Here is a 70,321-nt window from a genome sequence, read left to right on the forward strand (position 1 = left end):
ACAGGTTGCACAAGCTACTGAAGGAGAAGGTGGATCAAGTCAACTTGCTGAGCTCAAAGCTGTTCAGCTGGCCTTGGACATTGCTGAGAGAGAGAAATGGCCAAAGCTCTGCCTTTACACTGACTCCTGGATGGTAGCCAATGCTCTGTGGGGGTGGCTGGAGAGGTGGAAAAAGGCTGATTGGCAACGTAGAGGAAAACCAATCTGGGCTGCTGATGAGTGGAAAGACATTGCTACTATGGTGGAGAATCTACCCGTGAAAGTCCATCATGTGTGTGCCCATGTTCCCAAGAGTCAGGCTAATGAAAAACACCAGCATAACGAGCAAGTAGATCAGGCTGCACAGACAGAGGTCTCAAAGATAGACTTAGATTGGGAACAGAAGGGAGAATTGTTCCTAGCTCGATGGGCCCACGATGCCTCAAGTCATCAGGACAGAGATGCTACCTATAACTGGGCACGGGACCGAGGGGTGGATTTAACCATGGACAGCATCTCTCAGGTTATCCATGACTGTGACACGTGCGCTGCCATCAAGCAAGCCAAGCGGGTGAAGCCCCTCTGGTATGGGGGGCGGTGGTCCAAGTACAAGTACGGAGAGGCCTGGCAGATTGACTATATCACACTGCCTCAGACCCGCCAAGGCAAGCGCTACGTGCTGACCATGGTGGAAGCCACCACCGGGTGGTTGGAGACCTACCCTGTGCCTCATGCCACTGCTCGGAACACCATCTTGGGCCTGGAAAAACAAGTCCTCTGGAGGCATGGTAGCCCTGAGAGAATTGAGTCAGACAATGGGACTCATTTCAAAAATAGCCTTATAAGCACCTGGGCTAGAGAACATGGCATTGAGTGGGTGTATCATATTCCCTACCATGCACCAGCAGCTGGGAAAGTCAAACGGTGCAATGGCCTGCTTAAAACCACCTTAAAGGCACTTGGTGGGGGGACTTTCAAAAACTGGGAGATCAATCTACCAAAGGCCACATGGTTAGTGAATACCCGAGGTTCCACTAACCGAGCAGGCCCTGCCCAATCTGAGCCCCTGGGAACACCAGATGGAGATAAGGTCCCTGTGGTACACCTGAGAGGCATGTTAGGAAAACCTGTTTGGGTGAACTCTCCCTCCAGCAAAGACAATCCTGTTCGTGGGGTGGTTTTCGCTCAAGGACCAGGTTGCACTTGGTGGGTGATGCAAAAGGATGGACAGACACGATGCATACCCCAAGGAGACCTTGTTCTAGGGTGAACTATCTATGATACTGTGCCTGTAACTGCATGTATATATATAATATAAAAGTTTTAATTTGCTGTAGCATGTTGGCATGGAAAAAATTCGGGGTGGATAATGTTGGGGGTTGAGTGTTTTTCCTATTGCTGTGTCAATTTAAAGAATTTTTCCCATTGTCATGCCAATGTTGCTGGCCGGTTGCACCGCGGATCTTTGCGGGCTCTGGACAAAAGGGGTAGGTGGGATCGGCTTGGAGAGGGGCTCTCGTGCTTCTGGAGGGGACTCGTGTTTCCAGGGGCGGGGAGGAGGATCCTCTCGGCCTTGGAGCCGCGCGGCTGAACGCAGGAGAGCCAGACCCTCTGCCATCACCTGCCCTGCATCTGCCCTGCTCCAGCCTCCAGTCTCTGCGGACACAGCTGAGCACCAGAACCCAAGCGGTGAGCGAGGAGCTGCCTGCTCCAGCCGCTCCCACCCGAGACCGGGGCGGCCGCGGCCGCCCCTTCCCGCCTCCGCTCCCGCCGAGAGAGAGCGAGCTCACAGCTAAAGAAAGGACTGGAACTGAGTTATCTGTTCTGTTTTGTTAGTAATTTTAACAACTGCTGTTGTTTCTGCTGGTACAGTTAGATATATTAGTAAAAGAGCTGTTATTCCTACCCCCTTATCTCTGCCTCAGAGTCCTTGATTCAAACGTTTATAATATTTGGGGGGAGTGGAATTTGGGTCTGTGCTTCAAAGGAAAATTTCTGCCTTTCTTGGCAGACACCTGTCCTTCAAACCAGGACATCTGCTTTTGTCCTGTATAGCAAGATTATTTGCATGCCAGTTTCCCCATGAAGTGAGAACCCTGAGCTTGTGGAACTGCCTGAAGGATGACCTGTTCCTCTGCAAGACACTCAGGCTGAAACAGGAGCCTGGGCCCTCTCTGGGGAAGCCTCCTCCGAGCTGGAATTTGTGCCATGCTGGAGAGGAGGAGCAGGGGAGAAGGCTGGGCGCTGTGTGGCAGGAGCAGGAGGTTTGGGCCGCAGGACATTCCGCCTGCGCCGCTGCCCCGCAATGGGCGGCCGTGCCCGGGGCTCTGGGCCCGGCCCCGCGTGCGCTGAGCTCCCGACACTGCGGGAGCTGCCCGGGCTGGGCTCAGGATCCTGCTGGGGCTGGGCAGCAGGCTGGGCTCCCACTGGGACCAGCAGCAGCTGGAAATACCTCTGGGCATCTCCACTGTCTGCTGCTGCTCAGAAGGAACAATGAAGTGAGGAGAGAAGTTCTGGTTTCTCTTTGTCCTGGTGGATTTTTTCATTGCATTTGACACTCCAGAGGCAATTTCTGTGATTCTATTTCAGCAGCACCAGTAACAGGTCTGTGTTTGAGCACTGTAAAAGTGGCCTGTGTGTCTTTAGTTCTCCTCAACTTTTTGCTCAGGGACTTGTGAACATTTCAAATCTGCAAATCATGATGCCTGCAATATATAGCCTGAGTACCCTGTCACAAAAGCGCCCTAGGTAGCACTGATTGAAAAAGAACAATTTCAGTTTTACAGATAAAATTCAAGTGGCAAGCAGAAGAAGGAGAGCAACCAAGATCTACAATTCCTAAGGCAAAAGCAACAAAAAGGCAAGAAAAGCCTTCTGCTGTCACCTCAGGGTGAGTAAAACAGGGTTGAAAGCAGCGCTGGAACCCGACCTTTTCTCTCTCTGAAGGTGGGGTCAGGGCAGCACAGGCGGGCCCTGAGGAATCAGGGCTGTGTGGGTGGTTGTTGCTCTGCTCCAGAATTCACCCGCATAAACCCCTTGGGAGCGAGGCAGGAGCAGGTGGGAAGGGGCCGGTGCTGCTGCTGCTCCTGCCCGGGAGCCCCGGCTGGGCCGGGCCAGCGCCCACTGAGTTGCGGCTCCTGCTGCTGCCAGAGCCGGGCGGGACTGGGGACAGGGAATGGACACGGGGACAGCAAAGGCCTTGGGCAGGAGTGGGGACAGGGAATGGACACGGGGACAGCAAAGGCCTTGGGCGGGACTGGGGAAAGGGAATGGACACAGGGGACAGCAAAGGCCTTGGGGCTGCAGGGATGTTCACACTCGGGCAGCGCCAGCACAGAGCTGCAGCCCACAGTTAATCCCCATGGAAGCACTGGGGAAAGGCTCCATTGCAGCCTTTCTTTACTCGTCACTGTGAAACGAGCAAAATAAAAGGGGAACAAGAAGGCCCCAACACACTCTCTTTTGGGAGAAGTCATGAGGGTCTGTGAGGGGCCATGAGGTGCTGTAGGAGATTGTGAGGGGTCCTCAAGGGCTTTGAAGAGCAATGAGCAGCCATGGATGGCTGTGAGGGGCCATGAAGGTCCATAAAAGGCTGTGAGAGGCTGTGAGGGCTGTGGGAGCCAGGAACCTCATGGAACCAAGGGTCCATTGTGACCAACTGAGAACCAAGAAAACTGATGTCAGTACAAAGGGTCATGGAACCAAAAGTCCATTGTGATATTGCTGGGCCCTCAGGGAGCCATGGAGACCATTATGGCACTTTGGGACCCATTGAAGCCAAGGGGCCATTGTGACAATGCAGGGCCTTGTATGACCGAGGGGTCATTGTATCACGGCAGGGCCTCATGGAATCAAGGGGATCGTAGTGACACTGTGGGGGTCGGTGGGACCATGGGGACATTCTGACTCTGTGGAACCAAGGATACCATTGTTACACACTGTGACACCAAAGGGCCATTGTAGAAGTCAGGGAACCAATGAGACCATTGGGACATCACAGGGCCTCATGGAACCAAGGGGCCATTGTGACACTGTGTCACCATGGAACCAAGGATACCATTGTGACACTATGGAACATGGTGGAACCAAGAAGGCCATTGTGAACAGGCAGGGGAAGCTGCTGATACCATTATGAACTTCAAATTCTTGTGACACCAAAGGGCCATTGTGGAACTGCAGGACCTCGTGGAACCAATGAGACCATTGTGCCACTGTGGGATCTCATGGAATCCTGGAGACCATTCTGCGACTCTGAGGCCTCGTTGAATCAAGAGGCTTGGCAGGGCCTCATGGAAGCAAGGAGACCATTCTGGCACTCTGAGTCTACATGAAACCAAGGGACCATTGAGACACCACAGGGCCTCATAGAGCCAGAGCAGCCACTGTGACACTGTAAGGTCTGATGGACACAAGGGGCCATTGTGACACTATGGTCCCCCATGGAAGCAAAGGGCCAGTGTGACACAGCCAGGTCTTGTGGAACCAAGGGGCCATGGTGATTCTGAGGAGCCCAATAGAACCAAGGGGCCATGGTGACATCACAGGACCTTATGGAACCATGGAGACCATTGTGACACTCTGAGACCTCATGGAACCAAGGGGCCCTTGTGTCATTATGCAGTCCCAGGAAACCATTTTGACACTGCAAGGCCTCAGGGAAGCAAGGGGCCATTGTGCCACTGCAGAGCCAAGGAGAACATTGTGATATTGCTGGGCGTCATGGAAACAAAGATCTGTTGTGATACTGTGGGGCCTCATGGAACCAAGGAATAATTGTAAAGCTGCAGGGCTCCAAGGACCCAAGAATATGGAACAGACCTGGTTGACTTGGCCTCCTGGGGTCAGAACTGGTCCAGCTGACCTTGGCATGTTGAGGGTTGCTTCTCATCTGCCCCTGAAAACTTGGAGTTCCTTTGCTTTTCTTCCTGTGGAAAAGAACTTTCTTTCTCCTCCATGTGCCCAGTGGCCAAAACTGGGATGCCTCCAAATTTGGTTATGTTGTTGGATTGCTCTCATCTGAAACCTGCCAGGACAGACAGCTCTTGCCTTGGCCTCATGGAGGCCACCTTGCATGTGCCTTTAAAACACTGGGCGGCCGTGCTTTTCTTCCCATGAAAAACTAAATCTTTCATGTCCAGACATACATGGCCAAATGAGAATCTTCCTCTAAAATTCCTTATATCCAACAATAGCTCCCAGAAAAAAGCTGCCAGGAATGTGTAGGTTCCCATGGCTTCCTGAGGGCCAGGTCTCATCTGCCTTTGAAACATTGGGCCCCTATACTTTTCTTCCTAGGGAAAAGAACTGTCCTTCTTCTCCAGATGCCCAGGGACAAAACTGGGATTTGGCCTCCCAAATTCCATCTATCCAAGGATTGCTCCCAGACAAATGCTGCCAAGACAAACAGGTCTGTCTGGCCTTGGCCTCCTTGGGGCTGCCTGTAATCAGCCTTTGAAACACTGGGGCTCTGCCCATGCCTTCTTGTGGAGAAGAATTGTCATTCCGGTCCAGGCACCCATGGCAGAAAAGGAATTCAAAATCCAGAACTTCAGAAATACCCAAGGGTTGCTTTCAGAAAAATGCTGCTAGGACAGACAGGTCTGGCTTGCCTTTGGTGACTTCCTCTGATCTGCCTTCAAAGACCTGGGGTTCTGTGGTTTTCTTCCTATAGAAAAGGACTGTCCTCCTTGTTCAGGTGCCCAAGGCATCAAGCACATGACCACTGTATAGGGACAAAAGAGCTTTGTGCTCAGTGGAGTTGAGAATGAGGAGAGCAGAGAAGAGCCGTACGAGGGATTGAAAGGCAGTTTCTGGGATGGTGGATCCTTCCTATACGGTGGAAAACAGCGGGTGATAGAAAGAATTAATGCCAAGGGCAGCTGGAGTGATCCAAACTGTACGCAGGAGAAAGGAATTTCTGTCCCAAGGTGGGGCTGTGGTGCAACACGTCCCCCAGAAGGAGTCTGGAGTAGCCCAAGGCTTTGTGTGGCCAGGAAGAGGCAGGCAGGACGCAGAGCTGTCAGCAAAGGAAGGGCCAGCGAGGTGGGGCAGCCGGGGGATGACGACAGCCTGCAGGGACAGAGGCGCAGGGCATGGACAGGGTAGGACAGCCTGAGCTGCAGAGGGCACAGGGATGGGCAGCAGCTGAAAGGCCCTGCCAGAGCCAACTGCTGCAGCACTTGGGCCACGGCTGCTGGCCCTGGGCCTGAGGCCAGCAGGGGACAAGTGAGCCTTGCTGTGCTGGGGCCTCATTGCCTCCTTGTCCCTGCTCAGCAGCCTGGCAGGGGCCGCCCCATGGTCCTGCCCTTGGCATTGCACATCCCCAGAGCCCAGTGGCCCGGGAAGAGCCCTGAGCAATGAGGGAGGGACAGGATCTGCCTTGTCAGGGGCTGGGGCTCAGGCCTTGGCCCTTTGCATTCCTGAAACACATCCAGGTTTGCTGAGCATCACAGACACCTTTCCCCTATTTTTCTTCATCTATCATCAGCGCCTCCAGTGTTTGGCTCTAACTGGAACCTTGGGGAACTTTCTGAATCCTGTCCCTCAGTGGGACTCATTAAAACTTCAAGAAACTTTGGCATATTATTTGATTTTGAGATCTTTAAAAGTTTTTTTTGAAAAACACTCTCTCAGGGATTGAATCTAATTTTAAAAAAGAACAAACTCCTGAGCAGGCCATTAAAGTTGTTGTGTTGTGTCTCCTGGCACAGAGGGAGATACTGGCAAGCAGGAAAAGCTTCAAAAAGACATTTCTGCTGAGGAGCAGCTCCTCTCCCAGCCCAGCAGGGCTGAGGGCACTGCCTGCAGGCACTGAGGGGACAGGAGCCAGGCACAGACAGGCTAAAGGCAATCAGGAAGACATTGAGCTGAGACTTCACTTGGGGAAACATCTTCACAGCCCTGGACATGGTGAGTCTGTGGGTGCAGGGCAATGTCCCCTGTGCTCCTAGAGGGATCTCCTGGAGCCAGCACAGCCCACAGCCTGGGGGATGTGTCAGGAGGACTCTCCCAGTTTCTCTGAGGCACAGGAGGAGGAGGAGGATGTGCTGCAGAGCAAGGCTGCCCTGGGCACCGTCAGAGGGACAGGGCAGGACGGCTCCTGCTGCCAGGGACGGCTGCAGGGGCTGAAGCTGGGGCTGCAGCCAGGGCTGCCCAGGGCTGTCCTGCAGAGCAGCTCCTGCAGTCCTCAGGGCTCTTGGCCAGCCCAGGGCATGTGCCACCTGCCAGGGGCAGCTCTCAGCCTTCCTGGCAGCACCCCATGGACTGTGGGGAGAAGTTGGAGGTGGAAGGAGCCACCCCCATCAGGGCAGATTCCTCCTGCTGTGCAGATGGTGCTGCATGGCCAGAGCTGCTCTCTGCTCTCTCCTCAAGGGAAGGGAAAGGGGCTGTCAGGTGTGTCTGTGTCACTGAGACTCCTGCACTGTCCCACTGGGTAACAGCAAATCTGCCTCAGATCTCCCTCACAAAGTGCCTCCTCATCCTCCTCTGCCTACAGACAGCAGCAGCAGCACCTTGGCTTGCAGCAACTCAGTTTGTCTGAGCTGCCCTTAAGGCCCTCCTGGCAGGGAGATGCCCCTGGGCAGTGCCCTGTGCTGGGAGGGGTGTGCAGAGCAGAGTTGAGCCTCCATGGCTTGGCTGGGGTCTGGAATGACTGGCAGGGACTAGCCTTTGATAGAGAGAATCAGCTCCTAGTAGGTACAACTCCAGGCATCAGAGAGCCAGAGCAAAGCTCATATCCCGCTCGCTGTGCATCTGCATAGAGAAAATGAAAGATTTTAGGGAAAATTAATTAAAAAATGGAGCCTTCAATCAGCTAAATTTTATTTTCAAAAACGTCTTAAGTGCAAACACCCTGATTAATTGGGAGGTGGAATGAACAAAGAGCATCTTTGTTGGACCAGTAGGTGTGACTGCACTGGAGAAAAGTGGAGCCCTGTTTTCCCACTGGTCTCCCCAGTGTACAGACTGAGACCAATGCAAAACACTCAGCAGCAGCAGATACCTAAACTCAAACAAGTTTAGCAAAATTCACCCACAGGAAGTGCAGTATTTTGAGAGAATTCCAAAGAAAATAGCATAGCATTCAGTCAAAGAGGTTTGTCACAACTTGTCAATGTCTACTTTGAACAGCTGATTATGTCCAGAGTGAAGAAATGTCCAACAGCAGCTCCATCAGCCACTTCCTCCTGCTGCCATTGGCAGACACGTGGCAGCTGCAGCTCCTGCACTTCTGCCTCTTCCTGGGCATCTCCCTGGCTGCCCTCCTGGGCAACGGCCTCATCATCAGCACCGTAGCCTGCGGCCACCACCTGCACACCCCCATGTTCTTCTTCCTGCTCAACCTGGCCCTCACTGACCTGGGCTGCATCTGCACCACTGTGCCCAAAGCCATGCACAATTCCCTCTGGGACACCAGGACCATCTCTTATGCAGGATGTGCTGCACAGCTCTTTTTTCTTTGCCTTTTTCATCTCAGCAGAGTTTTCCCTCCTGACCATCTTGTGCTACGACCGCTACGTGTCCATCTGCAAACCCCTGCACTACGGGACCCTCCTGGGCAGCAGAGCTTGTGCCCACATGGCAGCAGCTGCCTGGGCCAGTGGCTTTCTCTATTCACTGCTGCACACAGCCAATACATTTTCCCTGCCCCTGTGTAAGGGCAATGCCCTGGGCCAGTTCTTCTGTGAAATCCCACAGATCCTCAAGCTCTCCTGCTCACACTCCAACCTCAGGGAACTTGGGCTCATTGCTGTTAGTGCCTGTTTGTTATTTGGTTGTTTTGTGTTCATTCTTTTCTCCTATGTGCAGATCTTCAGGGCTGTGCTGAGGATCCCCTCTGAGCAGGGACGGCACAAAGCCTTTTCCACCTGCCTCCCTCACCTGGCTGTGGTCTCCGTTTTTGTCATTACAGCTACATATGCCAACCTGAAACCGCCCTCCATGTCCTCTCTATCCCTGGATTTGTCCCTGTCAGTTCTGTACTCACTGGTGCCTCCAGCCCTGAACCCCCTCATCTACAGCCTGAGGAACCAGGAGCTCAAGGCTGCAGTGTGGAGACTGATGAATCGATGCTTTCAGGGACATTAGATTGCTAGCAAATTTCTGTAAATCACCTGTAATAAAAGTCATCTTTAATAATTCTTGTTGGTTTGGTTCTGGGATTCTTTTATGCTTTTTTTTTCATATTGTCCGTAAAGCAATTTTATTATTTGTTCCATTGCACATTTGATTTGTCTCCACATTCCCTGTGACCCACAGATTCTGTCAATGAGGAGCTGCATACTTGGTGACTTTAAATGAAATAAAGGACATCTATCAAAGCAAAGTTTTTGCCAGAGATGCCCCTTTTGTTTCCTTCTCTGGAGCTGCAGCAGCAATGTCTGTGTGCAGAGCTGGGGCAGATCAGTGCTGGCATAGCAGCTGTGCCCAGCAGCAGCAGCAGCAGCACTTGGTGTTTCCAGTGCTGCTCCCGTGCCACTGCCCCGCTGCCCTCCTGCCCCTCGTGTTGCTGCAGGCCCTGAGTGCTCTCGGGGCCGGGCACAGCCCTGGGGGTGGCAGTGCCGGGGCTGCAGCAGGGACAGGCCATGGGCACTGCTGGGGCAGCGCTGACGCCTCAGGCCAGGGCCTGGGGGCTCCAGGCTCCTTGGCCAGGCTCTCTCCACAACACTTGGCCAGGCCAGTGCTGAGCAGAGAAAACCCCTGTGAGGAGCCCCAGGCTGGCCGTGGGCAGGCTGGGGGCAAACAGCATGGCTGGTGCTCTGCAAGGGCCCTGCAAGGGGGAGACCCTGGCAAGGAGCAGCAGAGCAGGGGCTGATCCATCCCCACTGCGCTGGACAGCCCAGGGCAGCGTCCCAGAGCGTCCTCATGCACCTGCCAACAACATCCCCCCTCTGCAGCCCTGGCCTCTCCCCCAGCTCACAGAGGTGCCGCATCCTTGCAGGCACAGACACGGCAGCACTGGCTCAGGAGCCCCTGTTTGCACTGCACAGAGCAGGCGTCAGCACCCCCATGGTGCTGTTGTGGGGAGATGGAGCTGAGTGAGCACAAATGCCATCAGCCCTGGGGCCAGCAAGGGCTGGGGATGGGAGGGAAACCACTCAGGTTTGTCGTGGCTTCTACAGTCAGCCAGAAAGTTTGTTCCCATGAGCTTAGAGTTTGCTGTCCCACTGCAGACGTTGTTGCTCAGAGCCAGGGCTGCCTAGCAGCCACCCCCAAACTGCCCTGAATATTTCCTTAGATTAACCTTGGCTTTCTTTCCTTTCTTCTAATCCAATATTTTTCCTATTGCCTCTCCTTGTTCTCTCTCTTGAAAATGGCCCATCCGTGTTTGCCCTTTCCTCACTGGCCCCACTCCCCATTGCAGTTCCTGAGCTGGCACCATGGGAATGTCCCTTGGGGAGCAGGATCATCCTACAAGTGCTTCAGGAATTGTCTGCAGGCTCCTGCAGTGCCTCGTGCTGCTCCTTTGCCAGAGGCACCACAGGGCAGGGGGGCACATCTGGGCTGGTGTGTCTGGGTGTGGGGCTCCCTGTTCTGGGCAGTGAGGAGGGGCTGGAGAGGCTCTGCAGGACTGACAGGATGGGCTTTGGGGCTGTGAGGAGAAGCTGAGGGACCTGGGCTGCTGGACCTTGTGAAGTGGAGGCCCAGGGCTCATCCTGCAGCTGCTCCAGGGGTGGTTTCAGAGAATCCCAGAATCAGCCAGGCTGGAAAAGACCTTGGAGATCATAATGTTCAACCCGTGCCCTGATACCACCTTGTCTCCCCTGCATCCCCTCCATGATAAACATCCCCAGCTCCCTCAGCCACTCCTCACAGGATTCATGTTCCTGGCCCCTCACCAACCTTGTTACCCTTTTCTGGACACACACCAGCACCTCCATGTCTGTCTTAAATTAGAGAGGTCCAGAACATAGTTAGGACTATGGTTAAGGTCGAGCCTCAGCTCTGCTGCACATGGGAAGAATCACTGCCCTGGTCCTGCTGGCCACACCATTTATAATCCAGGCCATTGAATGACAATGGCATCCAGGTTCCATTGGCATTCTTGTCCACCTGGGCACACTGCTGGCTTATGTCCAGCCTGCTGTCCAGCAGTGTCCCCAGGTCCCTTTCTGACTGGCCACTCTCCAGCCACTCTGTCCCCCATCCTGTAGTGTAACAGGCATTTTTGTGGCCAAAGTTCATGATCTAGCACTTGGACTTTTTAAACCTCACCTTGTTGGATTTGGGCCCTGGATCCAGCCTGTCCAGATCCACATGCAGAGCCTTTCTACCCTCCAGCAGATCCACATTCGCACCCAGCTTGGTGTCACCATGGCTTTATGAGGCCTCCCAGTACCACAATGTCCATTTAGGTCCCTGGGGCCCCTGGGTGTTACAAAGTAATTTGGATCCTTAGGAATTACAGTGTGAAAATGGCACTTTGATCCCCCAAGGCCCTGCAGTGCCACAATGGATCCTTTATTCCATGAGGTCTCACAGTGCAGCAATGCTCTCCTTGGTTACACAGGGTCACAATGGTCTCTTGGTCCCAAGAGGCACCACGGTGTCAAACATGTTTCTTTCATTCCATGAGTCCCTGAGGAGCAACACTGGCCCCTTGGTTCCATGGACCCTGCAGTGTCACAATGGCCCCATCATCACACGAGGTCCTGCTCTGCCACAATGCTCTGCATGGTCCCACAAGGCCCTGCAGGGTCACAGTGGCCTCTTGGCTCCATGAGGCCTCTGAGTGCCACCATGAACTCCTTGGTGCTGCAGTGTCACAATGGAGCCCTGGTTACACAAGATCCTGCAGTGTCACGAGGGATCCTTGGTTCCATGGGGCACCGCAGTGTCACAATTGATCCCTTAGTTCCAAGAGTCCTTGCAGTGGAACACTGGCCCCTTGATTACATTGGCCCCAGGCTCTCACAAGGCTCTCCTTGGCTCTGCAGTGGCACAATGGCCCCTTGGTTCCACAAGACCCTGCAGTGTCACAGTGGCCTCTGTGGTTCCACGAGGACCCAGAGTGTCACCATGGACTCCTTGCTTCCATGCAGCCCCACAGTGTCACAGTGGCCCCTTAGCTCTGTGGTGCCATGTTGTACACAGTGTCACCATGGTCGTCTCAGTTCCACGAGGCCCTGCAGTGTCACAATGGCCCCTTGCTTCCCCAGGGCCCTGCAGTGTCACAATCATCACAGGATCACCCAGGCTGGAAAAGATCTTTGAGAGCATCAAGTCCCACCTGTGACTCAACACCACCTTGACACCCAGACCATGGCACTCAGTGCCACATCCAATCTTTCCTGAAACACTTCCAGTCAGTGACTCACCCACCTCCCTGGGCAGCCCATTCCAATGCACTATCACCATTTTTTTGAAGAATATTTCCTAATGTCCAGCCTAAACATCCCCAAGTATCTTAGGGCTGTGTCCACTTGTCCTATCACTGTTCCCTGGCTGCACCCTCCTGTCAGGGAGTTGTAGAGAGTGATGAGGTCTCCCAAGCCTCCTCCTATCCTTGACAAACCGCCTTACCTCCCTCAGCCACTCCTCACAGAACTTGTGTTCCAGACCCCTCACCAGCCTTGTTGCCCCTCTCTGCACATGTTCCAGCCCCTCCATGTCCTTCCTAAATTGGGGGCCCAGAACTGGACACAGCACTCGAGGGGCTGCCCAACCAGTGCTGAGCACAGGGGAAGAATCACTGCCCTGGTCCTGCTGGCCACACCATTCCTGATCCATAGGAGTCCCAGGGGTTGGATGAGGGAAATGCTGGAAAGGGGTTGGGGACAAAGTGGTATTGATTGTCAGCCATGAAGGGTCTTAATTTTCATATCCATTCTGACTGCATTAAAAAATATTGGGGGTCAATTTCATTTGGACATGGCTGATATCCTTCTATGAACAGGAAAAGGCAACAATACAGAAGTTCTCTCCACATTGTTTCCAATAGAAACAGTATATTCACTTGGAATACACATCTGACATCTTAACTAACCACAGAAGAACTGAAAACCTAAATTATTCCCAGAGGTGTTTCTTGTTTGGGTGTTTTGAACAAATGTTTATGAGCCTTTGCCACTGAATTCCTGAACTGAAGAGCTCAAGAATGAAGAGGCCTCCGAAATAGTAAAATTCATCATCATCCTCCAAGTGGCTGAGGATCCATCCTCATCAGAGCAGGAATGATCAGAAATGGGCACAGCTTTGTGGCTGCCCCAGCTCTGGGATGGGCCCTGGGCCTGGAGCAGGAGCAGCTCTGCAGGGCCCCAAGGCCGGGGCTGTTGTGCTGGCCTGGGCAGATGGGATGGCAGCAGGGGCTGCAGAGCTCTCAGGAGCTCAGGGAGAGGGGAGCAGGGCACACAGGGAGCCTCCTTTTGCCTTGGCCAAGCACCTTGCCCATGGCTGGGGCTGAGTCCTGTCTGAGCTGCAGCTGCTGCTGTGCCCTTGCCAGGGGCTGAGGCCATGGGGCCACTGCCCAGAGCCCCCTGCCCTGAGCAGAGCTGTGGGGCCAGAGCCAGCTGGGCTGTGCTGGGGAGAGGCCCTTGGTGCTGCACAGAGCTCAGGGCAGCTGGCACAGCCTGCAGGGAGCTGGACTGGCCTGAGAGAGCCTGCCAGAGAAAGCAGCAGTGTCCATCTCAGCCTGGCTGAGCGTGCAGGGGCAGGACTCAGCCCAGCCCTTGTGGGGCAGGGCCAGCACCTGTGGAAGGCATTGGAAACAGGCAAGTGGCCCAGAGAGGAGGCTGCTCTGTGCCCTTGGTGGCATGCACAGAGCAGGGAGGGGGCCCAGGACATTTGTCAGCGCCAGCCTCTGTCCCCAGCCCTTGCCAGCCCTGGCTGCTGAGCCCAGGTTTGCCCTGGGCTGAGTTTGGCTGTGGCCCAGCTCCATCCTCCTGCGGGGCTTAGGGCCTGTTCCCGGCCATGGCCAGCCCTGCCCGGCCTCTCTGCTGGCCCAGAGCCCGGCAGAGCCCTGGGCAGGGCTGTCAGTGCAGGCCCACAGGTGCCACGGGCTGTGCAGGAGCTGGCAGAGGCTGCCCAGCAGGGAGGCCATGGGGCACAGAGCCCCAGAGCTGCTGTGGGCACCACGGCTGCACCTCCAGCTCCAGAGGAGATGTGGCAGATGGGAGCAAAGACAAATAATTCCTGCAGGATTCTTCATTGTGTTTGCCTTTACAGGTGACCTGCATCCATATGTATAGGAGGTGTTTTGTGGCAGATAACATTGTGGATGATAAGAATAATATTATTTAACTTAAAAAATCTATTTCACGTGTAATATACACTGAGGGAAAAATACACATATGATCAGAAGAACATCTGATTTTTCAGCTTATGAGAGACTCACTGATGTTCCAATAGTCAAACCTCTTCAAGTAGCTTTCTCAGGGCTTCCTTGAGATAAACGGTGACCAGAGGACACAGGCAGCCAGAGCTCTCCATCCTGTCTCAGCAGGTTTTGTCTGGGATGGCCCTTGCATTTGGGGAAGTTTTCTGGAGGAGTATCAATTTTGGCTGTGGAAAGACATCCTCTGGTTCTTTTCCAGAGGATGGAAAGCACAGGGCCCCAGTGCTCCAGGGCTGATGAGCAGCAGTCCTAGACATGTCAGGATCAGTTGGATCTGTCAGGTGGCTCCTGGGAAGCAAAACCAGCCATATCACTTCCATTTCCCCGTGGTTCCATAGGTGTCACAATGTTCTCCTTGCTTCTGCAGTGCCACAATGGTCTCCATGGATCCACGGTGCCCTGCAGGATCACAACGGCCCTTTGGCTGCACCAGGCCCTGTAATGCAGCACTGGCCTCTTGGTTCCACAAAGCCCTGCTGCTTCACACCGGCCCCTTGGGACCCTGCGGCCCAGCAGTGCCACAGTGATGTCCTTGGTCACAATTGTCCCTTAGATCCTTGGTACCTTGCAGTGTCACAATGATCCCTTTGATCCATTGTGCCCTACAGTTTCACAATGGAGCCTTGGTTCCATGGCATCCCCACAGTGCCACCATGGTCTCCACAGGAAGGAAACCATGGAGCCCCAGTGTTTCAGGGACTGATCAACTGCAGCCACCAGAGGCCAAGGCCAGACAGACCTGTCTGAAATGGAAATTTTGTGTAGGAGAAATATTTGAATCTAGGACTTTTGTAGGTAGAATCCCAATTTCAGCCACAGGCACATGGAGAAGAAGAATGGTTCTTTTCCAAAGCAAGGAAAGCTCTGAGCCCCAGTGTTTGAAGGCAGGTGAGAGCCGGCCCTCAGGAAGACAAGGTGAGGCAGACTTGTTGGTAATGGCAGCTTTTGTATAGGATCAATCCCTGGATATTGGGTATTTTTTTAGGGGGAGTCCCATTTTGGCGATGGGTGCCTGGATGAGAAGAACAGTTCTATTCCTTTTGGAGGAAGTCCCAGAGCCCCAGTGTTTCAGAAGCACATGAGAAGAGACCTTCGACATGCCAAGGGCAGTTTGACCAGTCAGGCCAAGCCAACCAGACCTGTCACCTGTTCCCTTGGATCCATGGGGCCCTGCAGTGCCATAGTGGCCCCTTATTTCAGTGGGGCCCTGCAGTGTCGTAGGGGTCTCCTGGGTGCCGCAGTATCACAATGGATCCTTGGTTCCATGGGGACTCACAATGGCGGAAGAGTCTTCTCGATTCCATGACACCCTGCAGAGCCCCTTGATTCAAGGAGGCCTCAAAGTTTCATGACAACCTCTAGGATTCCATGAGGCCCTGCAATGTCACAATGGACCTTTGGTTCCATGGGGTCCAGCGCTGTCACATGAATCCTTAGTTCCATGGGGCTCTGTAGCATCACCATGGACTTCTTGGTTCGATGGTGCCACACAGTGACACAATCACCCCTCGGCCTGACAAGACCCCACAGTGTCACCATGGTTCCTTTCTTCCATAAGGCCTTGTAGGCTTTCAAGGACTCCTTGGCTCCACGGGGCTGCAAAGTCTCACTGTGGCCCCTTGGTTCAATGAGGCCTGTAAAGCCTTTAAATATTAGCCTTTATATTTTTTAAATCCTCTACTGCATTTGGGCATAACTCGAAACTCCATATAAAATGTTAGTTAAATGTCTTTACATTTTGGTCAGACAAAACAATTCTTTTGAAATTCAAGGATACCCTACAGCCTCAGACTCTGAAGTGTATAAAAAAAAGTGAAGTGGGGGGTGTGACAAACTGGGGAAATATGACTTCATTACCTGAAGCTGTAATTGGAGGATTAACCCCTTATATGTAAATTGACCAAACTTATATCTCTCTGAAAAACTCATCACCACCATCCATCTTGGGTGTAGCATCTGGGAGGCTTTTGACAGCCACTTTATTCTCTTAACCTTCTAGGTGGCTTCCCCAAGGTGTCACCTGTAGTGTCACAATAGTCTCCATGATTCCATAAGGCCCTGCAGTGTTAAAACAGAGCACTGATTCCATGAGACCCCACGGTGTCACAATGGCCCCTTGGTTCCATTCAGCCCCATGGTGCACTCTGGCCCCTTGTAACAAAATGCCCTGAAATGCCACAATGGCCCTTTGGTTTCATGAGGTCTCAAAGTGGCCACCATGGTTTCATGAGGCTGTGCTGTGTCACAGTGGACCCGTGGTTTCATGATGCCAAATAGTGTCACAATTCTCTCTTTGTTCTGCAGAGTGAGAATGCCCCCTTGGTCCCTTAGAGCTCCCAGTGTCATTCCTGTGCCCTTGGTTCCATGAGGCCCTGCAGAGTCACAATGGCCTCCTGTGTTCCATGGTGCCCTGTACTGTAACAAAGGTCTCCTTGGTTCCACAGTGTCAGAATGGCCCCTTCGTCCCATGCAGCCCCACACTGTCACTGTGCTCCCCTTGATTCCATGAGGCCTTGCCCTGCTAGAATGGCCCCAGTGGCCACAATGGTCTCCAGTGAGACTCTCTACAACTACCTGAACAGAGGTTGTAGGTGGGAATCAGTCTCTTCTCCCAGGCAACCACTGACAGAATGAGAGGATACAGTCTAAAGATGAGCCAGAGGTAGTATAGATTTGACACCAGGAAAAAATTCTTCACTGAACGAGTGATTGGGTGGAGGTACCACTTCTCAAGGTATTTAAAAAAAGCCATGGCACTCAGAGTCATGGTTAAATTGATGAGGTGATGTTAGGTCATAGGTTGGACTTCATGATCTTAAAGGTCTTTTTCCAACCTTGTTAATTCTGTGATTCTGTTTCATAATAGTCTCCATTGTTTCATGAAGCCCTGCAGTGTCACAATGGACCTTTGCTTTCATGAGTCCCCACAGTGTAACAATGGACCCTTGGCTCCATGACGTTCCTCAGTGTCACAATTGCCTCCTTGGATCCACAGTGTCACAATGGCCCCTTGGTCACAATGAACTTCTGGTTCCATGAGCTTTCATACTCTCAGCAACTGTTCTGAAGTGTCACCATGGACCCTTTGTTCCAAAGGTTCTGGAATATAACATGATCACCTTGGTTTCATGAGGTTCTGCAGTGTCACAATGCACCCATGGGTGCAGCAGGTTCCACAGTGTCACCATGGTCTCCTTGGATCTGCAGTATAACAATGGAGCATTGGTTCCATGAGGCCCCACAGTGTCACAATGTACTTTTAGTTCCATGAGGCCTTTCTCTGTCACAATGTACTTCTGGTTCCATGAGGTTTCTCAGTGCCACAGTGGTTTCCTTGGATCTGCAGTGTCACAATAGACCATAGGTTCCATGCAGTCCCGCTCAGTTAAAATGGATTTTGGTTCCATGAGCTCTCACAGTGTCAAAAGGCCCCTTTGTTCCTGGAGGTCCTGTAGCGTAACTGTTGATTCATTGGTTTTGTGAGGCTCCATTGTCAACAAATTTCCAAAATATAATAATAGGACTCCTAAAAATAATTTGGTGCTAAAGGGGGCATAATTTTTTTCAGGCCTCAGGTCCAATGTGGGATAACTCTTAACCTTACATGGGCATGTCATTATATAACAGTGTTGCTAGTATTTGGTCACTAAATCTTTATTACAATTTACCTATTTCTATAAAACCCACACCAAATTCCTACATTCAGTCCTTGTTTCTGCTGTCAAGGCATTCTTGAGCCAGATGTTTTCTTCTTCTCTTCCAGCCATCCCTGCTGGGAAACTTGGACCAGATACATACTTTGTTCCTGTTCACAGGCAAATTAAAAATGCAAATAATCCCTTTGGTATAAAGGCCAAGGCTTTGTGTGGCCAGGCAGAGGCAGGCAGGACGCAGAGCTGTCAGCAAAGGAAGGGCCAGCGAGGTGGGGCAGCCGGGGGATGACGACAGCCTGCAGGGACAGAGGCGCAGGGCATGGACACCGTAGGACAGCCTGGGCTGCAGAGGGCACAGGGATGGGCAGCAGCTGAAAGGCCCTGCCAGAGCCAACTGCTGCAGCACTTGGGCCATGGCTGCTGGCCCTGGGCCTGAGGCCAGCAGGGGACAAGTGAGCCTTGCTGTGCTGGGGCCTCATTGCCTCCTTGTCCCTGCTCAGCAGCCTGGCAGGGGCCGCCCCATGGTCCTGCCCTTGGCATTGCACATCCCCAGAGCCCAGTGCCCGGGAAGAGCCCTGAGCAATGAGGGAGGGACAGGATCTGCCTTGCCAGGGCTGGGGCTCAGCCCTTGGCTCTTTGCATTCCTGAAACACATCCAGGTTTGCTCAGCATCACAGACACATTTCCCTTGTTTGTCTCCACCTGTCATCAGTGCCTCCACTGTTCTGCTCTAACTGGAACCTGGGTGTTGGAATTCAAAATGCAAGGAATTTTCAGAACATTGGATCTGTAAGCCAAAGCTTAGAATTAAACACGGTTGTGTATGTTTAGCTTTAGAATTTCAAATACAGAAAAAATAAAGGTAGTTACAAAGGTAACAAGAAGTTTTAGAGTGAAGCAATGTAAGTTTTGTCTCTCAAGATACAATTGGATAAGACAGTTCACACTGTAGTGTGAGCCAATAAGACGAAATATTTAGGATTGAATTAGAAACATAAATATCTCTGTTGACAATGTTTTATTGGTTAATAAATCCTTAAAAGACCATGTAGTTGTAAGTCTTGTGACTTCTAAGCCATGCTGTGGCCATCTGTAAGACAAGCTTCACCTTTCTGCCAGTATAGGAAGTAAATCACACTTTCTAAAGCAACTCAGAAGTCCTATCTCCCTGCTTCATTCAGAAAAAGAAAAAAATCCCCACCAAAATAGTAGCATTAAAAAATAAGCCCAAACTTAAAAAATATATCAGAAGAGCAGTAAACCCACACTTTAAAAATATAACATATAAACAATAAACCTGCACCTGGGGACACCTTCTCAGTGATGTCCCTCAGTGGGACCCATCAGAACTTCAGGAAACTTTGGACTTTGAATCTGACTTTGAATTTTTGGGAGATTTGTTTTCTTCCTTTGCCCTTATTTTTTCTAACCTGACGTGATTGTCATCAGTTTCTCCTCTAATTCATCCCCTAAGAAACTTTCCCCTTCATATTTATCTGTGGAACTCAGTAAAAGTAAGAGAAACTTTGGAGTTTGAATCTGACTTTGAATTCTTGAGAGGTTTCTTCAGCTCCCTCTCAGGGACTGATGTCCAGGGACTCAGCCCCAACCCCTGAGAGGTTCATTGTGCTGTGTCTGTGCCTCTGAGCTGGGCTGGGCTCATGGCACAGAGGCAGCTACTTGCAAGGGCAGCGCTGCAGAGAGACAGCCAGTATTTCCAAAATATTATTTGGAGCTCCCTGGCAGCACCAAATGCACCATGGGGATCATTGGGATCAAGCAAGTCCTGACAAACCACGGCTCTGCCTTGATTTCCCTCTGGTCTGGTGCAGTTCATTAGGAATGTTTCCTACAAAAGTTATGGAAAAATATTTCAAAGTGCTTCTTAAAAATATCCATTCCTATTTTAAAGGATGGATTTTATTACTGCTCTCTATAAAGCAGAGATGATTGCAGCATTCTGTGATTGATACTGATCCAGGGTCTCTCCCAAGGAGGTCTGGCCTGCTCAGAGAAGCTGTGCCTTGAGGTCTGAGCCAGTGTGGACAACCTTGCTCCACATTCCCCAACCCCATCCTGTCTGCCCTCACTCACCTGGGACCTGCTTTGCTTGGACAGTTGGCTGCTCTCATGGAAAGAGGAGTTTTTCCTTTTTGTTATTTTCTACGCAATCTAAAATTCCTAATTTTCCCTCTGGAAAACAGACACACTCCTCAGGTGTGTGCCAGCCCAAGGTGCCACCAAGGAGATTCAGGGCCGGGGATCTGGGCCTCAGGGGTGGTGCCTGGAGTCGGCGCCATCTTTCCTTTCTGCCTCTAACTCCCATCATGCCCCGCGGCCCCATAGAGCCCCATTGGAGCCGGGACTACAATACCCGTCATGCCCCGCGCTCCACAGAACCCTGGTGTTCCCCCTCACATGTCCGATAGATGTCCTCCAGAACCTCCAGGATCCCTAAGTGTCCCCTCAGCGACCATTTGGGAACCTCCCAAAACCGTCCCCGAATCCCCTGAATGCTCCCAAGCCCGCAGATGCTCATTACAGGCACTTCTGGGAATTCATCTCCTGCCATCCCCCATGAGCTCAGAGCACCTCATAACCCAGTCAGTCGCCTAAAATTCCTGCCATGCCCCGTGCCCTGAAGAGCCCTGTTACAGCCCCCCAAGATCCCTCCAAGCTCTCCCGAACTGTATACGTTCCCCCCTGAGGACCTCAAGTCGCTGCTCAGAAGCAAAAGTGTCCCCACAGTGCCCTCCCGGACCCCAAACTCTCCGCAAGAGGCACTTCCAGGACTGCAGCTCCCATCATGCTCCACAGTTCCGGTAAAATGCCATTCCATCTGAGACTCCATCTCCCATCATGCCCTGCACCCCACAGAGAGACACTGCAGCTGCGCCAAGAGCTCCCATGATGCTCCGCAGCCCCTTTCACCCATATTATACCCGCGCCTACAACTCCCATCATCCCCCGCGCCACACAGAGCCCCGTTAGAGCACCCCAAGTGCCCGCCCAGACCCCGAAGGGTCCCAGATTCTCCTCCGTGACCTCCAAGGGCACCCCTGGACCCCCAGGTGCCACTCTGAAACCCAGATTTCCTTCTAAATTTTTTCCCCAGACCCAAAAGTGCCCCAAACGTGCCCCAGAAATGTCTCTGTGGACCCTTTAGTGCCCACCTTGAGCCTGTCTGAGAAAAAGCTGATAAGAAAGATGATAAAATGATTATAAATATTACAAATTATCTTAGAGAGGGAGAAATAAATAACCAATAGAGCTTAATTATTAATTATGGGATTTGTTTTACTTAGAAAAATTACCAATAATTTATTTGGTTGCTAATAATATAAAGATTATTATTATAGCTATAAAAATTACGTTTAAATGTATAGAATACAAATATTATATGTTTTAAAGAGAAATTGATGAGGTTTTTTTATATTTTTGGTTGTCAGTCCCAGGTGGGAGATACCATGAGTTGGTGAGCTTGGGGGTGAGGAGGAGGTTGTCCAAACTGGGTCAGTCTGCAAGGGGCTCATTCTTCTCTGTGCCCAGAGCTCCTAAGGAGACATTCAGCATGAAAATCACTTGTGAAACACTTCTATCAGTTCCTCTCTGAAATGAAAAACAGAAAAACATTCCTTAGAGTAAAATAAAGTCATGAGATGCACATTGAAATCTTCCTTCTTAAGAGAACTTCAAACTGACTCCAAGCAGCTGCACAAGCCCTGGAGAACTGATGACAAGCAGAGGGAGAAAAAGAGCTCCAGATGGCTTACTGTATTTCAATGTTCCCCACAGTAGATTTGGGGCTGAGTCCAGGAGCCTCAGGCACTGATAGAAGGTTGAAGAAGCTGTTCAAGGAGTCAGAAGCAAAACTCCAAGTCCCTTGGAGCATCAGTGGCCCCACTAAGGGCAGGGACTGCCAAAGGCTCCCCAGGCACTGGTGAGAGCAGATCCTTGAGGGCAGGATTGCAGGCGCCAAAGGCTGTGAGCAGGAACTGCAATGCTGAGCAAGGCCTGGGCTGGTTGGAGGCAGCAGAAAGGCCAAGGGCTGAGCCCAGGCCTGGCCCAGCAGGGCCTGTCCCTCACAGGTGGCTCGGGGCTGTTCCTGGGGCACTGGGATGGGAGGGGCAGCAAGGACAAATGGCATCACCCTGTGTGACACTCCAGATGCTCATGGAACCAAGGGCCAGTGTGACACTGTGGGGCCTCATGGAAACAAGAGGCCATTGTGAGCCTGAGGGGCTGTAACACCCCAGAACACTGAAATGCTGGGGGTGACCAAAGGTTCCTTTAGTTGAGTTTGGTGCACAGGAGAATCACCAGCCAGATATTCTAAAGAGGTCAAAATGGCACAAAATTTTACTGGCAAATTATAGAAAATCAAGGAATGTTTGAAAAATATTTAATACAACATCCAATTCAACGTAAAACACTTGTCATAGCAGGAACTTCATTAGCTTAACCCATTTAACCTTAGAAACCCTTAAACACTTTAGTTGTTGAGATACCCAAAACTGTCCCACATAAAGAGCATTAGGAGAGGAGAGGGAGAGGAGAAAGACAGAAGTTCTATAGAAAGACACACACATGGCTACCAACTCCTTGAGTTCCAGTGTGGGTGAGACACAGACCCCAGCAGAAGGCAGGGTACAGACCACGGGCTGAGATCCTGATCCATGTTTTAAGCCCCTGGGCCTCCCCCCAAGTGGGACTTGTGATTGCTCGGGCAATCAGAGCCTGGGTCAGCACCAGCCCCCTGTGTGACTGACTGACAGCTCATCCCGAGGTGTCTGGGACATTGATCTCATCCAGCCTCTGACAGCGACCATGGTGACACTGCAGAACCTCATGGAACCGTGGGTCAGTTGTGACAATGCGGGTTCAGGGACACCATGGAGACACTATGGAACCTCATGGAGTCATGGGTCAGTTGTGACACCGTGGGGTCTCACGGAACTCAAGGAGTCCAGTGCTACTGGTAGGGAAGATGCCTTTACAGACAATGAGATGACTGAAGGTATAGGTGTTTACATCTTTGAAATGGGTCTTAATGTCTCTATTAACTTCAAACAACAGGTTTATTAGAGAGCCCAGACAACTTAGCTCCTGAAACAGACAAGTGGGTCTGCACAAGCTTGAGTTTATGAACTTTGCCTTAAAATGACAGGTTCAAGAGGGGAAGATGTGGCAGACAGTTTTGGAAGGCTGTACCTTCCTAGTACCTCAGCCAATGGGGAAAGGAAGAGGGCAATGTGCAGCCAGGAGTTTAGGATAAAAGGAGGCTGCACCCTCTGGAACCTCAAGAGAGAAAACTGTGGGCGTGTACCCTGGTGGACTCTTTCCTTTTATTCAAATAAAGCTGAAGGACTCCTCTGTTACCTTTATAGGCACTGGCTTTTCATAGCGGGATTTTCCATACATGACACTATGGAATGTCATGGAAACCAGGAGCCATTTTGACACATCAAGTCCTCATTGGAACCATTGTTGACACTACAGAAACTCATGGAACCAAGGGGCTGTTGAGACAATGCAGATCCAGGGAAACCATGGAGACACCATGGAGACACCATGGAGACACCATGCAACCTCTTGGAACCAAAGAAACCATTGTGACACTCTTGTCTGTCATGGAATCAGGGGGACCCTTGTGAAACTCAGGACCCCTGTGGAAGCAAGGGTCAGTGATGAAGCTGTGGTGCCTGCAAGACCAAGGAGCCATTGTGACACAGTGGGGCCACATGGAGCCCAGGGGCCATGGTGACACTGCCAGACCTTATGGAAGCAAGAGGACTTTGTGACACTACAGAAATAAGGAGAATATTGTGGCAAGGAGAATATTGTGGAAAGGATAAAATAGTGACAAGGAGAATATTGTGACACTAAGGGACTCATGGAATCAAGGAGAACATTGTGACACTGTGGGGCCCATGGAACCAAGGGAACACTGAACAAATCTGGCTGGCTGGGCCTCTTGGGGGCCACCTGACAGGTCTGGATGACCCTGGCATGTGGATGGTGGCTTCTCACCTGCTACTGAAACACTGAGGCTCTGTGCTTTCCTTCCAATGGAAATGAACCATCCTACTGAAACACTGAGGCTCTGTGCTTTCCTTCCTATGGAAATGAACCATCCTTGTCCTCCAGGTGCCTATGACCAAAATTGGGCCAGAATCCACCTCCAGAATTCCCTAGATCCAAGGACAGCTCCTAGACAAAAGCTGCCATGACTGACAAGTCTGGCTGGCCTTGGCTTCCTGAGGGCTGGCTCTCATCTTCCTTTGGAAACACTGGGGCTCTTTTCATAAAAAAGAACTTTTCTTCCATTCCAGGCACTCACAAGCAAAATTGAGATTCCACCTCCAAAGCTCCCTATGTCCAAGGATAGCCCCCAAGTGAAAGATGTCAGGAGAGACAGGTCAGGCTGGCTTAGCTCATGGGTGGCCGCCTCTAATTTTCTTCTAAAACACTTGGACATCACACTTTTCTTTCCTATGAAAAAAACATCCATGTCGACCAGGCCACCATGGCCCAAAGTGGGATTCCACCTCCACAACTCTGTACATCCAAGGATTGCTCCCAAGTGAAAGCTGCCAGGATAGACAGGTCTGGCTGCCCTTGGCCTCTTGGGGCCTGCCTCTCACATTGTTTTGAAACACTGGGGCTCTGTGCTTTCCTTCCAATGGAAAGGAACTGTCCTTCTTGTCAAGGTGTCCGTGGTCAAAATGGAGACTCAGCGCTCCAAATTCTGTATTTCCAAAGATTTCTCTGTGATTAAAGCTGCCAGGACAAACAGGTCTGGCTGGCTTGGCCTCTCAGGAGACACCTCTCATCTGCCTTCTGCATTTAAAATACTTGGCCTCTATGATTCCCTACCTATAGAAGACAACCATCTTATTTTTCAATGCAGAAATGGCCAAAATTTGGGTTCCATCTCCAAAACTCCCTATATCCAAGGGTTGCTTTCAGACAAAAGCTACCAGGACAGAGAGGTCTGGCTGGCTTTGGCCTCTGATGGCCGCCTTTCATCTGCCCCTAAAACACCGATGTTCTGTGCTTTCCTTTCTATGGAAAAGAACCATCATTCTCCTCCAGGTGTTAAAATCCAAATTTGGTATTCCACCTCTAAAATTCTGTATATCCAAGGAGACATCTCAGACAAAATCAGCTGCTACTGTCTAATCTGGCTGTCCTTGACCTCTGGTGACTGCCCCTGCAACACTGGGGATCAGTTCTTTCCTTCCTATAGGGGACACTATAACACCTTGGGGATCTCATGGATCCAAGGGGCCAGTGGGATCTTGCAGGGATCTGTGGAGATAATTGTGGCCTTGCAAGATGTCATGGAATCATGGAGACCATTGAGACACTGTGGGGCCCATGGAACCAAAGGGCCATTGTGACACTTGGAAGAAAGGAGAACACTGTGACACTGAGGGGCCTCATGGAATGAAGGGAACAGGGAAGATATCTGTGTGGTTTGGCTTTCCAGGGGTCGCCTTAAAGATCTACCTGATCCTGTATTGTGTAGGGCTCCTTCTCATCTGCCCCTGGAGCACTGTGGCTTGGTTGTTTCCTTCCTATGGAACAGAACCATCCATCTTTCCAAAGGCTGAAATTGTTACTCCCCATAAAAAGTTCTCCATATACAAGGATTGCTCCCAGCCAAAATCTGCCAGGATAGACTACTCTGTCAGGCCATGGCCTCCTGTGGGCTGTCTCTCATCTGACACCAAACATTGAGTGCTTTTCTTCCTGTGGAAAAAAATTGCCCTTCTCACTTAGGTGTCAACAGCCAAAACTGGGGTTGTACCTCCAAAATTCCATCTATTCAAGGATTGCAGCAGACAAAACTATCCAGGACACTCAGGTCTGTCTGTCTTGTCCTCTGGTGATATTCATAGACCATGAGCAGCATGTTTTCATTTACCAGCATGTTGGAGAAGGCCCACAAATTTCAAAAGATGGGGTTTGGAGGTCTCAAGCACATGACCAATATATAGAGAAAAAGGAGCTCTGTGCTCAGTGGGGTAGAGGCTGAGAACATCAGAGGAGAGTCCTGGGAGGGATGGAAGGGTGGTTTCAGAGATGGTGGATCCTTTTGACATAGTAGAGAATAGCCAGAGAAAGAAAGTCAGCCCAAGGCTTTGTGTGGCCAGGCAGAGGCAGGCAGGACGCAGAACTGTCAGCAAAGGAAGGGCCAGCGAGGTGGGGCAGCCGGGGGATGACGACAGCCTGCAGGGACAGAGGCGCAGGGCATGGACACTGTAGGACAGCCTGGGCTGCAGAGGGCACAGGGATGGGCAGCAGCTGAAAGGCCCTGCCAGATCCAACTGCTGCAGCACTTGGGCCACGGCTGCTGGCCCTGGGCCTGAGGCCAGCAGGGGACAAGTGAGCCTTGCTGTGCTGGGGCCTCATTGCCTCCTTGTCCCTGCTCAGCAGCCTGGCAGGGGCCGCCCCATGGTCCTGCCCTTGGCATTGCACATCCCCAGAGCCCAGAGCCCTGGGAAGAGCCCTGAGCAATGAGGGAGGGACAGGATCTGCCTTGCCAGGGGCTGGGGCTCAGCTCTTGGTCCTTTGCATTCCTGAAACACATCCAGGTTTTCTGAGCATCAGAGACACCTTTCCCTTGTTTGTCCCCACCTGTCATCCCTGCCACCAGTGTTCTGCTCTAACAGGAACTTGGGGACACATTTTGAGTCCTATCCCTCAGTAGGAACCATTAAAGCTTTGGAGTTTGAATAGGACTTTTAATTCTCGAGATGTTTTCCTTCAGCTTCCTCTCAGGGACTGATGTTCAGGGACACAGCACTGTTGGGAAATCCCAGCTCTACAGAGACAGGGCAACTGAGAGGCGTTTGAAAAGATTTTATTCCATATTCAATCTTGTTGAAGTGTGAAGCATAAGAGATGGAAAACTCAATGCCATTCTATCAGAAGTCATGTTATTTCCTGGTTAAAGTACCTTAGAAATGGTTTTTAGCCTATTACCTTTGCCACACACGGTGCTAATACTTCTAACAGCAATCACCTCTTATTTTACCCTATGTGGTCTTGCCACAATGCATCTTCCACAGTTCTAATTCTCCAAAATATCTGGTCTTTTTGCAAAGGCATGGTTTGAAAGTTGTTTCTAGTTCTATCTCGCTCTCAACAATATCTTCTGTATTCCATAGCTTTTCTAAGTCCGCACACCTTATCTCAGAGTTTGCATACAAATGTACAAGAGTATGTGAACTTCCAGTCAGGCTTTGAGAATCCTTTATAAATCCATTTTTCACAAAGATCGACCACAGAATGCTGCAATCACCTCTGCTCTAAAGAGAACAGTAATAAAATATACCCTTTAAAAAAGGAATGGATATTTCCATAGAAATATCTAAGAAGCTCTTTGACATATTTTACCTGAACTGGAGTTCAAAACCTTCCAAAAGAACTGCACCAGACCAGAGGAAATCAAGGCAGGACCATGGTTTGTTAGGAAACCTCTCAAGATTTCAGTCAAACTCCAAAGTTTCTGATGCCATTCATGGTTCTCACTGAAGGACACGACTGAGAAAGTGTCCCCAGGTTCCAGTTAGAGCAGGAAATTGGAGGCAGAGATGAGAGGTGGTGTGGGAAATGCACGCATGGAGAGCTCTCAGTGCCTTGTGCATACAGGCTCAGAGACAGAGATGGAAACAAGGTTTGACCTAAGACCTTGGAGAAAGCTTGGAGAATTAGAGCATTAAAAGTAAAATAGACATAAAAGAAGAATGTAAGTTTGTAGTTTAACTAGAATTTTGTTTTAACCAAACAGAGATATGTATTATGTAAGGAAAGCAGTATGTTAAGTAAGATAGGAAAAGATTTTCAAGTTTAGCCATAGCACCTGTTATAAAGTTAGAAATTTAAGATGTATCATTACAAGTTTGTGGAGTGTTATATGATTGGTTGAAAAATGCACATGCCAGCAAAGCCGTGGGAAGCAAAGCAATTAATGATTGGTGTAAGAAGACATTAGCAAAGTTCATAGAAATATGTGATTGGCTAAAAAATTAATATAAGGCATTGTAACTAAGAATTTAATGGCTTCTGATATTATGGCATTGGATGTAACACCTTTAATGTGTCACCCTTCTATGAGACTGGTGCAATAAAGCAATAAACTGTCTTTTACAATGTCTCTGAGTTGCCCATCTCTTGTAATAAAAATCTTCTAATAGCCATATTTTAGATATCAAATCTGCCAATTGAAATCAATAGGGATTCAAAGATACCAGGTCTACCCCAATAAAGTCAACTGGGATTTAGAGACACCAGGTCTACCCTGTTTAAGTCTAGGTGGATTTTCGGACACCCAGCCTATCCATTAAATTCAACAGGACTTTTGTGGAACTTTGGTGCTAAAATGGGGAAATTTGGGTAAATCTGGGGGAAATGTTGGGCTAAATTTCAGGAATTTCCCTTCCAGGATCATGGTGCTGATTCTCTGGAAGTTCTGGATGAATTCCTGGAAGTCAATTCTGAATCCCTGATCCCACACCTGCGGCCTGTGCTGGAGCTGTACCTCCAGGTAAGCCCAAAAATTTCCCTTTTCAATCCAAATTCTGGGAATTCTGAGGCCAAAATTGAGATTTTTAGCAAAAAAATTTTTGGGACATTGGGTTCAGCCATTGAAGTCAATGGGAATTTAGGGACATCAGGTCTAACCATTACAGTCAAAGCAGATTTAGGGACACCAAGTCCACCCAGTCAAAGCAATGAGGATTTTTGGGACACCAGTTTTGGGGGGCCCTAAGGGTTTTGGGTGATCCAGTTATCCAAGAGGTACCCAGGTTATCCAGGTGATTTTTGCGGTGATCCAGGATATACTGGGGGCTACCCAGGTGTATCCAGGTGATTTCTGGGGATGTCCAGGTGCTGTTTGGAGCACCCAAGTGTCCCGACTCTCCTGGATGTGCTGGGAAAAGATAATGGCCAGTGTTGCATCCTTTCGGTCAATGTGGACACAGATGACCCTCCGTGGTGGGGGGGCTGTTGGGGGGCACCCCTACATTCAGGGGTACCCCAAAACTCCTGACAAGGGCCCCAGAGGTGGGAGGGAGCCCTGAGTTACTCAGGGATGATGCAGCACAGGTACACCCAGGAGCTTTGGTCTGTGTGGTCGGTGCAGGTGGCATTCTGCACCGGCTCCAGCTCAGAAGTGGGCAAAGAGGGCACCCCAAAATCTAAGGGGAGCAACAGGGTCATCCAAATCGATGCATAGAAAAGCAAGTTATAGGTATAAAAGTAAGTTATAGGTATGTATTTCATTCAGTAATGAGGTGCATAGAGCTCCTCCAAAAACATGCACACCTTTGGCAACCTGCGCCTCTCTTTTTATTCTCTGCAAACTAGGATTGCACAATGCACCTAATACATATTCATTTCCTAATCCCCCCTCTCCCTGCTTCATATTAAAAATAGCTCCACGGCACTTTGTGACTGCACACTGCTCCTTGTTGGTTGTTCTGGTGGCTGTCTGGGATGAAGTAAGCAGTCTTCCTCTCAGTTTGAACTTTCAACCTTCTTTGCATATTAGTCTTAGGTTCCTTTCCAGACCTTGATACCAGTTTTTGCTGGCTCAGGGGTCTAAGGAATCCCTGTTATCTGGAAGGGGCCTCTCTTTTCCATCCTGCTTGCACAATCTTGGCCCTGTATCCTGTTCTTGCAAAGACAGTGAATGTTAACTATTCAGAGAACCTTGTCAGTCCCCTTCTAGTTAAAGCATCCTCCTGTATTTTTACCCTTAACTCATTAATTTTAATTTTAATTCCCCCTGTTTCAGTTTCACAATGGCTCCTTGGTTCTATGGGCCCCACAGCTTCATCCTTGACCCTTGGTTCCGTAGGGGTCTGGAGTCACAATGGTCCCCCTGAATCCAGGAGGCACCAGAATGTCACAATGGTCTCTGGTTCCATGAGGCTCCATAATGTTTCCATGGTGTCTCCATGGTGCCCTTGGATCTGCTGCTGTTCTTGTCACAATTGACCCGTGGTTCCATGAGGTTCTGCAGTGTCACCATGGTCGCTGTCAGGGGCTGGATGAGATCAATGTCCCAGACACCTCGGGATGAGCTGTCAGTCAGTCACACAGGGGGCTGGTGCTGACCCAGGCTCTGATTGCCCCAGCAATCTCAAGTCCTACCTGGGGGGAAGGCCCACAAAGGTCCAGGGGCTTTAAAAAACACGGAGCACGGGCTCAGTCCAAGTCCCTGCCTGCTCCTGTGGTCTGTGTCACACCAAAGGCAATGCTCCACACCTAACCCTGGAGCCCCATCCCAGCTCCTGAGTGACCAAATGACCAAAAGTCCTACCTGGGGGAAGGACCCAGGAAGACCAAGGAGAATTTGAGGCAGACCACTAGGCAAGCGCACATCTTGACCCTATCCCCTCTTGGAATTTCTGTCTGAACAGTACTGGAATCCAAGAGTGTGCATCTCTGTATCTTTTTTGTCTTTCTCTCTGTGTTTTCTATTTCTTCTCTTTCTGTCCTCTTCCAAATTGTGAGTAACTTGGGAAAGGGGGATTACTAGACAGCTGCTTCCCCCTCCCCCCAGAGTGGCCAGACCAGCCCATGGCATAGCTGGAATGCTGCCCCTGATAAGTTTTTACAAAAACCCCTGGGCCAAGGGGGAGGGGAGGCCATCAGCCTGTGGGTGCTGCCTCATAAGTTGATATGGTCCTCAAAAATAGTTATGGGAAAACTGTAAGTCGAGGAAGGGATTTTTACACAGTGATCAGATTTACATTCTCCTGAATGGCTGATTCACTGTGACATAGAGGCCAGGAGAAAACTGTTTTCTTGTGATAAAATCTCCATAGACTGATGAAAAGTTCTCCTCACCCAAGTAAATTGGTGAAAGGTTATTTATAGAGATGGTAAATTGACTGATCCGTATCAGTGCATTACCAGTGTGAAAAAAGAAAAGAAGTTGCAAGGGGAAGAGAAATGTTCTGAAAGTTTTATTGAGACTTTTTTTTCTTGTAGTTTCTAGTAATAAAGTCTTTTCTTTGTACCCTTTAAAGTTTGAGCTGGTTTTGCCTTCCTCCTAATCCCATCTCACAGCAGAAAATGAGTCAATAATTCTAGTGGGTGCACTGGCAATTTGGCCAATGCTAAATCCACGAAAAACTTAAAATGGAACTCTTCTGTCTTGACCTTTTCAGTTCAGGGATTCAGTGAGAAAAACTCAAAAGTATTTGTTCAAAACACCCAAACAAGAAAAGCCCCTGGGAATAATTTAAGTTTTTAATTCTTCTGTGGTTAATTAGACAGATTCAGTAGTGTATTCAAAGTAAATATTCAATATACTATACTGAAAACAATGCAGGGAGAATATCTTGCCCTGATTTCTTTTTGTATTTATTGATTGATACCAGCAATGTCCAATTGATATTGAACCCCTGAAGTCTGAATAGATATGAAAATCAAGACCCTTCATGGATGAAAATAAACAATAGTTTGTCTCCAACCCCTCCCTCCAGTTCCCTTATCCAACACCTGGAACTACAATGGATTAGGAATTGTATGGCCAGCAGGACCACGGCAGTGATTCTTCCCCTTTGCTCAGCACTGCTTGGACCATGAGTGCTGTGTCTAGAGATAATAGAAATGTTCCACACTGGTGGTCAAGGGCTGGTCACTGAGGGATGTCACCAGGTAGTGTCTGCCAAGGGCACTCTGTCCCATGGATGATATTTCACCCTCATTGTTCAGCCAAATTCCCACCCAGCCCATGCTCCACTCCTGCAGCCCAGCTCTCTCCAATCTGGCTCTTAGGAGAGCACAGCAGACCATGTCACAGGCTGCAGTCTGGGCACACAACATCCCCTTATTTTCCCTCCATGGGGGTTCTGCAATCCCTGCCTTGTGCTGCCAGTGCCTGGAATGGCTGCAGGAGGATTTGCCACATGCCCTTCCCTGCTGAGCCTGACCAGTCTGTGACTGTCCCAGTGCCCCTCCCTGCCCTGTTTGCAGACTGGTTCCATGTCTGCCCTTCCCAAGTGCCCAGGACCCTCTCGGATGGCTCTGGCCTTACCAAGGGGTTTGAGAGAGGTCTCACAGTGACAGTGCCCTGACACCAAAGGTCTTTTCCACATCCCTCAGTTCCAGATCAGCGTCCAGAACACAGCACAGCCCTGTCCAGGTGCTCAGGGTGGTTCAGAAGGGAGACAGCTCTGATTTCTCCTCACAAACCCCCACCCCAATGGTCTCTCTGTGCAGTTCATGGCTGTCCTGAGCGTTTTTTCCTGGAACCTCCCTGCCAGGGATGTTTCTTTCTAGGCAGTCCTAATCACAGCCCAGCAATGAATTCAGGTGGTTTTGTAGAGTGTAGTGGTTTTAAGGCCCTCTGTGCCACCAGAACTGTGACACCCCCGAGTGCCAATGATGGTGTTTGTGCTCACTCAGGTTCATCTCCCCCCCCCCATACACACACACACACGATGCACTGCTGAAATCTCCTCAGCACAGAGCAAGCATGGCACGCTGGCCTGGTTATTTAGTGTCCCTCCATGTGGGGACAAACAATGTCCTGCAGGTGGGGCAGAGGCCAGTGCTGGGTGTGGTGGTTGCAGGGGCTGGTGTGGACAATTGCCCTGGGGCACCTTCCCAGGCTGTGGCCAGAACAAAGACACAGCCCAGGCCCTGCTCTGCTGCTCCCTCAGGTCCATCCCAGGAGCTCTGGCTGTGCCAGGACACTGCTGCGTGCCCCCTGCACACTGCCCCTCTGCCCCAGGCACTGGGGTTTGCTTTGCATTCCTGGAGCACATTGCTGACAGCAGCTCTGGAGGAGAGCAAAGCCTTCCTGCCCTGCCCACAGGAGATGCCCCTTGCTGGTGGAGCTGCTGTGCTGGAGCCCAGCTGTGTCCCAGCAGTGCCCATGGCCTGTCCCTGCCTGTGCTCACAGCACAGACACGCAGCAGGACAGTGACCAAGCTGCCAGAGCACTGCGGCCTTACAGCCACAGAAGGGCTGGCAAGGAGAGGGTGGAGTTGGGAAGAGCAGATGTGGGAAGAGCCAGGGCCATTTTCCCTGGCTGTGCTGCTGTGCTGGGAGTCTCTCCACTTCTCCTCAGAGAAGGGCTGAGGAAGAATTCCAGAAACACACGAGAGTGCAGGCACTACTTTTTATTTAAATGCACAGGGGACAGACCTCTTGCATTTCTTTGTGTTTCAAAAGAAAGGTAGATATTCTTATAGAAATGCAAGGAGTATCACTAGAGTACTTTCTAAGAAATACTGCAACAAAAAACAAAGAAAAAAATGGACAAATAGAAAAAATAAGGCTGGGACTGTAGAGAGTTCTATTCTGAAGGTACTGCAGCAGAAAAGAGTTTAATGCTTTTGAAAATGTAAAATCATTAATTTTCCCAGAGTATCCTTGAGCTCCTGGTTCCTCAGGCTGTAGATGAGGGGGTTCAGGGCTGGAGGCACCACTGAGTACAGAACTGACAGTGACAGATCCAGGGATGGGAAGGAGATAGAGGGGGGCTTCAGGTACGCAAACGTGACAGTGCTGAGGAACAGGGAGACCACAGCCAGGTGAGGGAGGCAGGTGGAAAAGGCTTTGTGCCGTCCCTGCTCAGAGGGGATCCTCAGCATGGCCCTGAAGATCTGCACATAGGAGAAAACAATGAACACATAACAACCAAATAACAAACAGGCACTAACAACAATGAGCCCAAGTTCCCTGAGGTAGGAGTCTAAGCAGGAGAGCTTGATGATCTGGGGGATTTCACAGAAGAACCCTCGCAATGCATTGCCCTGGCACAAGGGCAGGGAAAATGTATTGGCTGTGTGCAGCAGTGAATAGAGAAAGCCACTGGCCCAGGCAGCTGCTGCCATGTGGGCACAAGCTCTGCTGCCCAGGAGGGTCCCGTAGTGCAGGGGTTTGCAGATGGACACGTAGCGGTCGTAGCACATGATGGTCAGGAGGAAATACTCTGTTCCTATGAAGAATATAAAGAAAAACGCCTGAGCAGCACATCCTGAGTAGGAGATGTTCCTTGTGTCCCAGAGGGAATTGTGCATGGCTTTGGGCACAGTGGTGCAGATGCAGCCCAGGTCAGTGAGGGCCAGGTTGAGCAGGAAGAAGAACATGGGGGTGTGCAGGTGGTGGCCGCAGGCTATGGCACTGATGATGAGGCCGTTGCCCAGGAGGGCAGCCAGGGAGATGCCCAGGAAGAGGCAGAAGTGCAGGAGCTGCAGCTGCCGTGTGTCTGCCAGTGCCAGCAGGAGGAAGTGGCTGATGGAGCTGCTGTTGGACATTTCTTCTCTTAGGCCATGGGGTCCTGTTGAAGGAGGACACAGTGATAAGTCAGGGGAGACTTTCCTTAGCAAGGTCCAAGCCCTTTCTCCCATCTCTGTACCAGCTGCTTTGTGCCAGCCAATTTTCCTTTTCTCAGAGCCCTTCCTTCAGCCCTGTGCCTGGAGGTCTGCTGGGATCTGGCCCTTTTGCTTGGATCAAACTGCTGCTGAGGCAGAGGAGCTTGGCAGCATCTCCAGTCCCCGGGTTAAGGAATGGTGATGGCCAAAGGCAGCTTGGGAGGGATTCCTGGTGTGCCCAGGGAGATCAGAGAGAACTGTGCAAGGAAAGAGCATTGGTTGTAATTCAGTAAAAGGTGAGGGGAGCTGCTCTGTCACTCCATCTGTCACTAGCTGCCCTTTCTGAGATGGAGGGCAGTTATTGTGTCCCCATTAAAATCAGTCTGACACAGCTGAGAGCAGAGGGGCCCACAGCAGAGCAACCCTGCTCAACCTTTCTGAGACTCCTACAGGCCAAGGATACTCCTGTCCCCCAGTGTCCCCTGGAGACACCTTCCAGCCCGGACGGCATCCCAAGGACACACCAAGGGTCCTGTCCATGGAACTGCTTGAGGAGAATCAGCTCATTCACAGTCTCCCAGCCTGACCTGCCCAGATCTCCTGGGGCACAGGGAGCTGGGACACCCATTGCTGTGCTCAGCCTGCACAGGAGGAGCCCTGAGCCTGCAGCTGAACTGCCATTCCCAGAGAGCCTGTCAGCAATCCAGGAGCACCTGGGCAAGGCAAGGAGAGAGAGAGCCAGCCCTGAGGAAAAGCCTTTCCCTGGCCAGCCCTGCACAGCCCCTCCCAGACAGCACCAGGGCAGGACAGTGGCCCTCAGGCCCTGGTCAGCAGGGAATGGCACATGGCAGGAGAGATGCCCTTCATGTCTGGTGCTGCTCTGCCAGCCCAGGAGGGCACTGAGGGCCCCGAGCCCCTGGCTGAGGGCTGTGCTGGCTGGGAGGGGACACCAGAGCTGTGCTGCTCAGGGCAGTGTGTCCCCTGCAGGGCAGGGCTGGCAGGTGCCACATCTGCCCTGCAGCAGGGCTTCCCTCAGCACTGCCTCCCTCCTCCCTGCCCATGGCTCTGCTGCTGGATCTGTCCCAGCCCGAGCTGCTCCTGTGGCCCTGGGCTCCTTCCCTGCCAGAGCTGCCAGAGCCCAGTCCAGCCCAGCCCCTGGGCCAGCTCTGCCCTACAGCTGCTCGGGCCTGCAGGGATTAAAGAACAGCTCACCCAGGCCTGGGCACAGTGGAAAGGTGATGCTGGATGGATCTGGAGGCTGGGGAGGTGGAGGCACCTGCTGAGGTTCCCAGGAAAACACAGTGTAAATGCTTAAGACCCTCAGCCCCTTCTCTACCCTGCAGAGCTGAGTTTCCATTGCCACCAAGCTGAGCCAGGGAAAAGTGGGAGTACAGGTTCAGGAAAGAAGAGACTCAATAATGAAAATTCCTACCCTGAATAAGCTCGTGAGAAGTCCCCTCAGAAATGACCTGGGCATGAGCTGGAGCTCTGAGCATCCCTGACCCACAAGGCACCCTCTGCACAGCAGGACCTGCCCTGACAGGAGTCTCTCCTTGCACCCACAGCTCCCCTCCACCGTTCATGGGGAGCTGCCAGGCAGGCTGAGAGCTGTCCCTGGCAGGTGACACATGCCCTGGGCTGGCCAAGAGCCCTGAGGGCTGCAGGAGCTGCTCTGCAGGACAGCCCTGGGCAGCCCTGGCTGCAGCCCCAGCTTCAGCCCCTGCAGCCGTGCCTGGCAGCAGGAGCCATCCTGCCCTGTCCCTCTGATGGTGCCCAGGGCAGCCCTGCTCTGCAGCACATCTTCCTCCTCCTCCTCCTGTGCCTCAGAGAAACTGGGAGAGTCCTCTTGATACATCCCCCAGGCTGTGGGCTGTGCTGGCTCCAGGAGATCCCTCCAGGAGCACAGGGGACATTGCCCTGCACCCACAGACTCACCATGTCCAGGGCTGTGAAGATGTTTCCCCAAGTGAAGTCTCAGCTCAATGTCTTCCTGATTGCCTTTAGCCTGTCTGTGCCTGGCTCCTGTCCCCTCAGTGCCTGCAGGCACTGCCCTCAGCCCTGCTGGGCTGGGAGAGGAGCTGCTCCTCAGCAGAAATGTCTTTTTCAAGCTCTTCTTGATTCACCTTGGTAGCTGCTTCTCTGCCAGGAACCCGGCCCAGCTCAGCAGCAGAGACACAGCACAAGGACTTTAATGACCCTCTCAGGGCTTTGGTGCTGTTTACATCAGACACAGTCCCTGAGAGAGTGCTCAAAAAAACTTCTCAGTGACTCGAAGTTAAATTAAAACTTCTTAAGTTTGTTGAATTTTTAATGGGTCCCACTGAGAAAGTATCTCCAGATTCCAGTTTGAGCAGAACACTGCAGGCAGTGATGACAGGTGGGGACAAACAAAGGAATGGTGTCTTAGATGCTCAGCAAACCTGGATGTGTTTCAGGAATGCAAAGGGCCAAGGCCTGAGCCCCAGCCCCTGGCAAGGCAGATCCTGTCCCTCCCTCATTGCTCAGGGCTCTTCCCGGGCCACTGGGCTCTGGGGATGTGCAATGCCAAGGGCAGGACCATGGGGCGGCCCCTGCCAGGCTGCTGAGCAGGGACAAGGAGGCAATGAGGCCCCAGCACAGCAAGGCTCACTTGTCCCCTGCTGGCCTCAGGCCCAGGGCCAGCAGCCGTGGCCCAAGTGCTGCAGCAGTTGGCTCTGGCAGGGCCTTTCAGCTGCTGCCCATCCCTGTGCCCTCTGCAGCCCAGGCTGTCCTACGGTGTCCATGCCCTGCGCCTCTGTCCCTGCAGGCTGTCGTCATCCCCCGGCTGCCCCACCTCGCTGGCCCCTTCCTTTGCTGACAGCTCTGTATCCTGCCTGCCTCTGCCTGGCCACACGGAGACTTGGGCTGCTCCAGACTCCTTCTAGGGGACGTGTTGCACCACAGCCCCACCTTGGGACAGAAATTCCTTTCTCCTGCGTCCAGTTTGGATCACTCCAGCTGCCCTTGGCATTAATTCTTTCTATCACCCGCTGTTTTCCACCGTATAGGAAGGATCCACCATCCCAGAAACTGCCTTTCAATCCCTCGTACGGCTCTTCTCTGCTCTCCTCATTCTCAACTCCACTGAGCACAAAGCTCTTTTGTCCCTATACAGTGGTCATGTGCTTGATGCCTTGGGCACCTGAACAAGGAGGACAGTCCTTTTCTATAGGAAGAAAACCACAGAACCCCAGGTCTTTGAAGGCAGATCAGAGGAAGTCACCAAAGGCAAGCCAGACCTGTCTGTCCTAGCAGCATTTTTCTGAAAGCAACCCTTGGGTATTTCTGAAGTTCTGGATTTTGAATTCCTTTTCTGCCATGGGTGCCTGGACCGGAATGACAATTCTTCTCCACAAGAAGGCATGGGCAGAGCCCCAGTGTTTCAAAGGCTGATTACAGGAGCCCCAAGGAGGCCAAGGCCAGACAGACCTGTTTGTCTTGGCAGCATTTGTCTGGGAGCAATCCTTGGATAGATGGAATTTGGGAGGCCAAATCCAAATTTTGTCCCTGGGCATCTGGAGAAGAAGGACAGTTCTTTTCCCTAGGAAGAAAAGTATAGAGCCCCAGTGTTTCAAAGGCAGATGAGACCTGGCCCTCAGGAAGCCATGGGAACCTACACATTTCTGGCAGCTTTTTTCTGGGAGCTATTGTTGGATATAAGGAATTTTAGAGGAAGATTCTCATTTGGCCATGTATGTCTGGACGTGAAAGATTTTGTTTTCCATGGGAAGAAAAGCACAACTGCCCAGTGTTTTAAAGGCACATGCAAGGTGGCCTCCATGAGGCCAAGGTCAGACAGAGCTGTCTGTCCTGGCAGGTTTCAGATGAGAGCAATCCAACAACATAACCAAATTTGGAGGCATCCCAGTTTTGGCCACTGGGCACATGGAGGAGAAAGAAAGTTCTTTTCCACAGGAAGAAAAGCAAAGAACTCCAAGTTTTCAGGGGCAGATGAGAAGCAACCCTCAACATGCCAAGGTCAGCTGGACCAGTTCTGACCCCAGGAGGCCAAGTCAACCAGGTCTGTTCCATATTCTTGGATCCTTGGATCCCTGCAGCTTTACAATTACCCCTTTGGTTCCATGAGGCCCCACAGTATCACAACAGATCTTTGTTTCCATGACGCCCAGCAATATCACAATGTTCTCCTTGGCTCTGCAGTGGCACAATGACCCCTTGCTTCTATGAGGCCTTGCAGTGTCAAAATGGTTTCCTTGGTTCCCTAGGACTGCACAATGACACAAGGGCCCCTTGGTTCCAAGAGGTCTCAGAGTGCCACAATGGTCTCCATGGTTCCATAAGGTCCTGTGATGTCACCATGGCCCCTTGGTTCTATTGGGCTCCTCAGAATCACCATGGCCCCTTGGTTCCACAAGACCTGGCTGTGTCACACTGGCCCTTTGCTTCCATGGGGGACCATAGTGTCACAATGGCCCCTTGTGTCCATCAGACCTTGCAGTGTCACGATGGTTGCTCTGGCTCTATGAGGCCCTGTGGTGTCTCAATGGTCCCTTGGTTTCACGCAGACTCAGAGTGCCAGAATGGTCTCTTTGCTTCCATGAGGCCCTGCCAAACCTCCTGATTCAATGAGGCCTCAGAGTTGCAGAATGGTCTCCAGGATTCCATTAGATCCCGCAGTGGCACAATGGTCTCATTGGTTCCACGAGGCCCTGCAGTTCCAAAATGGCCCTTTGGTGTCACAAGAACTTGAAGTTCATAATGGTATCAGCAGCTTCCCCTGTTCACAATGGCCTCCTTGGTTCCACAATGTTCCATAGTGTAACAATGGTATCCTTGGTTCCATGGTGACACAGTGTCACAATGGCCCCTTGGTTCCATGAGGCCCTGTGATGTCCCAATGGTCTCATTGGTTCCCTGACTTCTACAATGGCCCTTTGGTGTCACAGTGTGTAACAATGGTATCCTTGGTTCTACAGAGTCAGAATGTCCCCGTGGTCTCACAGAGCCCCACAGTGTCACTATGTTCCCCTTGATTCCATGAGGCCCTGCCGTGTCACAACGACCCCTTGGTCATACAAGGCCCAGCAGTGTCACAATGGCCCCTTGGCTCCAATGGGTCCCAAAGTGCCATAATGGTCTCCATGGCTCCCTGAGGCCCACAATATCACAATGGACTTTTGTTCCATACTGCGAACATCAATTTTCTTGGTTCTGCAGTGTCACAATGGACCCTTGGTTCCATGAGGTTCCTGGCCTCCCACAGCCCCTCACAGCCTCCCAAAGCCCTTCATGGACCCTCATGGCCCCTCACAGCCATCCATGGCTGCTCATTGCTCTTCACAGCCCTTGAGGACCCCTCACAGCCTCCTACAGCAGCTCATGGCCCCTTGTTGCCCGATGCTCCAAACAGAACAGAAACTAACAGAGTTAGTTTATGCAGTGCTTTATTCAGGGCCCGGGGAACCTGCGGACTAGCGTCCAAAGTCAGGATCCCACAGTTCCCTTTTTCTGTCAGGTTTTTATACCTTTTTACAAAATGGTCTACTTGCAAAAGTACACATTCTTCAAAACAATACAGATACATAAATCTTGTAGATATCATTCCTAAAAGTTATAAATTCTGCATGCTTGTCTACTCAGAACTATAGGCTACCCCCCTTAATCCCCCTTGCATGTTTTCCCATCACCAGAACCCTTTATTTATTATTATACTTTAGCATTATCTTGTAAGTTTCTAAATGTCCTATATGCCCTACTAATTCCTTACTGTTTTCACAGTTCTAAATGTTCTATACGCCCTACTAATTTCTTTAACTATTGTTTCACAATGTTAGTTTCCAGGGCCTGTCCGAAAACTGCAGTTTTCTAAGCCTTAGCATGACTACTACTATATCTACATTAGTCCTTTTTCTCATTATTTCGGTATCAATAACACAGGGCTCTACAGGGGGGTGAACATTTCTCTTGCATGAGTCATCCTATGGAAAGATTTCTTATCTTAGGAAAGTTCCAAGGGGGCCCTAAAGGGGTGTCTGAACCATCTACAGGGTTCCATAGTGTCAAAATGGTCCCTTGATTCCATGGGGCCTTGCAGTGTCACAGGGGTCTCCTTGGTGTTGCATTATCCCCATGGAACCTTGGTTCCATGAGGACTGGCAATGGCAGAAGGGTCTCCTTGATTCCATGAGGCTCTTGATTCAACAAGGCCTCAAAATGTCATCATGGCCTCCAGGATTCCACGAGGCCCCAGAGTGTCACAATGGACCTTTGGTTCCACACAGTGACACAATCACCGCCTTGGCCCGACAAGACCCCACAGTGTCACCATGGTCCTTGCTTCCATGTGGCCTTGTAGGCTCACAATTGACTGCTTGGTTCCATGGGGCCACAAAGTGTCACAGTGGCCCCTTGGTTCAATGAGACCTGTAAAGCTTTAAAATTTTAGCCTTAATATTTTTCAAATCCTCTACTGCATTGGGTGTAATGTTAAACTCCATATAAAGTGTTGGATAATTGTCTTTAAATTTTGGTCAGACAAAACAGTTCCTCTGAAACTCAAGGATACCCTACAGCCTCAGACTCTGAAAAGTATAAACAAAAATGAATTGTGGGGGGGGGGGGGAAACAACTGTGAGAATATTACTTAATTACCTGAAGCTGTAATTGTAGGATTAACTTCTGACACGCAAATTCACTAAATTTATATCTGTCAGAAAAACTCATCACCACCATCCATCTTGGGTGTACCCTCTGGGAGGCTTTTGACAGCCCAAGGTGTATCTACTGAAGGCCTTTAATAAATACCCACTTTATTCTCTTAACCTTGTCTAGCCTCTGTTCTAGGTGGCTTCCCCAAGGTGTCACCTGTAGTGTCACAATAGTCTCCATGATTCCATAAGGCCCTGCAGTGTCAAAACAGACAATTGATTCCATGAGACCCCACAGTGTCACAATGGCCCCTTGGTTCCATTCAGCCCCACAGTGCACTATGGTGCCCTTGTGACAAAATGCCCTAACATGCCACAACGGCCCTTTGGTTTCACGAGGCCTCAAAGTGGCCACCATGGTTTCATGAGGCTGTGCAAGGAACCCTTGGTTCCATGGTGACCCATAGTGTCACAATTCTCTCCATGGTTCTGCAGTGTAAAAATGCCCCCTTGGTCCCATGGAGCTCACAGTGACACTATTGTGCCCTTGGTGCCATGAGTCCCTGCTGTGTCACAATGGCCTCCATGGTTCCATGGTGCCCTGTACTGTAACAAAGGTCTCCTTGGTTCCACAGTGTCAGAATGGCCCCTTTGTCCCATGGAGCCCCACACTGTCACTGTGCTCCCCTTGATTCCATGAGGCCCTGCCATGCTACAGTGGCCCCAATGGCCACAGTGGTCTCCGGTGGGACTCTCTACAACTGCCTGAACAGAGATTGTGGTCAGGTGAGGGTCAGTCTCTTCTCCCAGGCCACCACTAAGAGAATGAGAGGACAGAGTCTTAAGATGAGCCAGACGTAGTATTGATTAGACACCAGGAAAAAATTCTTTACTGAAAGAGTGATTTGGCATCTTCACTGGAATCTTCTGCCCAAGGAGGTGGTGCAGGCACCACCTCTCAAGGCATTCAAAAAAAGCCTGGACATGGCACTCAGAGCCATGGTTAAGTTGATGAGGTGATGTTAGGTCATAGGTTGGACTTAATGAACACATTACACAACAATTCTGCCTTTCTGAAGCGAATACCCCACACTTACTCTCCTCCTGGGTAAGTCTCACTCACTCACTCACTCACTCACTCACTCACTCACTCACTCACTCATCCACTCACTCACCTTGCTCACAATGTCCAGACTCCAACACACACATACCACCTCAGCTCCGATGACACGGGAGCAGGAATTCACTCGACCCACTATCGAGGGTCCCTCCGCGGCTGCTCTACCAGTCAGCGAATTCCTTCACCGGCCCCCCTCCTCCCTTCTCGACAATGGAACGGAGCGGCCCCACCGGTGTTCGTATCCCTTCACCGGTAACTCCACCGGCCCGCTGCTTGCAAGCCCAACCTACCCAGATACTTTGTTGTACGCAGGACGTCTCCTGTGATTTATCAACAGCCCTCCAATCACGCGTGCATGTGTCTTACAAACCGCCCAGAATTAATACGTACCGTTTCATCCGCCAGCCAGTGGTCCTTTCTGTCGCTGCAGTAAGCGAGCCGGGGTCGGGGTCTCCTCCAGGAAATCCCGGGGCGCGCCGTGGAGTCGTCCGGCCCTCAGCTCAGTCCTGCAGACAGACAGGAAGGTCCCATCTGGGGTGCCAAATGAAGCGCGGAAAATAGACTTCACAACCCGTAAAGTTGTGGAGTAGGTACGTATTTTATTCAGTGCTGGATGCAGGGGGAGAGCATCCTCCCAAATCCTGCGTACCTTACATGCTTCTTAACCTTCTATTTATCTAGGAAGTACATGCATATTCTAAATCGCCTATACATATTGATTATCTGCCCCGCCTGTTTTCCCGCTTCGTATGGAAATTAGCTGCATATTCATTGCGGCTGCGTAGTTTATTGAGTCGGTGGTCTTCAAATGAGTCTGTGGGCAGAAAACGATGAAGTAAAAGTCTTCCTCACTCGTTGAACTTTTCACCTTGTCTTTCCACGCATGCGCTTGTAGTCTCTTGCAGACTTTGCACTTTTATGGAGAGGGACACCTTCCTATACTTCAGGGGTCTCTTATCATGCATTCCTTTCTTTATTTAAGCACACAGTGACTGATACTATATGTTGTACATCGTGCATTCCTTTCCTTATAAGCACACAGTGACTGATACTATGTTATATTCTTCATTCTATTTTAATCCTTAAATCCCCTGTTTCATTACCATTCTAACCTAAGAAAACAGGAGGTGGTACCAGGAATTGTTAGGGAATGCAACCATGACTGAATGCAGAGAAAGAATCTCCAGAGCCTGCAGCCACAAATGGAGAGTTGTGTGATGATCATTCCAACACCCCTATGGACATCTTGAAAGTGATCTAGAACGTGAAAATGGCCTGGCAGAGGGAGATTGTTTCTGTGTTCAGTTTAGCTGATTCTACATCTCTTGCACTGGTGTAAATCAGAAGTACCATCAGTTCATGAGAAGCACCAGGAAAAGCTGGACCTCTCAGTAGGTGACTGAAATCATCTGAAAAGGAGAAATGCGGGGAATTAACTTTGTCTGTAAGAAGGGTAATTTCCCTTAATAATTCCCAGTTCATTTCCTTTTGTCCTGTATAGCAAGGCTATTTCCATCCCAGATTCCCGATGAAATGAGAACCCTGAGCTTGTGGAACTGCCTGAAGGATGCCCTGTTCCTCTGCAGGACACTCAGGCTGAAACAGGAGCCTGGGCCCTCTCTGGGGAAGCCTCCTCCGAGCTGGAATTTGTGCCGTGCTGGAGAGGAGGAGCAGGGGAGAAGGCTGGGCGCTGTGTGGCAGGAGCAGGAGGTTTGGGCTGCAGGACATTCCGCCTGCGCCGCTGCCCCGCAATGGGCGGCCGTGCCCGGGGCTCTGGGCCCGGCCCCGCGTGCACTGAGCTCCCGACACTGCGGGAGCTGCCCGGGCTGGGCTCAGGATCCTGCTGGGGCTGGGCAGCAGGCTGGGCTCCCACTGGGACCAGCAGCAGCTGGAAATACTTCTGGGCATCTCCCTTTTCTGCTGCTGCTCAGAAGGAACAATGAAGCAAGGTAAGAAGTTCTGGTTTCTCTTTGTCCTGGTGGATTTTTTCATTTTATTTGACACTCCAAAGGCAATTTCTGTGATTCTATTTCAGCAGAACCAGCAACAGGGTTGTGTTTCAGGACTGCAAAAGTGGCCTGTGTGTCTTTAATTCTCCTCGACTTTGTGCTCAGGGACTTGTGAACATTTCAAATCTGCAAATCATGATGCCTGCAACGTATAGCCTAAGTTCCCTGTCACAAAAGCACCCTGGGTAGCACTGATTGAAAAATACAATTTCAGTTTTACAGATAAAATTCAAGTGGTAAGCAGAAGAATGAGAGCAGCCAAGATCTACAATTACCAAGGAAAAGGCAACAAAAAAGCAAGAAAAGCCTTCTGCTGTCACCTCAGGGTGAGTAAAACAGGGTTGAAAGCAGCAGTGGAACCCAACCCTTTCTCTCTCCGAAGGCTGGGTCAGGGCAGCACAGGCGGGCCCTGAGGAATCAGGACTGTGTGTGGGTGTTTGTTGCTCTGCAACAAATTCACCTGCAAAAAGCCCTTGGGAGCGCAGCAGGAGCAGGTGGGAAGGGGCTGGTGCTGCTGCTGCTCCTGCCCGGGAGCCCCGGCTGGGCCGGGCCAGTGCCCACTGAGCTGTGGCTCCTGCTGCTGCCAGAGCCGGGCGGGACTGGGGACAGGGAATGGACACGGGGACAGCAAAGGCCTTGGGTGGGACTGGGGACAGGGAATGGACACGGGGACAGCAAAGGCCTTTGGCGGGACTGGGGACAGGGAATGGACACGGGGACAGCAAAGGCCTTGGGCAGGAGTGGGGACAGGGAATGGACACGGGGACAGCAAAGGCCTTGGCGGGACTGGGGACAGGGAATGGACACGGGGACAGCAAAGGCCTTGGGTGGGACTGGGCACAGGGAATGGACACGGGGACAGCAAAGGCCTTGGGAAAGACTGGGGACAGGGAATGGGCAGGGGGACAGCAAAGGCCTTGGGGCTGCTCAGGCAGCGCCAGCACAGAGCTTCAGCCCCCAATTAACCTCATGGGAAACGCTGGGGAAAGGCTCCATTTCAGATTTTCTTTACTCGTCGCTGTGAAGGTAACAAAATAAAAGGGGAACAAGCCGGGCCTGACCCCTTCTCTTTTGAGAGGAGCCATGAGGGACTGTGAGGGGCCATGAGGTGCTGTAGGAGGCTGTGAGGGGTCCTCAAGGGCTGTGAAGAGCAATGAGCAGCCATGGATGGCTGTGAGGGGCCATGAGGGTCCATGCTGTGAGGGGCTGCTGGAGGACAGGAACCTCATGGAACCAAGGGTCCATTGTGACACTGCAGAACCAAGAAAACTGATGTAGGCAGTACAAACGGTCATGGAACCAAAAGTCCATTGTGATATTGCGGGGCCCTCAGGGAGCCATGGAGACCATTATGGCACTTTGGGACCCATTGGAGCCAAGGGGCCATTGTGACAATGCAGGGCCTTGTATGACCAAGGGGTCATTGTAGCACGGCAGGGCCTCATGGAATCAAGGGGATCGTAGTGACACTGTGGGGCTCTGTGAGACCACAGGAACATTCTGACTCTGTGGAACCAAGGATACCATTGTTACACACTGTGACACCAAAGGGCCCTTGTAGAATTCAGGGAACCAGTGAGACCATTGGGACATCACAGGGCCTCATGGAACCAAGGGGCCATTGTGACACTGTGTCACCATGGAACCAAGGATACCATTGTTACACTACAGAACATTGTGGAATCAAGGAGGCCATTGTGAACAGGCAGGGGAAGCTGCTGATACCATTATGAACTTCAAGTTCTTGTGACACCAAAGGGCCATTGTGGAACTGTAGCACCTTGTGGAACCAATGAAACCACTGCGCCACTGCGGGATCTCATGGAATCCTGGAGACCATTCTGCGACTCTGAGGCCTCGTTGAATCAAGAGGCTTGGCAGGGCCTCATGGAAGCAAGGAGACCATTCTGGCACTCTGAGTCTACATGAAACCAAGGGACCATTGAGACACCACAGGGCCTCATAGAACCAGGGCAACCACTGTGACTCTGCAAGGTCTGATGGACACAAGGGGCCATTGTGACGCTATGGTCCCCCATGGAAGCAAAGGGCCAGTGTGACACAGCCAGGTCTTGTGGAACCAAGGGGCCATGGTGATTCTGAGGAGCCCAATAGAACCAAGGGGCCATGGTGACACCAAGGACCTTATGGAACCATGGAGACCATTGTGGCACTCTGAGACCTCTTGGAACCAAGGGGCCCTTGTGTCATTATGCAGTCCCAGGAAACCATTTTGACACTGCAAGGCCTCATAGAAGCAAGGGGCCATTGTGCCACTGTAGAGCCAAGGAGAACATTGTGATATTGCTGGGTGTCATGGTAAAAAAAATCTGTTGTGATACTGTGGGGCCTCATGGAACCAAGGAGTAATTGTAAAGCTGCAGGGCTCCAAGGACCCAAGAATATGGAACAGACCTTGTTGACTTGGCCTCCTGGGGCCAGAACTGGTCCAGCTGACTATGGCATGTTGAGGGTTGCTTCTCATCTGCCCCTGAAATCTTAAAATTCCGTGCTTTTCTTCCTGTGGGAAAGAACTCTCTTTCTCCTCCATGTGCCCAGTGGCCGAAACTGGGATACCTCCAAATTTGGTTATGTTGTTGGATTGCTCTCATCTGAAACCTGCCAGGACAGACAGCTCTGTCTGGCCATGGTCTCATAGGAACGACATTGCATCTGCCTTTAAAGCACTGGGGGACTGTGTTTTTATCCTATGGAAAGAAAGATCTTTCATGTCCAGACATACATGGCCAAATGAGAATCTTCCTCTAAAATTCCTTGTATCCAAGGATAGCTCCCAGACAAAAGCTGCCAGGAATGTGTAGGTTCCCATGGCTTCCTGAGGGCCAGCTCTCATCTGCCTTTGAAACATTGGGGCCCTATACTTTTCTTCCTATGGAAGAGAGCTGTCCTTCTTTTCCAGATGCCCAGGGACAAAATTTGGATTTGGCCTCCCAAATTCCATCTATCCAAGGATTGCTCCCAGACAAATGCTGCCAAGACAAACAGGTCTGTCTGGCCTTGGCCTCCTTGGGACTGCCTCTAATCAGTCTTTGAAACACTGGGGCTCTGCCCTTTCCTTCCTATGGAGAAGAATTGTCATTCCGGTCCGGGCACCCATGCCTGAAATGGAATTCCAACTCCTAAACTCTACATATATCCAAGGGTTTCTTTCAGACAAAAGCTCCAATGACAGACAGGTCTGGCTTGCCTTTGCCTCTGATCTGCCTTCAAAACCTGGGGTTCTGTGATTTCCTTCCTGTAGAGAAGAACTGTCCTTCTTGTCCAGGTGCCCAAGGCATCAAATCATTGACCACTAGATAGGGACAAAGGAGCTTTGTGCTCAGGGGAGTGAAGACTGAGGAGAGCAAAGGAGAGCCCTGAGAGAGATGGAAGGGTGGTTTCAGGGATGGTGGATCCTTCTGACATAGTGGAAAACAGCCAGAGAAAAAAGAATTAATGCCAAGGGCAGCTGGGATGGTCCAGAACAGACAGAAGGAGAAAGGAATTTCTCTCTCAGGGGAGGGCTGGGGTGCAACACGTCCCCCATATGGAGTCTGGAGCAGCCCTAGGCTTTGTGTGGCCAGGCAGAGGCAGGCAGGACGCAGAGCTGTCAGCAAAGGGAGGGCCAGCGAGGTGGGGCAGCCGGGGGATGACGACAGCCTGCAGGGACAGAGGCACAGGGCATGGACACCGTAGGACAGCCTGGGCTGCAGAGGGCACAGGGATGGGCAGCAGCTGAAAGGCCCTGCCAGGGCCAACTGCTGCAGCACTTGGGCCATGGCTGCTGGCCCTGGGCCTGAGGCCAGCAGGGGACAAGTGAGCCTTGCTGTGCTGGGGCCTCATTGCCTCCTTGTCCCTGCTCAGCAGCCTGGCAGGGGCCGCCCCATGGTCCTGCCCTTGGCATTGCACATCCCCAGAGCCCAGAGCCCTGGGAAGAGCCCTGAGCAATGAGGGAGGGACAGGATCTGCCTTGCCAGGGGCTGGGGTCAGGCCTTGGCCCTTTGCATTCCTGAAACACATCCAGGTTTGCTCAGTATCTGGACACCTTTCCCCTATTTTTCTTCATCTATCATCAGTGCCTTCAGTGTTTGGCTCTAACTGGAACCTTGGGGAACTTTCTGAGTCCTGTCCCTCAGTGGGACTCATTAAAACTTCAAGAAACTTTGGCATATTAATTTGATTTTGAGATCTTTAAAAGTTTTTTTGAAAAACACTCTCTCAGGGACTGAATGTGATTTAAAAAAGAACAAACTCCTGAGCAGGTCATTAAAGTCATTGTGTTGTGTCTCCTGGCACAGAGGGAGATAATGGTAAGCAGGAAAAGCTTCAAAAAGACATTTCTGCTGAGGAGCAGCTCCTCTCCCAGCCCAGCAGGGCTGAGGGCACTGCCTGCAGGCACTGAGGGGACAGGAGCCAGGCACAGACAGGCTGAAGGCAATCAGGACTGGGAAGACATTGAGCTGAGACTTCACTTGGGGAAACATCTTCACAGCCCTGGACATGGTGAGTCTGTGGGTGCTGGGCAATGCCCCCTGTGCTCCTGGAGGGATCTCCTGGAGCCAGCACAGCCCACAGCCTGGGGGATGTGTCAGGAGGACTCTCCCAGTTTCTCTGAGGCACAGGAGGAGGAGGAGGATGTGCTGCAGAGCGGGGCTGCCCTGGGCACCATCAGAGGGACAGGGCAGGACGGCTCCTGCTGCCAGGGATGGCTTCAGGGGCTGAAGCTGGGGCTGCAGCCAGGGCTGCCCAGGGCTGTCCTGCAGAGCAGCTCCTGCAGCCCTCAGGGCTCTTGGCCAGCCCAGGGCATGTGCCACCTGCCAGGGGCAGCTCTCAGCCTGCCTGGGAGCTCCCCATGGACTGTGGGGAGAAGTTGGAGGTGGAAGGAGCCACCCCCATCAGGGCAGATTCCTCCTGCTGTGCAGATGGTGCTGCATGGCCAGGGCTGCTCTCAGCTCTCTCCTCAAGGGAAGGGAAAGGGGCTGTCAGGTGTGTCTGTGTCACTGAGACTCCTGCACTGTGCTACTGGGGATCAGCAGATCTGCCTCAGATCTCCCTCACAAAGTGCCTCCTCACCCTGCTCTGCCTACAGACAGCAGCAGCAGCAGCACCGTGGGCAGTGCCTTGAGCTGGGAGGGGTGAGCAGGGCAGAGCTTAGCCCCCAAGGCTGGGCTGGGCTCTGGCAGCACTGAAAAGGACAAGGCTTGGAGAGAGAGAATCAGCTCCCAGTAGGAAAAATTCCAGGCAGCAGAGAGCCAGAGCAGTCTGGATACCCTCCCTCTTGAGGTGCTAGGGAAAGAGAAAAGGGTTAAAAGAGACTCACTTTTAAATTGGAGCTTTCCAGAAGTCCACTTTATTTTTCCAGCACATTTTAAATTTGATTACCCTGAAATAGAGGGAGGTGTAATGAGCCAAGTGCACCTTGGTGGGACCAGCAGGTCTGAGTACACTGGGGCACAGGGAGCTGTTTTCCCTCTGGGCTCCCCAAAGTTATGCTTACAGAAATGCTGATGATGAGAATTTTTGCCACCTCTGAGAAAGGGGAAGTAACTCAAAAGCACCTCCTGGCTGCTTTTAAAGCTGAGGTGAGCTCGAAATTTAAAAATTTAAGTGAAATTTTCCCAGAGAAAGAGAAGGAATTTTGAGTGAATTCTTAAGAAATTAGCATAGAAATGACTCCACAAAGTTTGTGCAATTTATCAATGCCTTTTTTTCCAGTGCATGATGCCCAGAGACAGCAAATGTTCAACAGCAGCTCCATCAGCCACTTCCTCCTGCTGCCATTGGCAGACACGCGGCAGCTGCAGCTCCTGCACTTCTGCCTCTTCCTGGGCATCTCCCTGGCTGCCCTCCTGGGCAACGGCCTCATCATCAGCGCCGTAGCCTGCGGCCACCACCTGCACACCCCCATGTTCTTCCTGCTCAACCTGGCCCTCACTGACCTGGGCTGCATCTACACCACTGTGCCCAAAGCCATGCAGAATTCCCTCTGGGACACCAGAAACATCTCCTATGAAGGATGTGCTGCACAGGTGTTTTTCTTTATGTTCTTCATGTCAGCAGAGGTTTCCCTCCTGACCATCATGTGCTACGACCGCTACGTGTCCATCTGCAAACCCCTGCACTACGGGACCCTCCTGGGCAGCAGAGCTTGTGCCCACATGGCAGCAGCTGCCTGGGCCAGTGGCTTCCTCACTGCTCTGCTGCACACGGCCAATACATTTTCCCTGCCCCTGTGCCATGGCAATGCCCTGGGCCTGTTCTTCTGTGAAATCCCACACATCCTCAAGCTTTCCTGCTCACAGTCTATCCTCAGAAAATGTGGGATTTCTGTTTTCACTACCACATTAGCATTTGCCTGTTTTGTGTTCATGGTTTTCTCCTATGTGCAGATCTTCAGGGCTGTGCTGAGGATCTCCTGTGAGCAGGGATGGAACAAAGCCTTTTCCACCTGCCTCCCTCACCTGGCTGTGGTCTCCCTGTTTCTCAGCACTGGCTTTTTTGCCTACCTGAAGCCCCCCTCCATCTCCTCCCCATCCCTGGATCTGGCCCTGTCAGTTCTGTACTCGGTGGCGCCTCCAGCCCTGAACCCCCTCATCTACAGCCGGAGGAACCAGGAGCTCAAAGATGACCTGAGGAAAATCATCATGAATGCTTTTCAGCAGCAATAAACTCTTATTCTCCTTTATAGCTCTTTTGATGTTACTCATTAAAGCCCATTCTGTACTTTGTGGTATTTTCTGCGAGCATGGGTATTATATTTTTGGGTATTTCTTCAGAGGAAAATCTTTTTCTGTACCATTTTTAATTCAGTATTGGCATTTCTAGTGTGAACCACAGACTGTGTAACCCAGGAGTTTTATTACATTTGTGCTTACACAAAATAAAGAACTCTGTAGTGCCGTGTTCCCCTGACAATTTTCCTCCCTGAGTTCTCTGGAGCTGCAGGGTTGGTGCCTCTGGGCAGAGCTGGGGTGTAAATAGAATCCCAGTGCTCCTCACTGCCAGGCAGCTCCAAGGCTTCTTCTCCATAACCTCCCCTTCCTTCACTTCAACACCCCCCGTTCAGAGCCCCTGTGCTGGTTTAAGGCCTCAGGGCTCTCTCAGATCGGTGCCTGTCCTGCTGTGTGACTGTCCCGGGACTGCAGGTAGGGACAGGCCCTGGGCACTGCTGGGACAGAGCTGGGCTCTGCAACAGCATTTCCATCATGCAAGGGCATCTCCCCAGTGCAGGGCCTGAAAGCTTCAATTTCCTTCCCAATTCGCTTTCAAGGATGTTCCCAAGACAGCACCCTGGAGAGGAGAACAGCAGTGAGCAGCAAAAGTGTGGCAGTGTTCAGGGTGGGGCTGTGCCAGCAGTGCCCTTGCAAAGCCAGCCCTGCTTCTAGTAGCTCCATCTCACCCCAGGGCACAGAGGTTGTTCTTCCCTGCCTGGAGGGACATCAAGTGACCAGGTCAGGAGTCTGTGTTTGCAGTGCAGGGACATTCAACAGCCCTGAACATCCTGTGTGTGTGTGAGGGAACATAAACCCAGTAAGCACAAACACCTTCAGCTGTTGCTGGAGTTTCCTGAGAGTAACATCTCCTGGGAACCCCTGGATGCAGGGCTGGGATGAGCTCCTGTGCCCAGAGCTCCCTGTGTCCATCCCTCTGGCCATGGGGCACCTCGGGCAGGGGCAGGGCAGAGTGGTACCCACAGGGCTGAGGTCCCTGCCAGGCTCTGGCAGTGGCAGCAGAGCCCAGGGAGCCCCTGGCCCTGCTGCAATGAACTGTCTGTGTGTGTGCCAGGGAAGGACTTGTGTCCCTGGACACCCCTGGGGCTGTGAGCAGGGCATGAGCCCAGCTCAGGGGTGGGCACCTGACAGAGCCCTGACATTTCTGGCTGTGCCCACAAGAGCAGAGTTGGGCAAGGTGAATGAGGTTAAACCCCTCTGGGCATCAAGTGACAACAGAGTGACTCTGTCACTGTCCCTCCTTACTCAAAAAAACAGGAGAAAATAAGGTGAAGAGATTATGGGTCACCAAAAAAAGGGATTAATGGTTGGGGTGGGTAAGCAAAAATCCAAGTCCAGATGCAAAAGCAAGGAAAATCATGGGGAGACAAGAATTCAGCACATATAGTGATTGCTTTGGAAGACAAAAGTTTTAATGCAGAAAATCCAGAGACCCTCTTGTCCCCCTCATTTCCCTGCTGATCAGGACATCCCATGGAATGGAAGATCCCTTGGGTCAGTCCAGCCCAGCTGTCCCATCCCTGTGTCCCCAGGAACACTTGTTCACCCCCAGGCCATTGTTTTGGGGGTTGCAGAGATGCTTCATGTGGGGCCAGCCCTGCTCAGGAGCAGCCAAATCCTTGGGCTGGGACCAAACGCACTCCAGCCATGAAAGCCAAGCACAGCAGGGCAGGGCAAAGGGAACTCCATCCCAGCCACACCCAGGCCAAGGGGGCTCAGGGGACTCTTCTGACCTCTGTTATTCCACAATTCAATGAAACTTTTCCTTGGAGAGCTCTTTGAAGACAGAATTGAGAGACAGGCAGAAGCAGAGCTGTAAAATGCACCAGTACAAACAGAGCAGCTCCTGTGAGTAATGAACCCTCCCAGGGCAGTGCTGCAGCAGGAGAAGCACCCAGGAGGAGGAGGATGAGCTCAGTGCATGTGTGTGTGTCCCAAGGCACAGAGGGTGAGGGTGGGCAGAGGTCAGGGCAGGGCTGGCAATGGCAGGGCAGAGCCAGGGGCAGTGAGATGGGAGTGTGCAGCCTGCAGGGACACAGCAGCAGCTGTGGGACAGAGCAGGACAAGCTGTGCTGGACATGGCCAAGGGCCCTGGCAGGGCTGGCAGTGCCGGCAGTGCCCAGGAGAAGCCAAGTCTTGGTGCCCTGGGGCACAGCAGGGTCTGTGCCACCAAGGGCTGGGAGGAGACACCTTGTCCTGAGCCACTGGGGCCTCCTGGCACAGCCCCAGCAAGGCTGGGACCTGTCACCCCTTGTGCTGCCCTCAGCATTCCCCCCACATCCCAGTGGCCTCAGGGATGTGCTGGGACCAGTCCCTGGGGAGCCTTGGTCAGGAACGGCCCTGGGGGCTCCTTCATGCTCCCAGGGACTGCAGGTTTTTCAGAGGACTTTGGGTTTTGCTTTTGCCTTGGAGTCTCTGAGAGCTTTGTGCAACCAGGACCTCCAATTTCTTTCTTCCAAGGAGTCCAGGAGGAGCCTTGTTTATTATGAACCTCAGTGGGACTGACACTGAAACTGCATAAAAAAAAGAAACCCCTGAACAGCATTACTTTCTTCTGGTCAGGATGTTATTGTGGCCAGTATGTGCAATAGAAATAATTCCACCCACACATGCCTGGTTTGTGCAGTGAAAATTATTCCATCACATGTGATCCTTTTCTCAGCTTTTCACATATTCACATTCCAAAAGAAATTCACATTCACTGATCTTAAATTACACAATTCTTAGTATTTGATCTCCTATTGCTGATTGATCCTTTTTGCCATTGTAGAGAATTATGTCCTCATTCTTTGATTGTCTTACCAATCCTTTCCCAGACCAGGTGCCTCCAACCACACTGGGGGTGATGTTCATTAATGTCCGTTTACCTCCCGTGTATCTTCTGGCTACTCCCAGTCTGTACATGTTAAACTCATCAGCCTTTACCCAACCACTGTAAACAGAGTCTTTTGAAAAGAATCTTCAATTCCCCTCCTCCTGGGCAAAGGCAAACAAACCCCTAACTGAAGTTGCATTAAAAAACCTCCTGAAAATTGTATCATTTACAATAATTCCATTTGGTTCTCTAACACCATTCCTGATCCAGGCCAGGTGCCATTGGCCTTCTTGGCCACCTGGGCACACTGCTGGCTCATGTCCAGCCTGCTGCCCATCGGTGCCCCAGGTCCCTTTCTGCCTGACCACTGTCCAGCCACTTCTGTCCCCAGCCTGGAGCACTGCAGGGGTTGTTGCAGCCAAAGGGCAAGGACCCAACACTTGGTCTTGTTAATCCTCATCTTGTTCGATTTGGGCCCTGGATCCAGCCTGTCCAGGTCCCTCTGCAGAGCCCTCCTACCCTCCAGCAGATCCACACTCACACCTAGCTTTGTGTCATTTGCACATTTGCTGATGGTGCACTCAATGCCCTCATCCAGATCATCAATGCAGATATTGAAATCCACACTGGCTGGCTCTAATCCCTCAGCCATCCTGTAGGTGCCCTGTGATGGCACTCAAGGTGATCTGTTCCATCACCTTGCTGGGCACTGAGCTCAGGCTGACAGGCCTGGAGTTCCCCAGATCCTCCTTCCAGCCCTTCTTGGGGATGGGCTCACACTGGCACTCCAGTGTTCTAGGACCTCCCTGGTGAGCCAGGATTGATCATAAATGCTGGAGAGCAGCTTGGGGAGCTCATGCAGTAGCTGTCTCATCCCCCTAGGATGGACCTCATCTGGTCCAGAGACACTTGTGAGCATCTGAGTGCTGCTTCCTTCTGATTACAGGGGGGCTGTTCTGCCCCCTGTCCCAATCTCCCAGCCCAGGAGAACACACAGCGTGGGCAACCGGCCAGGGCAGAGGAGCAGCCCGCACAGGGGCACAGGCTGCAGGAGAGATGGCCAAGGGCTGGGCAGGGCTGGCAGGGCCAGAGGCACCCAGGCCTTTGTGCCCTGGGCTGGCAGCGCCTCTGCAGCCCCACAGAAGGAACTTTCCTTGCAGGGACTGCACTTTGCTGCTGCCCCGGCCCTCCCTGAGCAGGCTGGCAGGGCTTGCAGGGTGATGCCATTTGTCCTTGCTGCCCCTCCCATCCCAGTGCCCCAGGAACAGCCCTGAGCCACCCGTGAGGGACAGGCCCTGCTGGGCCAGGCCTGGGCTCAGCCCTTGGCCTTTCCGCTGCCTCCAACCAGCCCAGGCCTTGCTCAGCATTGCAGTTCCTGCTCACAGCCTTTGGCTCCTGCAATCCTGCCCTCAAGGATCTGCTCTCACCAGTGCCTGGGGAGCCTTTGGCAGTCCCTGCCCTCACTGGGCCCAGAGATGCTCCAAGGGACTTGGAGTTTTGCTTCTGCCTCCTTGAGCCGTTTCTTCAATCTTCGCTCAGTGCCTCAGGATCCTGGACTCAGCCCCAAATCCACTGTGGGGATCATTAAAATACAGAAAGCCTTCAGGAGCTCTTTGTCTTCCTTCCATTGTCTTCAAGTCTCCAGGCCTTGTGCAGATGCTTGGAGAAATTTTGGAGTTCTGTTAAGGAGGAAGATTTCAATGTCATCACTTGACTTTTGTCAAGGGAATGTTTTTCTACTTTTCAGTTCAGAGACAAAGTCACAGAATCATTCTCCAAGTGACCTTGATGCTGAGTGTCTCCTTAGTGAAACAGGGGATTTAAGGGTTAAATAGAATAAAGAGTATAACATATATAGTACCAGTCACTGTGTGCTTATAAGGAAAGGAATGCACGATGTACAACATATAGTATCAGTCACTGTGTGCTTAAATAAAGAAAGGAATGCACGATAAGAGACCCCTAAGTATAGGAAAGTGTCCCTCTCCATAAAAGTGCAAAGTCTGCGACCAAGAGACTACAAGCGCATGCGTGGAAAGACAAGGTGAAGAGTTCAACGAGTGAGGAAGACTTTTACTTCATCGTTTTCTGCCCACAGACTCATTTGAAGACCACCGACTCAATAAACTACGCAGCCGCAATGAATATGCAGCTAATTTCCATAAGAAGCGGGGAAACAGGCGGGGCAGATAATCAATATGTATAGGCGATTTAGAATATGCATGTACTTCCTAGATAAATAGAAGGTTAAGAAGCATGTAAGGTACGCAGGATTTGGGAGGATGCTCTCCCCCTGCGTCCAGCGCTGAATAAAATACGTACCTACTCCACAACTTTACGGTTTGGGAAGTCTATTTTCCGCGCTTCATTTGGCACCCCAGATGGGACCTTCCTGTCTGTCTGCAGGACTGAGCTGAGGGCCGGACGACTCCACGGCGCGCCCCAGGATTTCCTGGAGGAGACCCCGACCCCGGTTCGCTTACTGCAGCGACAGAAAGGACCACTGGCTGGTGGATGAAACGGTACGTGTTAATTCTGGGGGGTTTGTAAGACATATGCACGCGTGATTGGAGGGCTGTTGATAAATCGCAGGAGACGTCCTGCGTGCAACAAAGTCCCTGGGTAGGTCGGGCTTGCAAGCAGTGGGCCGGTGGAGTTACCGGTGAAGGGATACGAACACCGGTGGGGCCGCTCCGTTCCATTGTCGAGAAGGGAGGAGGGGGGCCGGTGAAGGAATTCGCTGACTGGTAGAGCAGCCGCGGAGGGACCCTCGATCGCGGGTCGAGTGAATTCCTGCTCCCGTGTCATCGGAGCTGAGGTGTGTGTGTGTTGGAGTCCGGACATTGCGAGCAGAGAGAGTGAATGAGTGAGTGAGACGTACCCAGGAGGGGAGTAAGTGTGGGGTATTTGCTTCAGAAAGGCAGAATTGTTGTGTAGTGTGCGGTGTGATGCGAGCGGGACTGTAGCTGTGCTGAGAATATAATGATTGTTAGTAAAAAGTATGAATAATAAGTGTGCTGTGTTTGTACAAGAGCGAGTGTGCTGCGTTGGTACATTGTGTGCTTTGTTTGTGTACTGAGACGAGTGAAAAGGGGTCCCCTTTCCAACGGTTTGGGCGTGATCCTTGGGATTTGTGAACCTAACAGACAGCCAGATAGAGAAAGGAAACAAATTGACTGATCCAGCAGCTGGTATTGTGTGTGTGAAGGGGATTGGAAGGAAATTCTAAAGTTCAGTAAGGAAAAGTTTAGGTGTGAAGTAGGCAGGGGACGAAAAGAGAAGAATGGGATCTACACAGAGCACAGAAGTCCCTAAAGCCAGCCCTTTAGGGTGCATTATAACACACTGGAAAGAAATTGCAGGAACTGGCGGCACTGAAAATAAATCCACGCTAATTAAATATTGTAGCCATTGGTGGCCACTTTATAGACTAGACCACGGAGTAAGGTGGCCACCCACTGGGACTTTAGATTATGATACTCTGCTGCAACTAATGCTGTTTTTAAGAAGAGAGGGCAAATGGACTGAGGTCTCCTACTGTGATATGTTCTTCTCTCTCCGAAACCACCCTGAATGGCAGAGAGACTGTGGGATTAAGGCACCCTCTGACCCTTTAGTTTTAGCCCTTGAGAAGGAAAGGAAAGCAAATAAAGGGAAACTTAAAAGGTGTTGTTCAGCATGTGATATAGGTGAGCGGTGTACCAGATTAGACAAAATGCACAATTTGGATATGCAGTAACAGGATATGAGTGACCTATTCAAATCTCCTTCTCAAACTCGGGGACAGAGAGATGATGGTTCAGAAGGAATACGTACTCCAGCCCATTCTCCTCCCAGAAGCCCTGTGTCTTCTAGGACGAGAAATAAGGTGCTACAACTCCCTTTGAGACAGGCTGTGGGACCAGAAGGAGGGAGAGTTCTAGTAAAAGTACCCTTTTCTACTATTGATATAGAAGCATGGGAAAAAGTTGCTAAAAACTACCGTAGTGACCCAATAACTACAGCAAAGCGTTTACGGTATATTATAAAACAACATAATCCAGATTGGTCTGATATACAATTATTGCTGGATGCATTACCTGAAACAGAAAAGCAATTAGTTCTGAAAACAGCAGGGGATCTAGCAGAGGATTATTATAAGGCCCAGCAAAAGGATGTAAAGGAGTATTTCCCCCTCCAGAATCCACAGTGGGATCCGGACAGGACAGCAGAAAGGCAAAAGTTAGAAAGCTACCAAGAATGGATAGCAAAAGGGATGGAACGAGCAATACCTAAAACTATAAATTGGTCAGCACTATATGCTGTTAAACAGGGTCCCTCTGAAACACCATCTGAATTTTTGGATCGATTAAGGGATGCAATGCGTCGCAATACATCTCTAGACCCTGAAGCAGAAGTGGGGATTCAACAACTAGTGAATTTATTTTTGGGTCAATCTACAGGGGATATTAGGCGTAAGCTTCAAAAGATAAAAGGGCGTGAGGGAAGGAATTCAGAGAATTTACTAGATGAGGCATGGAGAGTATTTAGCAATAGAGAAGAGGGATATAAGCAAAATGTGAGGAAATTGGTGGCAGTATTGAGAGAAGAGAGAGGAGGACAAAGTCGTGGGCAGGGTCGATGAGGGGGACAGGGGGGCCCACCTCGACTGGGTAAAGATCAGTGCGCGTTTTGTAAAGAGTTGGGGCACTGGAAGAATGAATGCCCTAAACGAAGGAGGGACAAGGAAAAAGACGTGATCACATATGCAAAAGGAAACTGAAGGGGACCGGGAGATCAACCCCCAGCAGATCCCCTGGTTATAACAATGGAGCTGGGGGAGGAGGGAAAGGAAGTAGAGTTTGTAATTGATACAGGAGCGACATATTCAGTATTGAATAAGGCCCTGGTGCCTGTGGGAAAAGATTATGTAATGGTACAAGGAGCTACTGGCCAGTCTGAAAAGGCTTATTTTTGTAGACCTTTAAAATATAAATTTGGAAAACAATGGGGCACTCATAAGTTTTTATACATGCCAAATTCCCCAAAGGCGCTCCTGGGAAGAGACTTATTGGAACAATTACAAGTGACCATTGTATTTAAGGATGGGGAGATTACTTTGGAGGTAAATGATCAAAAATATATAGAAGTGTTGAGCTTAATATTGACAATCATTGAAATTGAAGAAGAAATTAGAGAAGAAATAATTAATCAGGTGTTCCCCGGAGTATGGGCTTCCAATGTGCCAGGGAGAGCGAAAAATGCACCTCCTATAATAATTAAACTCAAAGAAGGGAAACAACCAGTTAGGATCAAGCAGTATCCTTTGAGAAAAGAGGACAGGGAAGGAATTAGGCCAATGATTGAGAACTTTTTACAATTAGGATTACTAAAAGAATGCCAGTCTGAGTTTAATACTCCTATTTTACCTGTTCAGAAACCTGATGGTTCATACCGGGTGGTGCAAGATTTGCGGGCTGTTAATAAGATAACTGAAGATTTTATCCAGTAGTGGCAAACCCATATACTTTATTAACATGCTTAACACCAGAGTTTACTTGGTTTACTGTTTTAGACCTGAAAGATGCCTTCTTTTGCCTCCCTCTCCATGAAGCCAGTCAGAAAATTTTTGCATTTGAATGGGAAAATCCTAGAACTGGACAGAGAACTCAACTCACATGGACAGTACTTCCCCAAGGGTTTAAAAATTCTCCTACTTTGTTTGGGGAACAGCTTGCCAAGGACTTAGAGGCCTGGGAGGCCCCCCAGAAGAAGGAAAGCTGCTGCAGTACGTAGACGATCTTCTAATAGCCACTAAGACAGAAGAAGCATGTGTGGCCTGGACGGTGAGTCTCTTAAACTTTTTGGGACTCCAGGGGTATAGAGTATCAAAGAAAAAGGCTCAGGTGGTGAAGCAGAAGGTTATCTACCTGGGATATGAAGTTAGTGCTGGACAACAGACCTTAGGGCAACAGCGTAAAGAAACAATATGCCAAACTCCACAACCCCAGACAATAAAAAAACTGCAAACCTTTTTAGGGATGACAGGATGGTGTAGGTTGTGGATCTACAACTACGGGTTGCTTGTTAAACCTCTGTACGTGCTTATGGCAAACGGCAGCAGAGATCTCAAGTGGACCAAAGAGGCCACTCAAGCCTTTCGTCAATTAAAGGATGCTCTTATGTCAGCCCCAGCCCTAGGACTTCCTGATGTAAGTAAACCATTCTTTTTGTTCTCCCATGAGAAACAGGGGATTGCCCTGGGAATACTAGCACAGAACCTCGGGCAATACCGAAGGGCAGTTGCTTACTTCTCTAAGCAGCTGGATGCAACGGCCAAAGGATGGCCAGGGTGCCTCAGAGCAGTGGCAGCAGTTGTGACGAATATTCAAGAGGCACGCAAATTCACCCTGGGCCAGAAAATGACTGTATTGGTGTCTCACACAGTATCTGCAGTATTGGAGGTAAAAGGGGGGCACTGGCTTTCCCCACAATAGCTTGAAATACCAAGCTATTATGGTGGAACAAGATGATGTGGAAATAGTGGTGACTAATATTGTCAACCCAGCTTCTTTTCTCAGTGGAAATCAAGGAGAACCAGTACACCACGATTGTTTGGAGACTATTGAAGCCACCTACTCCAGCCGACCAGACTTGAAGGACACCCCTTTTGACAACGCAGAAACCTGGTTTACTGATGGAAGCAGCTACGTCATCGGTGGGAAGCGATATGCTGGGTATGCAGTTACTACCAGTAAAGAGGTACTAGAATCTGGATCTTTGCCAACAGATACCTCTGCACAGAAGGCTGAGATAGTTGCCCTGATCCGTGCCTTGGAAATGGCAAAAGGGAAGAGAATAAATATATACAGACTCAAGATATGCATTTGGGGTTGTGCACGTACATGGAGCTCTCTGGAAAGAAAGAGGACTGTTAAATTCACAAGGAAAGAACATAAAACATGCACAAGAAATAATGCGATTATTAGAAGCAGTCCAGATGCCTGAGAAGGTAGCAATTATGCACATTAAGGCACACGAGAAGGTGAGCTCAGAATTGGAAGAAGGAAATGAGCTGGCGGACAGAGAGGCAAAAGAGGCAGCAAAGGGTGAGATAGCAATTGAGGCAACCTTGATTCCAGACGGACAGATATCCCTTGAAGGTAAGCCAATATACGATAAAAAAGATAAGGAATTAATTGAGGATCAGAAAGGAACATATAATGAGGAAGGATGGGCTGTCACTACAGAACGGAGACTGGTTATCTCCTCCCACATACTATGGTCCCTAGTTAAAAAGGGACATCAGAAAACACACTGGGGAGCAGATGCTCTATATACCCATCTAATTGAAAAGATTACTGCTAGAAATTTATATACTGTTGTTACCCAGGTTACTCGGCAGTGTGACCTTTGCCTCCAGACTAATCCTAAGAATACCCCTAAACCAAAACTTGGTCAAATTGGAAGAGGCCAGGGGCCTGGGCAGCAGTGGCAAATTGATTTTTCAGAACTTCCAAGAAGAGGGGGGTATAGATACTTATTGGTGATGACAGATACCTTTTCAGGGTGGCCAGAAGCCTTCCCAACTAGAACTGCCAAAGCACGGGAGGTAACTAGAGCGCTGTTACAAGAAATAATACCACGCTTTGGAGTTCCAGCCACTATATCCTCAGATAGAGGACCACACTATTTCAAAGATAGTGCAACAAATTAGTCATCACTTGGGCATAGATTGGGAACTTCACACCCCATATCATCCTCAGTCCAGTGGCCAAGTAGAGAAAATGAATCATTTAATTAAACAGCAAATTGTGAGGTTAGGACAAGAAGTTAATTTGCCCTGGCCCCAATCACTCCCATTGGCATTGATGCGAATTCGAACTAAGCCAAGGACTAAAGAAAAGTTAAGTCCTTTTGAAATGCTTTACGGGAGGCCATATGGAGTGCAAAGGGGAACTTCTACCCAAGTTGGAGAGGAGACACTGGCCACCTATATGGTGGCTTTGAGCAAACAGCTCAGAAAAATTGAAAAACATGTGGCTGGAACTCGGGGTAGAGGTTTGGATGGACCAGTGCATAATATACAGCCTGGAGATTATGTATATGTTAAGTCTTTTACAGAAAAAACCCTCGAACCACAGTGGGAAGGACCATTCCAGGTGCTACTCACTACCTTCACTGCAATTAAGATCAAGGAACAGAGCGCTTGGATCCACCATTCTCGGGTGAAGAAAGCTCCAGAAGCTCCTTGGAAAGTAATATCTGGTGATAACGGACTAAAGCTCAAGTTTAGACGAACAAAATGAGCATATTACAGTTAGGGGTGTTCGGTGATTCAGGACGTAGAAATTTAATTGTTTTGTTTGTAAATATAATTATATTCCAAGAATTGAAAAGTACCTTTAGCCAGAGCAATGTTGAATGGCCTTGGTCCCAGGCTTTTGTTAAGTCTACCGGATATATGGGGAAGGTACAAAATTTGAACTTGTCAACTGTAGTCATGCATGGAAACCAGGTATATGAAAAGCAAGAATGGCAGAAACAAGGGTTGTGGTCACTTCAAGGGACTGTAGGAGAGACCATCAGAATAGGATGTCGAATGATTAATGGAACTACCCATGAGAAACCAGCTCAAATTAGTGTGTCATCTCCCCCTGAAAATGGACATAATGAGATTTGTAAGCAACGCAGTGAGCCAGATTGTTGGTATAATTTTACATTAGATAGGACTGTTGAGGTGGTATGCCTTTGGTCTCATAGAGGTCTTGGGCTCTCATTTAAATTTAGAATAAATGCCATAACCGAACCTGTTCAGATTCAGACTCAGAGTACGCCACTCGAACTTAAACTTATGATTTATGAGGTAGGCCCATACATAGTGAGAAATACAGGACAACAGCAATTATTATTCAACCCAGAATGGTCTCTCAAGCATGTTGAATTGCTAATACAAACCAATATTTCAGAGATTCAACCAGCCTGTTCCTCCTTCCTAAAACCATCCCTAGAAGGGTGGACAACATGGTTACAGAAGCAAGTACACTTTAGGGATAGGATGCGAAGAGATTTAACGGGAATGTTTGGAACAGGATTAGGAGTATTGAATGGCATTGACTCTGAAATGCTAGCAAATAAGCTAGCAACTGCAACAAATGATTTGACAAAACTGGGACAACCTCTACAATCATCTTTATTGGCATTAGGAAATAGTCAGTGGCAGGTTTCAAAGGTGTTACCAAACTGGGCAAAGACTGAGAACCAGGACCATAATGTAATAATAGACGCACTTAGCACGGTTCAAGATAATGTGTCTTTAGCTTTCAGTTATGTACAAGCGCAGTTATGGATCCAATCCACAGCTGCTTTGGCTATAAGAGAAGGGAGTGAAGGCACTTTTCCGATTGAGGTTCGAAAAGTTGTTTGGGACAATGCTAATGATTTTGAAAGAAAATTCCAATCCTGGTGGACTCTAGTAAATTTCACCTATGATCCTGTTACTAATATGGCCACTATCTTCGTGCTTACCATACGTAATGCCACAGTTTATGATATTCATCCCATCTTTGCATTGGGACTCAATCATGAGGGGACAGTGTTGTATCCCTCAGAGCATAGGGTGTGGGCCCGGACAGTAAAAGGGAAATGGCAAACTGTGAATGTAGAATCTTGTGTTACTCGAGAACAACAAGGGTTTATCTGTGAAAGCAATACAATTGATGCTCAGGACGTATGCCTTGACACCGAGCAGGGTGTATGTCACTTTGAAATTCATCCAGATGCTGATCAAAAGACTATGCTTATATATACTGGTCAAGGATGTGTATGTTTAAGAACCACTTGTGTTTTTGTGAACATAGACAATGAGAATGTAACTCTGCCTGTTAAGAATAACTCTAATTTCTGTATTTGTAATTTCGTTAAAATTATGGGATGTGATTTTTCATATTCGTCACCAGTTACATCCCACCAGCTGATAAGGTCTAACTACACGACATACCACAAACTATCACCTACGCCCATTGGAATGAACCTTACATTGGTAAAGCAACTGGTAAAACATCAAGACTTAGCAAAAATTTTGGAAGAAATCAAAGAGAGCAGGCAAAGGACTTTAGTTACTGTTCACCATGATGTCCAAGAAATAAATAGAGTCTTACAAAGGGTTAAGCAGGATGCAAGCCACAATTGGTGGGATGCCCTTTTCGGGTGGTCCCCAACTGCAGCTGGAATTGTGAATACATTATGTCATCCAGTAATTGTGTTATTTGTTTTAGTTAGTGTAAGCTTACTACTGTCTTTTGTACTATTTATTTGGAAGTGGAAGATGTTGCAACGAATGGCAATACTAACTTCATTGTCGAGAGTACATGGTAAGGCATTAAGCGATACATATCTTAAGGATGGAGAAAAAGAAATCTTGTATTAAGTAAAAGAATTTACTAATTTTCTAGAAAAGGGGGGACTGAAACAGGGGATTTAAGGATTAAAATAGAATGAAGAATATAACATAGTATCAGTCACTGTGTGCTTATAAGGAAAGGAATGCACGATGTACAACATATAGTATCAGTCACTGTGTGCTTAAATAAAGAAAGGAATGCACAATAAGAGACCCCTGAAGTATAGGAAAGTGTCCCTCTCCATAAAAGTGCAAAGTCTGCGACCAAGAGACTACAAGCGCATGCGTGGAAAGACAAGGTGAAGAGTTCAACGAGTGAGGAAGACTTTTACTTCATCATTTTCTGCCCACAGACTCATTTGAAGACCACCGACTCAATTAACCACGCAGCCGCAATGAATATGCAGCTAATTTCCATACGAAGCAGGGAAACAGGCGGGGCAGATAATCAATATGTATAGGCGATTTAGAATATGCATGTACTTCCTAGATAAATAGAAGGTTAGAAGCATGTAAGGTACGCAGGATTTGGGAGGATGCTCTCCCCCTGCGTCCAGCGCTGAATAAAATACGTACCTACTCCACAACTTTACGGGTTGTGAAGTCTATTTTCTGCGCTTCACTTAAATAAAGAAATTCCTTGAAGTAGGCCCCTTTCTCCTTATCAAGACTTCTGTTATCTTTTAGGATTTCTATTGGTTCTTAAAGTTGTAAGGTAATTGGTCATTTTCTTACTTAGAATTTTAAGGTAATTGGTTAGTTTGTAATTTGTAGTTTTAATTGGCTAGAAGTTCAATCCTTTAGAAAGCTATAAAAGCCCTGTGTTATATCATGTAATTGGACTCTTGTTAGTAGAACCCTTCGAAGAAATAAAACATCTTTGGAATCTCTGCAGCACGGTCTCAAGCCTTCATTCTCCGCTAGTGTGTAGCTGTGGCTTTGCCACGAGAGTTCCCGAAGCTATTGGAACTCTTGTAGCATCCCGGGGTTGGAAAGAATCCAACCTCAAAACAGCTACATTTGGCTTCCCGAACTGTTCCTGGGAACCCCCTTAGGCAACTGTGAGGGGCATCTCTTTGTTCCGCCTTTGAAGCGCCAAATTGCCTGGTTAGGCAGTTCTTTGTTCTATAAAGAGCTGCTAAAACCAAGGCTGGCCAGCAATCTCAGACTCCGGATCTGAAACTGGACCACGCTATCAAGCAGCCAGCAGTTTAACCCTTTGGCTGAGTTTAGTGAGCACTTAGCCTGTTTCTAGCATGCTTCTCTACCATAGGGTCGAATCGCGGATTTTAGGGGTTTTTTTTTTTTTTTTCCCTTCTTTTCTGCTGGTTCGCCACGGAGTTTCCATGAGGAATCTTCTCACCAAACCTGACCTAAACCGCACAGAAAAATGCTTTTACTCCCAAATACTAACACTTTTGTCTACTAACAATTTTAAGTTTTCTAAAAAATTTCTTTCTAAGTCTACCTTAAAATCCTTTATTAAATAGGTTTTTATTAATTTCCCTGATACTAATCCTCAATCTGTGGCATTGGGAGATTTTTGGCCTGGTGTGGGCACCCACATTTATTCCCTACAAACACAAGAAGATTTTAAAGCCACGCGTTTCATTCCTTTATTTCAAGAAATTATAAGAGCCCGCTGCCACAGTTTCCCCTTTTCCCCAAATTCTCGCGTAGACTTTAGCCCATCCCCCTCCTCAGCCCAACCCAACATGCCCTTCCCCGAAGCCTCCCTCACTTCACAAACCCAGCCCTTTGTTTCCCCCTCCCCCGCGCCCTCCTCAGCCCAAACCGCCGCCACAGCCGAGTCCACAGCCCGGCTGAGCCGCGCCCGCTCCGCATGCCTGGAACCGCCATTGCACGAGTGCATGCTCCCCCTGCGGACCCTCTTCCGCCGCGTCGCACGAGCCTCCCTTGCCGCCTTTCCCTGTACCAGAACCGCCAAACCCACGAGTGCCCTCTGTGTCCCTTTCACCCACCGAGGAGCTGTGGCCCAGAGCTGGCGCGGACGCCCCCAGCGCCACCAGCAGCACGGCACCTCCCCCCTCCACACAGCCACACACCCCACCTGCACAGCCCAGAGGCTGCGACCCCCAGCCTGGCCACAAAGTGGCGGGAAGTGCCCGAGAGCTCCCCCTTATACAACACCAGCACGCGGACCGCACTGCGCTGTTTCACACAAACACAGCCTTTTTGCCCCACGTGCCGCTGCTCCCTTCCCTGCTGCCACCGCTGCCTGCACCGCCGCGGCTCAACCCCGCCCAGCCCCGCGTCCTCGCTCCGTCACCCTCATAACCAAGTTTCAAGATGCCAGCCTTTGCATCGCAATTCACTCCCTCGGCACCGCCGTGTGCCCACTGGCCAGCCACGCTCGTTCCCTTCCTCATCCCCGCCCCCCTGCCCCAAAGCACCAGCTGACACTGCAATAGCACGACATCCCCTTGTGTCCACGGGCACCCCTTCCTGTGCAATCAATACTGTTCCCCACCGTCAGCGTTGACTCCCTCTAACCCTCCGGCTCTGCTCCCCACATTCAATGTGGCTTTCCCTCCCCCCCACCCTTTTCCCTCCACGTTGTCTCCGTCGAGCACCCAGCTTTATTTCCCCTCCACTTTACCCGCAGTGCACAACCCCATCCCTCATTCCCCATCCCCGCGTGGGCCCCTTGTAATCCGTCACTCCCCACGGTCGCCAGGGAAATTACATTCCTCCACATTTTGACAGTCCTCACCCCATGCAACCCACCCACACCCCACCGTCTTCTCCCTTTCCCGCTCCTCATGCCTCCATTCCTAATGCACCACTGCCCCCGTGTGGTGAAACCATGTCATGCACCCAGCCAAGCCATCCCCAGCCCTCAGCACCCCCCACCCCTCGCCCCCACCTCCCAGCCGTGTGCTTCCCTGCCTGCCTCCACGGATTTCAACAACACCCTCCTTCTCATTCTAAAAAAACACCGCAGGCAACATAGATATTCTACCACTTCAGATGACACAGATTCTTATGACTCAGAAAATGAACAAGACCCATGGAACAATGTCAAGCTATTAGCCACGCAAAATGGAGATTGACAAATAGCTCAAAAAATTTCTGCCTTTCCTGTAACATATAAAAGAGGCTGCAGAGGAGGTGCCACAAATTCTGCTCAATGGGAAGCATTTTATGCAAAACAATTAACTGAATTATCCAAAATAGCAAGGGAACATGGGAGAAACACGCAAAATTTTAAAAATTTTTTAGGGGCAATTTTTTCTGCATATGTTTTGGTACCACATGATGTAAAAAATTTAGCACAATGTCTTCTGATGCCTGCTGAATATATGCTATTTGAAAGACATTGGAGGAAAAGTTTGAAAACGTTATCTGATAATTATGCAAGAGATGCAAATGGCCCAAATTCACAGTAGAACAATTAGCTGGAGAAGGTGATTTATCAAAGCCTTTATCAAATGCTTTGCCCAAAGACACATTGCAAGACATAGCAAATGCAGCAAAAACATCCCTGCTTCTCACACCTGACGACTCCACACCTACCATGCATTTTTCCCATATTAAACAAAAAATAGATTAAAGCTTTATCAAATTTGTAGTCAGACTGAAAGATGCTCTGGAAAAACAAATAGAGAGCGCAGAGGCACAAAAAGAACTGTTATGCAAACTTGCTATGAGCAATGCAAATGAACAATCTAAAACTATCCTAAGGTCCTTGCCTCTCGACATAGAACCCACCATTGAACAGATGGTGGAAACCTGCACACGTCACATGTCCACTGAGAACACAGTAGCCCAGGCAGTGGCCAAAGGCATTGCTGAAGGAGTCACAGGAGCCTTTGCAGCACTGACCTCCAAAGAGAATGCCCGATGCTTCTACTATAGGGAACCTGGACATATTGTAAAAAATTGCCCAGAAAAGCCACAAATTCAATACTCTCCCAGCAACATCCTAGACCCCAAAAAAAGCAAAAGTACCCACAGAATCAAAAAAACTGCCAGTGCAGCGTGGGAATGGCACCGCGCCATGACAACAAATCAAAGGCCATCTCCCACACTGTCCCGCCCATGAAAATCAGTCAAATTCCAGAACGTATCGAGATGGTCCAACACATGCTGAGACATCGCTGGGAACCCATCAATGATTGGCAAATTCCTTACCTTTCAACTTCACAGATAGCAGTTTTTACCGTGCTCCCACAGGCAAACGTGGACCATCAGGCAGCCCTTGGGACATTTTTCTATTTGGTGACACTGTACACAGCCCAAAGCAAATTTCTGTTTTGCCAGAAATTCAGACTGGTCAACATGAACAAGTAATCTTTGTTCAGCTTCGCTGCACAGACACGCCTTTTTTCCTTTCACAGGGCACACCAATTGCACAAGCCTTCCTGCTCCCGAAAAACTACAACTAACAGATCCTTCTCAACCCTACTGTACTCTGGGTACAAATCATGGGATCCCAGAAACCCGTCATTCAATGCAACATCCTCTGCAAAGGTGAGAGAATCCTCAGACCAGGAATGATCGACACCGGAGCTGATGTCACCATCATCGCTCGCTCAGAATGGCCATCCCACTGGGAACTGCAACTGGTAGCTGGCATGATTTCTGGGATTGGTGGCGTCATGGTGTCCATGCAAAGCAGAAACAACATTGTCATCGAAGGCCCTGAAGGCAAGTTGGCAACTGTCTGCCCGTTCGTGGTCAGAGCCCCCATCACCCTGTGGGGTAGGGATGTCCTATCCCAATGGGGAGTTTCCCTTCGAATCCAATGCTGGGATTTCTGACTGGGGCCACTGGAGAGTGCGCGCTCCCACCGACCCCCCAGCTCACCTGGAAAAGTGGCAACGTTATTTGGCTTGAGCTATGGTCTCTTTCAAAAGTCCAACTGCTCACATTGCATGTCCTGTTGAAAGAGCAACTCGCCAAAGGCCACATCACTGAAACCACAAGCCCCTGGAACACTCCTGTTTTCATCCTGCAAAAACCTGGAACAAACAGATGGAGGCTTCTCTAAGACCTTTGCAAAATCAATGACATCATCGAAGATATGGGACCCCTTCAGCCTGGTCTGCCTTCTCCATCCATGCTGCCTCGAAACTGGACACTTGCTGTCGTTGACATCAAAGACTGCTTCTTCAGCATCCCTCTGCACCCCCAAGATGCCCCACGGTTTGTCTTCTCCGTTCCCTCTCTAAACAGAGAGGCTCCCCTCAAAAGGTACCCCTGGCTTTTCCTTCCCCAAGGACTCAAAAACTCTCCCACCATATGCCAATGGTATGTGGCTCATGTTCTCTCCCCTGTTTGGAGCTCATTCCCAGATGCAATCATTTACCACTACATGGACGACATTTTAGTTTGTGCCTCAGAAAAGACTTACTTGGACAAAGCTGTGAAAGCAACCATTGAAACCATCAAAAAAGCAGGATTTGAAATCCATGAAGACAAAGTACAGTACACCAGCCCGTGGAACTACCTTGGACTGCAAATTTGGGAAAGAACCATTGTACCCCAGCAGCTTTCCATCAAACACAAACAACAAACCCTAAGAGACTTACATAGCCTGTGTGATCCATCAACTGGATATGCCCCCTCCTGGGAATCACAACAAAAGAACTTGCTCCGCTGTTCAACCTTCTCCGTGGCAAAGAAAACCTCGACTCCCCATGCACCATCACACTGGAAGCTCAACATGCCATCATCAAGGTCCAAGAAGCCCTCTCCTCACGCCAAGCTCATCGGTTTGAACCTGATTTACCTTTCTAGTTTGTCGTTTTGGGAAAGGCCCCTCACTTTCATGGACTAATTTTCCAATGGGACTTTCAACTCTCTGACCCTTTGCTGATCCTTGAATGGGTCTTCACAAGCAATCAACCCACAAAAACAATCACCACATGGCACATCGCATAAGAAAAGCCAGAACTCGCCTCTGCTCCCTTGCAGGGTGTTAGTTCAAATGCATCTACTTGCCACTGACCACTGGAAATCTGGAGTATTTGCTCCAGACCAATGAAAGTCTCCAAATTGCTCTAGATAGCTATACTGGCCAAATTTCAATTCAATTACCAAAGCACAAGCTTTTCAATAAAGATGCAGTTTTTCATTTAGTTCCAAAATTTGTCCAAAGCAGGACTCCCCTCAAAGCTCTAACTGTCTTCACTGACAGCTCAGGCTCCTCTCACAAGTCGGTCATGACTTGGAAAAACCCCAAAACCCAAAATTGGGAATCAGATATTCAGATAGTGGAGGGATCTCCACAAATTGCAGAGCTAGCAGCTGTTGTTAGAGCCTTTGAAAAATTCAAAGATGAACCCTTTAATCTGGTCACA

At 50.2% G+C, this 70,321-nt stretch overlaps 4 protein-coding genes and 1 pseudogene across 4 annotated transcripts; 4 read left to right on the plus strand and 1 right to left on the minus strand.

The window, feature by feature from the left end:
* The first annotated feature begins 8,132 nt into the window (after nt 1-8,132).
* LOC130266190 (olfactory receptor 14I1-like) lies at nt 8,133-8,511 on the plus strand (annotated as a pseudogene).
* Nucleotides 8,512-8,514: 3 nt separating this feature from the next.
* Nucleotides 8,515-29,821, plus strand: LOC130266008 (olfactory receptor 14J1-like; the record flags this gene model as incomplete). Its single annotated transcript, XM_056515344.1, has 3 exons — nt 8,515-8,976; nt 28,418-28,519; nt 29,774-29,821. Coding segments are annotated over 3 exons (612 nt in total), but the record flags the coding sequence as incomplete, so codon positions are not given.
* Nucleotides 29,822-33,323: 3,502 nt separating this feature from the next.
* On the minus strand, nt 33,324-34,885 carry LOC130266009 (olfactory receptor 14C36-like). The gene has a single exon (XM_056515345.1). It carries the CDS (start codon nt 34,347-34,349, stop codon nt 33,324-33,326), a length of 1,026 nt encoding a protein of 341 aa, XP_056371320.1. The 5' UTR covers nt 34,350-34,885.
* Nucleotides 34,886-44,018: 9,133 nt separating this feature from the next.
* Nucleotides 44,019-50,774, plus strand: LOC130266123 (olfactory receptor 1082-like). The gene is made up of 4 exons (XM_056515452.1): nt 44,019-44,394; nt 48,367-48,571; nt 49,784-50,097; nt 50,458-50,774. Exons 1-4 carry the CDS (start codon nt 44,317-44,319, stop codon nt 50,734-50,736), a joined length of 876 nt encoding a protein of 291 aa, XP_056371427.1. The 5' UTR covers nt 44,019-44,316; the 3' UTR covers nt 50,737-50,774.
* A 9,741-nt stretch (nt 50,775-60,515) lies between these two features.
* Nucleotides 60,516-63,879, plus strand: LOC130266010 (uncharacterized). Its single transcript, XM_056515346.1, has 3 exons — nt 60,516-60,756; nt 61,708-62,924; nt 63,871-63,879. The coding sequence occupies exons 2-3, from the start codon at nt 61,899-61,901 to the stop codon at nt 63,877-63,879; spliced, it is 1,035 nt and encodes a 344-aa protein (XP_056371321.1). The 5' UTR covers nt 60,516-60,756; nt 61,708-61,898.
* Nucleotides 63,880-70,321: the final 6,442 nt, after the last annotated feature.

Source organism: Oenanthe melanoleuca, unplaced genomic scaffold, assembly GCF_029582105.1.
Source record: "Oenanthe melanoleuca isolate GR-GAL-2019-014 unplaced genomic scaffold, OMel1.0 S001, whole genome shotgun sequence".
Taxonomy (NCBI): Eukaryota; Metazoa; Chordata; class Aves; order Passeriformes; family Muscicapidae; genus Oenanthe; species Oenanthe melanoleuca.

Coding starts and splice junctions, on each gene's coding strand:
- LOC130266009 (XM_056515345.1), bottom strand. CDS start 34,349: ATGGGAGAAAGGGCTTGGACCTTGCTAAGGAAAGTCTCCCCTGACTTA.
- LOC130266123 (XM_056515452.1), top strand. CDS start 44,317: ATGAGAGCAGCCAAGATCTACAATTACCAAGGAAAAGGCAACAAAAAA. Junction 48,572..49,783: donor TCTTCACAGCCCTGGACATG/GTGAGTCTGTGG, acceptor CTTTTTTTCCAG/TGCATGATGCCCAGAGACAG. Junction 50,098..50,457: donor ATGAAGGATGTGCTGCACAG/GTGTTTTTCTTT, acceptor TCCTATGTGCAG/ATCTTCAGGGCTGTGCTGAG.
- LOC130266010 (XM_056515346.1), top strand. CDS start 61,899: ATGAGCATATTACAGTTAGGGGTGTTCGGTGATTCAGGACGTAGAAAT.